Source organism: Bombina bombina, chromosome 7, assembly GCF_027579735.1.
Source record: "Bombina bombina isolate aBomBom1 chromosome 7, aBomBom1.pri, whole genome shotgun sequence".
Classification (NCBI taxonomy): Eukaryota; Metazoa; Chordata; class Amphibia; order Anura; family Bombinatoridae; genus Bombina; species Bombina bombina.
This window is the reverse complement of record NC_069505.1, coordinates 615895845-615967933: the sequence shown is the minus strand read 5'-3', so window position 1 is coordinate 615967933 and position 72089 is coordinate 615895845. Positions and strand designations below refer to the sequence as shown.

The following is a 72089-nucleotide window of genomic DNA, read 5'->3' as shown; positions in this document are numbered from 1 at the left end:
TGCTGTTTTTCAGTAAATTATTAATGATGTCCTACGAGATATGTTGCAACAGTGTGTTGTGGTGTACTTAGACGACATCCTCATACACTCACCCACACTTGAGGCTCATCGTTCTGATGTTACACGGGTTCTTCAGAGACTACGTGAGAACGGCCTGTTTTGTAAACTCGAGAAATGTGAGTTCCATCAGACTCAAGTAACCTTCCTAGGTTATGTTATCTCCGTTGCAGGGCTCTCCATGGATCCTGACAAGTTATCTGCAGTTCTGCAGTGGCCTCGCCCAGTTGGTCATCGGTCTATTCAATGTTTTTTGGGGTTTGCCAATTACTATAGAAAGTTTATTAAAAACTTTTCTTCCTTGGTCAAACCTATCACAGACATGACCGTAAAGAGAATGATCCACTCCATTGGTCACCTACTGCCATTAAGGCCTTTGATAGTCTTAAGACTGCCTTTGCTGCCGCTCCAGTTCTGGCTTATCCTAACCCTGTCCTGCCTTTCGTTCGGTCGATGCGTTTGAGACTGGAGTAGGTGCCCTCTTGTCTCAACATCCTATGCCTGACGGTTACTTGCATCCATGTGGTTTCTTCTCTAAGAAATTGTCTCCAGCGGAGTGCAATTATGATATTGGCGACAGAGAATTACTGGCCATAATTTTGGCACTCAAGGAATGGAGGCATCTCCTCGAGGGTACTAGCATGCCAGTGCTCATTCTTACTGACCACAAGAATTTAACTTATCCATCTGAAGCAAAACGTTTGTCGCCCCGACAGGCCAGATGGGTGCTATTTTTGTCTCGGCTTAATTATGTGGTCTCCTACCTGCCTGGTAGTAAGAATGTTAGGGCTGATGCCCTCTCTCGACCATTTTCGCCTCTGTCCAAGGAGGAGTCTGTACCTACTCCTGTTATAACTTCTGACCATATTTTGGCTACCATACGTACTAATTTGACATCTCTCTTGGGGGAGGAGATCCTGGCTGCACAAACCAATGCACCTCTTGAGAAACCTAGTGGTAAGCGTTTTGTTCCTGAGAATCTTCGAACTAAACTTTTGCACACTTACCACTATCCTAAAGCCGCAGGTCACCCAGGCTAGAACCAAATAATTTGGTCTGTCACTCGACAATTCTGGTGGCCAGGTCTTTGTTCTGATGTTGCTGCATATGTTGCCTCCTGCTCAGTTTATGCACAGAATAAGACTCCTCAATGTCTTCCTGTGGGTCTTCTTCAACATATTGGTAATGGTGAGCGTCCTTGGACACATATTTCCATGGACTTCATTGTCGAGCTCCCTGTTTCCAATGGCAATACTGTTAGCCTTATGGTGGTTGACCGTTTTTCTAAAATGTCACATTGCATTCCCTTGATGAAGCTGCCTACCGCTCATGAGCTTGCTTCAATTTTTGCCCAGGAGGTCTTCCGTTTACATGGGTTACCCAAGGAGATAGTGTCTGACCGGGGTAGCCAGTTTGTCTCCAGATTTTGGCATTCCTTTTGTGCTCAAATAGGGATACAACTTTCCTTCTCCTCGGCATATCACCCTCAATCCAATGGGGCTGCGCAACAGTCTAATCAAGCTCTGGAACAGTTCCTCTGTTGCTATGGCTCATATCACCACAATAATTGGTCCGAACTGTTACCTTGGGCAGAGTTTTCTCGTAATAGTGCTATTAATGCTTCCTCCAAGTTATCCCCGTTCATGGCGAATTATGGGTTTCAACCATCCTTGTTGCCCAATTCATTCATGTCTCAGGGTATTCCGGCTTTGGAGGAGCATCTCCGGCAACTCCGTTCCTCGTGGGTGCAGATTCAGGATTGCCTTCATCAATTTATGCAGCGCCAAAAGTTCCAGGCTGATCATAGGCGTCTGCCCGCGCCTTCCTACCAGGTTGGTGAGAGAGTTTGGCTGTCCTCCTGCAACTTGAACCTTCGTGTGCCTTCCAATAAATTGGCTCCCCGTTATGTTGGTCCTTTTCAAATACTCTGACGGGTTAATCCTGTGGCCTATGCTCTTGACTTCCCTCCTGCTATGCGCATCTCCAATGTTTTTCATGTCTCCTTCTTGAAACCATTGGCTTGTAATCGGTTTACCACTGTGTTGCCTCGTCCCCGTCCTATCTTTGTTGACAACCATGAGGAGTATGAGGTCAGCAGCATTATTGACACTTGTATGTCCAGGGGCCGTTTACAGTATTTGGTTCACTGGAGGGGCTACCGTCTGGAGGAGCGTTCTTGGGTTCCCTCCTCTGATGTTCATGCTCCCGCCCTCCTCCGTGCCTTCCATGCCCGTTTCCCCAATAAGCCTTTTGTCCTCCCGCGGGGAGGGGTCATTGAGGGGAGGGTACTGTCAGGGTTTTTTCCCTGTTTTGTTTGCCATGTGCTGCTGGCAGCCATTTTACTCACCTCTCTTTCTGACTATGGTGCATTGTGGGGGATGTTGCTCATTTCCTGCACTTTCTTTTATGGCCAGACTGGTGTGCATCATCCATGTGAGACAAGATGCAGTCTGAGAATTGTGATGTCATCACTTATTATTTAAAGGGCCTCTGTTCAGTATGCTTTGCCTTTGCGTTGTCTCAGACCTGTTTGTGAGAGTTCCTGTGTATTACCTGGCTGCCTGACGTCCTTCCTGTTTCCTGATCCCTGGCTTGTTCCTGACTCTGGTGTTTTCCTTGTTGCTGATTCCGGCTCTTCTGCTAATTAGCTTTGGCTCCTGACTCGGCTCGTCTGACTATCTGCTCTGGTTTTGACTCCTGGCTTGTTATTTGACTTGTGGACATTTTATTATTTTTTGCTATTAATAAAGTTGTGATTATTTTTGCACTTCTCGTCTCAGTCTGATTCCTGGAACCCTGACAAATACAAGGACAACAGTGGATGTGACATGGATTGTGCTCTATCTATGGTTAAGCACAACATTGCTTGAAATTTTGAGCTCTACTTGTATTCTAGGCCGTAATTTCTAACTCTGGGTCCTATTCCAATCCATATGAATTCTTGTGCAATAAAGTTGTATGGCAGATTTTGGCCTCCTTTTCCAATATTCCAATCTACTGGAAGAGTCAACATAAGAATAAATAAAAAAACTAAAATTAGGGAACAATGTAACAGGAACATTTAGTTAAACACATGAAAAACAAACAGCTATTAGACTTTTGGGATCTTTACAAGGATTTTTACAACAGATTTTCACAGAAGATAAACAAAGGCATCTTAACATTTCCCAGGTGATTTCTGGAACTAGAAGGTCTATGTTGTCTGAAGAACACTTGTGGGAAGGGCCACAACAGGAGGGAGCAGAGAAACAGGTACACTGTGAGATTGGTGTGATATTGGCGAAGTTAGGCAGAACGTGGGGCAGTTGGGTCTGGCTGTGAGTGGAGTCTGTACAGTCCCTTGTTTCATTATAAAACCTGGGATATTTGCACTTAATGGGAAGTCATGGTAGGAACAACAGGACAGAACTCCAGAACCATGACAATCCCACAATGAGATGGACAGTTCAGAGCTCTGTAAACATATGTGTCCAGAAGAAAAGTCAAACAAGGCTATTCAAATGGACAATATACTTAAAATTGAGTTCACCATAAAATGGTTAATTATGGATAATTAAAAAAAAACAATTGCAATATACGTTCATTATTTATTCTTCCTGGTTTTCTTGTAATTAATCACTTACATTTTGTAGCATTTCCACTCCTTAGAAAGAATGGAGTGCTTCCCATGGAATGCAGACCCTTGAAACTACTACATGCTTTAAAGTGATTAGTTTATACTGTATGTGCCAGAGTTTGTTTATAGCTGTCTTTAATTCACCACATAATTGAAGAGGCTTTTGGAGAAACGACCTTCAGAACTACACACAATACTCAAAATGAGGCCTAAATATTGATCAGTAGTTACATAAAAACCTTAACTATTCCTGCTGCTGTTTAGTAATTTGTTGGGTCTTACCCCCTCTTCACACCATAAATATACATGAACAAACAATGTTCTTGCCCCTATATAACTAAACAATTCACTACTGAACACTTCTGTGGTGCACCACCCATCTGTGACATCATCCATGGGGTGGATTAAAAAAATACCAGAGGTAATAGTCTCCACAGATGCCGAAAAAGCATTTAATAGGGTTAATTGGCAATTTCTAAAAGCAGAAAGCAGTGATGCAAAAAATGAAATTTGGCAACAAATTTATAAATCAAGCTTTTTCTCTGTACACATCCCCCACGGCCAAAGTAAAAGTAAATGGCCTACTGTCAGAAAAATTCCACATAGGAAACAATATGAGACAGGGATGCCCGCTTTCGCTTGTGCTCTTTGCGTTAACTATAGAGGCGCTGGCACAGAAAATTAGAAATAATATGCAGGTTTCTGGCATACCAATTGGCAAAACTAAACATAAACTAGCATTATATGCAAATGATGTTCTCCTCACACTTACGAAAGTAGAATTATTCTTAACAAAAACAATAGAAATGTTTCTAGATTTCGGGGCAAGTGTCTAACTTCCTGGTAAACACCACAAAATCTGAAATGTTAAATATAACATATGAAGAAATGATACTAAAACAATTAATACCAAACTGCCCCTTAAAAAGGCAAAAATCAAAACTTAAATATTTAGGCATATATCTGGCATCAGATCCAAAATTTACATTCCAAGCCAACTATAAAAAATTTGAGGAAACCTTGGTGGCGGATCTTTCTAGTTGGAAAAAAAAATCTATCTCATGGATAGGCAGAATAAATGTAGTAAAGATGAATGTCCTCCCTAGAATATTATATTTACTACAGACTACCCCTATACATTTACCACTTCAATATCTAAACTGGATACAATCGCTAATGGAACAATTCATATGGCAGGGAATCAGGCCAAGAATCGCGAAGCAGAGGATGTACATGACTAGAGAAAAAGGAGGATTGGGTGTGTCCAACATACATTCATATAAAGTAGCCATAGCCCTGCACAAGCTGATAGACTGGTGTACAAATAACACACACAAACAATAGGTCCAAATTGACAGACACATACTAGGACTAAGTAATGCTGGCAAGGCAGCTAGATCCCTAGCAGGCAAAGACTAGCAATAATACAACAATACCCATTAATGACGGAATGTTTTGCAACTTGGGAAAAATTAATGATATTGCCAAAACATTACTGATATTGATGATCAACAGCGCTAAAAACCTTAATCCCGAAATATTGGAAAACAAACACAGTACCTACAGTATCAGACTGGAGGGCACAAGTAGAAAATCTATTGCAGCTGAAGAATACACCAGGGAATACACATTTTACTCCAACCCACACAATACATTCATGAGAATAGATTACATTCTTACAGACCAAACAGGACTATCTATGATCACAGACTCAAAGATTCTACAGATCACATGGTGGTTGGATGGCCAGACATGCCACATTAAGCGTTTATCTGGGGGCTCGATGAATACATGCTTGGGCACACACTAATTAATGAGGCAGTAGAAAAAACATTGGGAAACTATTTCAGGGAAAACAACACAGAGGAGACAGCTCCATCTACTATTTGGGAGGCCCACAAGTGTGTAAAAAGAGGGGAGTTTATAGCACACAAAGCCCGGGAAAAGAGGGAGAAAAGACAATACCTAAACTCTACGTTGGCACAGATTGGATATTGGGAGCAGCAACACAAACAAGACCCACAGTCCGCCCCCATGTTAAGCTCCCTAACAAAAATTAGGCAATCTCTAAAAAATTATCTCACAAAAGAATACCAATACAAATCTGCACTACTAAAACAGAAATACTTTGATGTACAGGACAAGGCGGGAGCTTCATTGGAAAAGGCTCTAAGTAGATGGCAACTTAACACACATGTACACTCCATTTTGGATGCACAAGGCGGTACACATAAGGACAGCAAGAGTATTGCGGAGGTATTCAGACACTACTACACAACACTTTACAACATAAGGGACACAGCCGTAACGCACACTATAGAGGCATACTTAACAGACTTAGACCTACCTACACTAGAGAAGGAGGAGGCAGACATCATAGACCTTCCCATCACAATAGACGAAATTAAAAAAGCAATACAGACTATGCTGACTGGGAAAAGCCCAGGGCCAGACGGATTTAGTATGAAGTACTATAAGACATACATAAAACACCTAATAACAACCTTAGCAAACCTTTTTAACTTGTTCACAAATACAACAGGTTTCATGGAAAATATGTTAGAAGCCCACATTACTGTACTACCGAAACTGGGAAAGCAACCGGACAGGCACGAAAATTTCCCCCCAATCTCACTCCTAAACTCGGACATCAAAATCTTTGCCAAAATCCTAGCAAATAGAATTAATCAATTCTTACCCAAATTGATTAACACAAGATCAGGTGGGTTTCGTGCTGGGAAGGGAGGCGCAGGATAACACACTAAAAATCCTTCAAATCATATCCTATGTCAAATGTGCAGTCACTAGAGGCAGGTGAGGCAGGGCTTCACCTCTCATATGGGCAAAAATATATTTTTTTATTGGCTTTAAAAAATAAATAAAAAAAAACATTGCATTTTTTCCCCCCAGCATTTTTTTTTCACAGCTACATGTTGTGCAATGGAGAGGCACAAGCAGGTCTGCCCTCCATTACACAACATGCTGCGCCCACCTACTCGATGAAAGTGGTTAAGATCATTCCATGGCCCATAAGTACTTATTTGAGGCAGGCCTATTTGGGGCTGACCCAATCCAGTGAGATGTATCTGTCAGGGGAACTTAGGGTTGGGGCTGGATGTTAAATCATATAAAACAAAAAAGGAAAAAAAATACATTTATTTATTTTGTTGCTGCCCTGTGCAGCTGCCAGCTTTGATTAAATAAAAAAGTGAGTTCTGTACTCCCCTCCAAGTGCAGTGGAATGTTCCACTGTCACTTCTTTGCAGAGCAGGAAGAGATGCAGACTTGCAGAGAGCTGTGTTTTAGTCACATTTTATTGAAGTAAGTTCTGCAACCTTAGGCCTAGATTTGGAGTTTGGCGGTAAAAGGGCTGTTAACGCTCCGCGGGTTTTTTTCTGGCCGCACCATAAAATTAACTCTGGTATCGAGAGTTCAAAAAAATGCTGCTTTAGGCTCCAAAAAAGGAGCGTAGAGCATTTTTACCGCAAATGCAACTCTCGATACCAGAGTTGCTTACGGACGCGGCCAGCCTCAAAAACGTGCTCGTGCACGATTCTCCCATAGGAAACAATGGGGCTGTTTGAGCTGAAAAAAAACCTAACACCTGCAAAAAAGCAGCGTTCAGCTCCTAACGCAGCCCCATTGTTTCCTATGGGAAAACACTTCCTACGTCTGCACCTAACACTCTAACATGTACCCCGAGTCTAAACACCCCTACCCTTACACTTATTAACCCCTAATCTGCCGCCCCCGCTATCGCTGACCCCTGCATTACACTTTTAACCCCTAATCTGCCGCTCCGTAAACCGCCGCAACCTACGTTATCCCTATGTACCCCTAATCTGCTGCCCTAACATCGCCGACCCCTATGTTATATTTATTAACCCCTAATCTGCCCCCCACAACGTCGCCGACACCTACCTACACTTATTAACCCCTAATCTGCCGAGCGGACCTGAGCGCTACTATAATAAAGTTATTAACCCCTAATCCGCCTCACTAACCCTATCATAAATAGTATTAACCCCTAATCTGCCCTCCCTAACATCGCCGACACCTACCTTCAATTATTAACCCCTAATCTTCCGATCGGAGCTCACCGCTATTCTAATAAATGTATTAACCCCTAAAGCTAAGTCTAACCCTAACCCTAACACCCCCCTAACTTAAATATAATTTACATCTAACGAAATAAATTAACTCTTATTAAATAAATTAATCCTATTTAAAGCTAAATACTTACCTGTAAAATAAACCCTAATATAGCTACAATATAAATTATAATTATATTGTAGCTATTTTAGGATTAATATTTATTTTACAGGCAACTTGGTATTTATTTTAACTAGGTACAATAGCTATTAAATAGTTAAGAACTATTTAATAGTTACCTAGTTAAAATATTTACAAAATTACCTGTAAAATAAATCCTAACCTAAGATATAATTAAACCTAACACTACCCTATCAATAAAATAATTAAATAAACTACCTACAATTACCTACAATTAACCTAACACTACACTATCAATAAATTAAATAAACACAATTGCTACAAATAAATACAATTAAATAAACTAGCTAAAGTACAAAAAATAAAAAAGAACTAAGTTACAGAAAATAAAAAAATATTTACAAACATAAGAAAAATATTACAACAATTTTAAACTAATTACACCTACTCTAAGCCCCCTAATAAAATAACAAAGCCCCCCAAAATAAAAAATTCCCTACCCTATTCTAAATTAAAAAAGTTACAAGCTCTTTTACCTTACCAGCCCTGAACAGGGCCCTTTGCGGGGCATGCCCCAAGAAGTTCAGCTCTTTTGCCTGTAAAAAAAAACATACAATACCCCCCCCCAACATTACAACCCACCACCCACATACCCCTAATCTAACCCAAACCCCCCTTAAATAAACCTAACACTAATCCCCTGAAGATCTTCCTACCTTGTCTTCACCATCCAGGTATCACCGATCGGTCCTGGCTCCGATATCTTCATCCAACCCAAGCGGGGGCTAGACATCCACTGAAGAAGTCCAGAAGAGGGTCCAAAGTCTTCCTCCTATCCGGCAAGAAGAGGACATCCGGACCGGCAAACATCTTCTCCAAGCGGCATCTTCTATCTTCTTCCATCCGGAGCGAAGCGGCAGGATCCTGAAGACCTCCAGCGCGGAACATCCATCCGGCCCGACGACTGATCGACGAATGACTGTTCCTTTAAGGGACGTCATCCAAGATGGCGTCCCTCGAATTCCGATTGGCTGATAGGATTCTATCAGCCAATCGGAATTAAGGTATGAATTTTCTGATTGGCTGATGGAATCAGCCAATCAGAATCTAGTTCAATCCGATTGGCTGATCCAATCAGCCAATCAGATTGAGCTCGCATTCTATTGGCTGATCGGAACAGCCAATAGAATGCGAGCTCAATCTGATTGGCTGATTGGATCAGCCAATCGGATTGAACTTGATTCTGATTGGCTGATTCCATCAGCCAATCAGAAAATTCATACCTTAATTCCGATTGGCTGATAGAATCCTATCAGCCAATCGGAATTCGAGGGACGCCATCTTGGATGACGTCCCTTAAAGGAACAGTCATTCGTCGATCAGTCGTCGGGCCGGATGGATGTTCCGCGCTGGAGGTCTTCAGGATCCTGCCGCTTCGCTCCGGATGGAAGAAGATAGAAGATGCCGCTTGGAGAAGATGTTTGCCGGTCCGGATGTCCTCTTCTTGCCGGATAGGAGGAAGACTTTGGACCCTCTTCTGGACTTCTTCAGTGGATGTCTAGCCCCCGCTTGGGTTGGATGAAGATATCGGAGCCAGGACCGATCGGTGATACCTGGATGGTGAAGACAAGGTAGGAAGATCTTCAGGGGATTAGTGTTAGGTTTATTTAAGGGGGGTTTGGGTTAGATTAGGGGTATGTGGGTGGTGGGTTGTAATGTTGGGGGGGGGTATTGTATGTTTTTTTTTACAGGCAAAAGAGCTGAACTTCTTGGGGCATGCCCCGCAAAGGGCCCTGTTCAGGGCTGGTAAGGTAAAAGAGCTTGTAACTTTTTTAATTTAGAATAGGGTAGGGAATTTTTTATTTTGGGGGGCTTTGTTATTTTATTAGGGGGCTTAGAGTAGGTGTAATTAGTTTAAAATTGTTGTAATATTTTTCTTATGTTTGTAAATATTTTTTTATTTTCTGTAACTTAGTTCTTTTTTATTTTTTGTACTTTAGCTAGTTTATTTAATTGTATTTATTTGTAGCAATTGTGTTTATTTAATTTATTGATAGTGTAGTGTTAGGTTAATTGTAGGTAATTGTAGGTAGTTTATTTAATTATTTTATTGATAGGGTAGTGTTAGGTTTAATTATATCTTAGGTTAGGATTTATTTTACAGGTAATTTTGTAAATATTTTAACTAGGTAACTATTAAATAGTTCTTAACTATTTAATAGCTATTGTACCTGGTTAAAATAAATACCAAGTTGCCTGTAAAATAAATATTAATCCTAAAATAGCTACAATATAATTATAATTTATATTGTAGCTATATTAGGGTTTATTTTACAGGTAAGTATTTAGCTTTAAATAGGAATAATTTATTTAATAAGAGTTAATTTATTTCGTTAGATTAAAATTATATTTAAGTTAGGGGGGTGTTAGTGTTAGGGTTAGACTTAGCTTTAGGGGTTAATACATTTATTAGAATAGCGGTGAGCTCCGATCGGAAGATTAGGGGTTAATAATTGAAGTTAAGTGTCGGCGATGTTAGGGAGGGCAGATTAGGGGTTAATACTATTTATTATAGGGTTAGTGAGGCGGATTAGGGCTTAATAACTTTATTATAGTAGCGCTCAGGTCCGCTCGGCAGATTAGGGGTTAATAAGTGTAGGCAGGTGTCGGCGACGTTGAGGGGGGCAGATTAGGGGTTAATAAATATAACATAGGGGTCGGCGGTGTTAGGGGCAGCAGATTAGGGGTACATAGGGATAACGTAGGTGGCGGCGCTTTGCGGTCGGAAGATTAGGGGTTCATTATTTTAAGTAGCTGGCGGCGATGTTGTGGGGGGCAGATTAGGGGTTAATAAATATAACATAGGGGTCGGCGGTGTTAGGGGCAGCAGATTAGGGGTACATAGGGATAACGTAGGTGGCGGCGCTTTGCGGTCGGAAGATTAGGGGTTAATTATTTTAAGTAGCTGGCGGCGATGTTGTGGGGGGCAGATTAGGGGTTAATAAATGTAATATAGGGGTCGGCGGGGTTAGGGGCAGCAGATTAGGGGTACATAAGTATAACGTAGGTGGCGGTCGGCAGATTAGGGGTTAAAATTTTTAATCGAGTGGCGGCGATGTGGGGGGAGCTCGGTTTAGGGGTACATAGGTAGTTTATGGGTGTTAGTGTACTTTAGGGTACAGTAGTTAAGAGCTTTACAAACCGGCGTTAGCCAGAAAGCTCTTAACTACTGACTTTTTTCTGCGGCTGGAGTTTTGTCGTTAGAGCTCTAACGCTCACTTCAGAAACGACTCTAAATACCGGAGTTAGGAAGATCCCATTGAAAAGATAGGATACGCAAATGGCGTAGGGGGATCTGCGGTATGGAAAAGTCGCGGCTGAAAAGTGAGCGTTAGACCCTTACCTACACGACTCTAAATACCGGCGGTAGCCTAAAACCAGCGTTAGGAGCCTCTAACGCTGGTTTTCACGGCTACCGCCGAACTCCAAATCTAGGCCTTAGATTTTGCTAAAAGGGATTCTGTTAGCGAAAATGATAATTTAATGAATGTGGTTTAGTGTTTTTTGTTTTTTACTCTTTTACAGCAGTTTAAGGATCGTTTTTGTATTGTGTTTACTCAAACTTTACAGTCACCCACTACCTTAGCAGTTTGCCTCTGTACTCCACACTAGTTTATAGTCTCACTCTCTTACTGACTTATGAACTCTCTGTAGCTCTGCAACTGTGTTTTCTCACAACATTATTATATAAAGCATGGTAATGTAAAATGAAACCAAGCAGTTTAGAATGAGTTATAGCAAATATTCTCCATGGCTTCTGTAGCTATAGTATTTCATTTAAACCAGGGATTCCTTAGGTGTATGTTGGAGAACCCTGATGTAGACAACACATAATAATTTATTAATGCTCCCATTCATATGTGCTGTTCTGTTTCAGATATTTAAAATAGATTGTAGGCTATTAGCATTTGATAGTCACTTAAAATATTACTTAAACATTCAGTGGTGCATCCCCCATTTCAGTGTTCCCTCTCTCCCCATTTATGTGTCTCTCTCCTCCCTCTGTCTCCATCTCTCCCCCTTCTGTCTCACTCCACTCTGTCTGTCTCTGTCTCTCTCTCCTCTCTCTCTCTCTCTCCCCCCTCTGTCTCTCTCCCCTCTGTCTCTCTCCCCCCTCTGTCTCTCTCTCCCCTCTGTCTCTCTCTCCCCTCTGTCTCTCTCTCCCCTCTGTCTCTCTCTCTCCCCTCTGTCTCTCTCTATCTCCCCTCTGTCTCTCTATCTCCCCTCTGTCTCTCTCTCTCCCCTCTATCTCCCCTCTGTTTCTCTCTCTCCTCTCTCTCCCCTCTGTCTCTCTCTCTCCCCCCTCTCTCTCTCTCTCTCTCTCTCTGCTCTGTCTCTCTCTCTCCCCTCTCTCTCTCTCTCTCTCTCTCTCTCTCTCTCCTCTGTCTCTCTCTATCCCTTCTCTCTCTCTCTCTCTCTCTCTCTCTCTCTCCCCTCTGTCTCTCTCTCTCCTCTGTCTCTCTCTCTCCCCTCTGTCTCTCTCTCCCCTCTTTATCTCTCCCCTCTGTCTCTTTTCCCTCTGTATCTCTCCCCTCTGTGTCTCTCTCTCCCCTCTGTGTCTCTCTCTCTCCCCTCTGTCTCTCTCTATCTCCACTCTGTCTCTCTCTCTCTCTCTCTCTCTCCCCTCTGTCTCTCTCTCTCCCCTCTGTCTCTCTCTCTCCCCAGTGTCTCTCTTTCTCCCCTCTGTCTCTCTTTCTCCCCTCTGTCTCTCTCTCTCTCCCCTCTGTCTCTCTCTCTCTCCCCTCTGTCTCTCCCTCTCTCCCCTCTGTCTCTCTCTCTCCCCTCTGTCTCTCTCTCTCCCCTCTGTCTCTCTCTCTCCTCTCTGTCTTTCTCTCTCCCCTCGGTCTCTCTCTCTCCCCCCTCTGTCTCCCCCTCTGTCTCTCTCTCTCTCCCCCCTCTGTCTCTCTCCCTCCCCCCTCTGTCTCTCTCTCCCCTCTGTCTCTCTCTCCCCTCTGTCTCTCTCTCTCTCCCCTCTGTCTCTCTCTATCTCCCCTCTGTCTCTCTATCTCCCCTCTGTCTCTCTCTCTCCCCTCTATCTCCCCTCTGTCTCTCTCTCTCCTCTCTCTCCACTCTGTCTCGCTCTCCCCTCTGTCTCTCTCTCTCTCTCCCCCCTCTCTCTCTCTCTCTGCTCTGTCTCTCTCTCTCCCCTCTGTCTCCCTCTCTCTCTCTCTCTCTCTCCCCTCTGTCTCTCTCTCTCCTCTGTCTCTCTCTCTCCCCTCTGTCTCTCTCTCCCCTCTTTATCTCTCCCCTCTGTCTCTTTTCCCTCTGTATCTCTCCCCTCTGTTTCTCTCTCTCCCCTCTGTGTCTCTCTCTCTCCCCTCTGTCTCTCTCTATCTCCACTCTGTCTCTCTCTCTCTCTCCCCTCTGTCTCTCTCTCTCCCCGGTGTCTCTCTTTCTCCCCTCTGTCTCTCTTTCTCCCCTCTGTCTCTCTCTCTTTCTCTCCCCTCTGTCTCTCTCTCTCTCCCCTCTGTCTCTCCCTCTCTCCCCTCTGTCTCTCTCTCTCCCCTCTGTCTCTCTCTCTCCCCTCTGTCTTTCTCTCTCCCCTCTGTCTTTCTCTCTCCCCTCTGTCACTCTCTCTCCCCCCTCTGTCTCCCCCTCTGTCTCTCTCTCTCTCCCCCTCTGTCTCTCTCCCTCCCCCCCTGTCTCTATCACCTCTGTCTCTCTATCTCCCTCTGTTTCTCTCCCCTCTGTGTCTCTCTCTCCCCTCTATGTTTCTCTCTCCCCTCTGTGTCTCTCTGTCTCTTCCCTCTGTCTCTCTCTTCCCTCTGTCTCTCTCTCCCCTCTATCTCTCTGTCTCTCCCCTCTGTCTCTCTCTGTCTCTCTCCTCTGTCTCTCTCTGTCTCTCCCCTCTGTCGTTCTCTCTCCTCTGTCTCTCTCTCTTTCTCCCCCCCTGTGTCTCTCTCTCTCTCTCCCCTCTGTGTATCACTTCCTCCCCCTCTGACTCTTTCATCCCTTATGTGTCTCTCTAACCCTCTGTTTCTCTCCCTCTCCCCCCCGTCTCTCTCTCTGTCTCCCCCCGAGTGCTTTTCTGTGTTTCCGTCTACCTTTTATTTATTCAATTAATGAATTAGTGGTGCCATCTGAGGATGTGGCTTTATTTAAAGGGGTGGGGTCAAGCGCCCCACCATCTTTAAATTTCACCAGCCGCCACTGGATCAAGAGATATTTTTATATTTACTGAATAATGAAGGAATCTATAAGCATAATTTGCAGCATTAAAGTAAAAAGTATGTTTTAAACATATTTAATGGGCCTGGATTTCTAGATCTCATAATCAGAGCAAGCATTTTGTTATCTGGCAAGAGTTTCTGTTACAATCCTTTAGATTAAAATCAAATGGTTACTAAGTTGACCAGTTTTCCAAGACACCATTTAAAGGGACATGAAACCCATATGTTTTCTTTCATGATTTAGAAAGAGCATACAATTTTTAATAATTTTCCAATTTACATCTAATATCTAATTTTCTTCATTCTTTTGATATCCTTTATTGACAAGCATGTCTAAATATGCTCAGTAGCTGCTGATTGGTGGCTGCATACCTCATGTGATTGGCTCACCCATGTGCATTGCTATTTCTTCAACAAAGGATATCTAAAGAATGAAGGCATATCCTAGCCACTGCCTCACCAGCCTCTGACGTCATCGCACGTCACTAATAAAATACCAGAGGTAATAGTCTCCACAGATGCCGAAAAAGCATTTAATAGGGTTAATTGGCAATTTCTAAAAGCAGAAAGCAGTGATGCAAAAAATGAAATTCGGCAAAACTGAACATAAACTAGCATTATATGCAGATGATGTTCTCCTCAGACTTACGAAAGTAGAATTATTCTTAACAAAAACAATAGAAATATTTCTAGATTTTGGTGCACAACTATAAAAAATTTGAGGAAACCTTGGTGGTGGATCTTTCTAGTATGAAAAAAAAATCTATCTCATGGATAGGCAGAATAAATGTAGTAAAGATGAATGTCCTCCCTAGAATATTATATTTACCACAGACTACCCCTATACATTTACCACTTCAATATCTAAACCAGATACAATCGCTAATGGAGCAATTCATATGGCAGGGAATCAGGCCAAGAATCGCGAAGCAGAGGATGTACATGACTAGAGAAAAAGGAGGATTGGGTGTGTCCAACATACATTCATATAAAGTAGCCATAGCCCTGCACAAGCTGATTGACTGGTGTACAAATAACACACACAAACAATAGGTCCAAATCGACAGACACATACTAGGACTAAGTAATGCTGGCAAGGCAGCTAGATCCCTAGCAGGCAAAGACCAGCAATAATACAACAATACCCATTAATGACGGAATGTGTTGCAACATGGGGAAAATTAATGATATTGCCAAAGCATTACTGATATTGATGATCAACAGCGCTAAAAACCTTAATCCCGAAATATTGGAAAACAAACACAGTACCTACAGTATCAGACTGGAGGGCACAAGTAGAAAATCTATTGCAGCTGAAGAGATACCACCACTTAAGATCAGGAACCATGTTGACCCATGAGCTAATGGTAGATATGTGAAAGCAATACACTTCCAACGCCCGAAGCTTAGGCACCTGAATTACAGGAAAACATAGGCATATAATCTTTTAAGACATGCAGAACACACTGACCTTAATATTCACCATACAAATATTATGTATATAGGTGATATATTGTATAATGGTATACAAGTGTTAGAGATGCGCAATCTTGCAGGTGTACAACTCAAGAATACTCCACAATGGACTTTCAAAAGGACAGATATAAACCCGGGACTTTGATATCGCTCAGTCCCTACGGATATGTGCAGTTTACTTTATTTTAAAGTTAACACTGGAATTTGTTGAGTATATTGAATATATGCTATTCTTGAACATATAATATTTTGTGTACATTTTGATTGATATCAAAGAAAGAAACTTTGGGGGGGGGGGGGAAGAATGCAATATAGAACATTCTGAAATGTAAAAAATAAATAAAAAATAAATAAATAAAGATAGCAGCATCTTTATGTTTTTAATAAAATATCTGCAAAAAGCAGTTTTTAGTGTTTGATATTTTGCGGGTGTGGGGTGGGGTGAAAAAAATGGCCCTTCAGTTTTTGCCATGTACAGTATTAATGTTATTACTATAAATCTAGTTCTACGTGTTAGTTATTGCTTTTAGGGTACATACTGTTTTTGGAGAGCTGGGTTTCATATTTGTGACATAGATGCTGATTTACCAAATGTCTGTCGGACCTGATCTGACAGTGCAGATCAGGTCCGACAGACATTGCTGAATGCGGAGAGTAATACGCTCTCCGTATTCAGCATTGCACCAGCAGCTCTTGTGAGCTGCTGGTGCAACGCCACCCCCTGCAGACTCACGGCCAATGGGCCGCCAGCAGGGGGGTGTCAATCAACCTGATCGTACTGAATGTTATTGAATTCCAGCAATTCCTGTCCGCCTCATCAGAGCAGGCGGACAGGGTTATGGAGCAGCAGTCTTTAGACCACTGCTCCATAACTTGTGTTTCTGGCGAGTCTGAAAACTCACCAGAAACACGGGCTTGATAGATAGGCCCCATACTGTTATTTACGTATTTACTATGATCTTCCTATTAAAGTATATAATGAGACAAGATGAAGATTGATATGTCATGGAGTTTAAGCTTTTTACTTGTTCCCCCCTCTAATAACTTTACTCCCAGTTGACACGTATTGTTTATTTGTATGGCTGAGCTGTCTGAGGACATGGCAGTATGGCTTTCCTTCACCTATTTAGGTGTCATTTAGGTTGTCACATTTACTGAGAGGTGGTAGAGGTTCCTACAAGCTCAGGTGAGATTAATTGTTAAAATATCTATTAGTAGAGCAGAGGGTGTCCTATATTTATCCTTAATTGCCAACAATTGCTAGTTCTCTACTATATAACTATGCCTTTGGCTAATTATGATGAGAGGGTGAATTCACTTTGCTTTAGAGGGCATGATATGGGCATTATCCTTTGGTGCCTATTGTGTTAGTTATTTGTTTAGCTCTTAAATCAAATGCTATTGCAACTGTATGACCTAATCAGTTATCCAACAGTTCAAAAGACAGCAGCACTCACCACTTCCAAAAATGCAGAAATGTATTAAACCCCCAAGTTGCACAAGTATAACCACGGTTTTGCTCTCAGTCCTTAATCATGAGGTCCGAAACATTGTTATACTTGCGCACCTTGGTGTTTCAATACATTTCAGCATTTTTGGAAGTGGTGAGGGCTGCTATATTTTGTACTGTTGTATTTATACTTGGGACTTGGTGTGGAGCCCTCGACAGAGTTGCACCTTCTTGTCTGTTGTGCTGTTCCAATTTCTGACTCTATTCAGTTATCCAGACAGCTTTCTATTAGATGAAGTTAATATACGGGTAGTTTTCATTTGCCCTGTACACCAGAAATCTAGTAAAGGTTCCCTCCCAAATTTTGTATGCTAGACTCGCATAATAATATTAATTCTGATTCTTTTCCTTGATTGTTTAGTCATGGGAATGACACATATTCATTTTCATAATTTTTTGGATGAATTAATAATGTTGCCAAAACTCTGAGTGATCTCATTTTTGTTTTGTTTTCAGGAGTCCTCCTATTGCTATATTCTTTCTTATTGACTGAAATGTCCAATATTGGCCCTTTGAGTAATCTGGGAGGTTCACAGTTCAGAGAGTTCTCTAACAAAATAGAAACTTGAATTTTTTTATTTTGCTCTGTTTGATCAATGGATTATTATTTGCACTACTGTCAGATCACTTACTTTTGTTATAAGTCATTTTTGCTGATTATGTTCTGTGTATTATATGTATTGTTAATTTGTATTACCTTTACCCTATTTCTTAAATCTCAATACAAATATATTTAAAAAAGTGATATTATTCTAAAATGTAAGGGTTTTTGTGAAACATTTTTCCATGGCTTTCATAACCTCTCTATTTCTTAAACTATAGACTAGTGGATTTAACACCGGAACCACAGCAATGTACAGTAATGAGAGAATTATATCTAGTTTCTGTGAATTTTCAGACTTTGGTTTCATGTTCATACTTAGGGAAGCCCCATAAAATAAAATGACAACTGTGAGATGTGAGGAACAACTGGAGAACATCTTACTTCTTCCAGCTGTGGTCTGAATCTTCAAGATGGTCGATATGATGTAGATATAGGAGGTTATGATGAGTACAAAAGGACAAAATCCCACTAACACACCAGCAATAATTATATAGATTATAATGTATGTGGTGTCACTGCAAGAGATCTTTATCACAGTTTGGGGATCACAGAAGAAATGGTTAATGTCTTATACATCACAGAATGTCAAGTTAGTCAACATCAAGGTAAAAAATAAAGATATAATGGCTCCAAGCAACCAGGAGGAAAAGGCTAAAAGGATACACACCATTTTGTTCATGATGAGTATATAATGCAGAGGAATACATATAGCCACATAGCGGTTAAAAGCCATGGAAGTCAGTCATAAAAATTCTGCAGCAATACAGAATGCAAATAAAAACATTTGTACAATACAGCTTGTGAAAGAAATGCTGGTATCTCTGGTGAGAGTGGTGACCAGTAGTTTTGGCAAAACTGTAGAGACGTACACAATGTCTTCAACTGACAGATTGCACAGGAAGAAATACATTGGTGTGTGAAGTTGAGACACCAGGCACACAGCTGTAGTAATCATTAGGTTACCAAGCACAGCCAGCAGATACATGATAAAAACTCCTGTGAATACAACAGCTTGGTTGTTTGTAGAAGCACAAAATGACACAAAGATGAATCCTGTTAGTGATGTGTTGTTTGTTACAGTTGCACTTAGGATATTTCCTTTGGTAAAAGGGAGAAATAAATTGTTATTTGTCATGGAGATGTTATTTATTGTTTTCATGCTGTCTTGAAGAATTCTGTAAATATTACTGTTACTTGTGTTCTGAATCTCAGAGCGATTCTGAAATGTTAGTTAGTTACTTAACCTATCTGTGATATTTTAGGTTGTGGATTGTAATCTGATTGGATCAGGATGATTGACAGCCCACTCTTGCATATGATTGACTGTGCGCAAGCAGCAGATTGTGCAATATTAGTGTGAAGGTAAGGGGAGGTGTGTGGAACTCGGTATGCAGGAATACTGTATTTTTTTTAACAAACTTTACTGAAGTAATGCAAGGAAACAACAGGTAAAGCAATGTGAGATCATAATCCAACCTGAAGATAATCAAATAAAAGTCTTTTGCAAAAAGGTATAGTCAACAATATACTGGTAATGGAGAGAAGAAAAATATTACTTTAAGCACAAGTCTCTCAACAAGCACAGACTACCCAGCGGGTACTTTGCTGAGGTTTATTTTAAATCTTAAATGCCCAGGTGAGAACAACTCACACAACTTGTGGAAATAAGATAAACACACCAGTATTAGGATATCCTGGTTAGATTTTCAGGATACAGGTAAGCATACACAGGTATCACAATATGGATGCTTAGTCTCAGGAACAAGGTAAGCATACACAGGTTTCACAGCAGAGATACTTGGTCTCAGGAACAAGATATGTATACACAGCTATCACAGCAGAGATGCTTGTTCTCAGGAACAAGGTAAGCATACACAGGTATCACAGCATAGATGCTTGGTTTCAGGAGCAAGGTAAGCATACACAGGTATCACAGCAGAGATGCTTGGTCTCAGGAGCAAGGTAAGCATACACAGGTGTCACAGCAGAGGTGCTTGGTCTCAGAAACAATGTAAGCATACACAGGTATCACAGCAGAAATTGATGGTCTCAGGAACAAGGCAAGTATACACAGGTATCACAGCAGATATGCTTGGTTTCATGAGCAAGATAAGCATACACAGGTATCACAGCAGATATGCTTGGTTTCAAGGTAAGCATACACAGGTATCATAGTAGAGATGCTTGGTCCCGGGAGCAGGACAAGCATACACAGGTGTCATGGCAGAGATGATTGGCTTCAGAAGCAAGGTAAGCATACACAGGTATCACAGCAGAAATTGATGGTCTCAGGAACAAGGAAAGTATACACAGGTATCACAGCAGATATGCTTGGTTTCAGGAGCAAGGTAAGCATACACACGGCTAGATTTAGAGTTGGGCGGTAGCCGTCAAAACCAGCGTTAGAGGCTCCTAACGCTGGTTTTGGGCTACCGCCGGTATTTAGAGTCAGTCATTAAAGGGTCTAACGCTCACTTTCCAGCCGCGACTTTTCCATACCGCAGATCCCCTTACATCAATTGCGTATCCTATCTTTTCAATGGGATCTTTCTAACGCCGGTATTTAGAGTCGTGGCTGAAGTGAGCGTTAGAAATCTAACGACAAAACTCCAGCCGCAGAAAAAAGTCAGTAGTTAAGAGCTTTCTGGGCTAACGCCGGTTTATAAAGCTCTTAACTACTGTGCTCTAAAGTACACTAACACCCATAAACTACCTATGTACCCCTAAACCGAGGTCCACCCACATCGCCGCCACTCTATTAAATTTTTTTCACCCCTAATCTGCCGACCGCACGCCGCTGCCACCTACGTTATCCCTATGAACCCCTAATCTGCTGCCCCTAACACCGCCGACCCCTATATTATATTTATTAACCCCTAATATGCCGCCCCCAACGTCGCCGCTACCTACCTACACTTATTAACCCCTAATCTGCCGACCGGACCGCGCCGCTATTATAATAAAGTTATTAACCCCTAATCCGCCTCACTCCCGCCTCAATAACCCTATAATAAATAGTATTAACCCCTAATCTGCCCTCCCTAACATCGCCGACACCTAACTTCAAGTATTAACCCCTAATCTGCCGATCGGAGCTCACCGCTACTCTAATAAAGTTTTTAACCCCTAAAGCTAATTTTAACCCTAACCCTAACACCCCCCTAAGTTAAATATAATTTTATTCTAACGAAATAAATTAACTCTTATTAAATAACTTATTCCTATTTAAAGCTAAATACTTACCTGTAAAATAAACCCTAATATAGCTACAATATAAATTATGATTATATTGTAGCTATTTTAGGATTAATATTTATTTACAGGCAACTTTGTAATTATTTTAACCAGGTACAATAGCTATTAAATAGTTAATAACTATTTAATAGTTACCTAGTTAAAATAATTACAAAATTACATGTAAAATAAATCCTAACCTAAGTTACAATTAAACCTAACACTACACTATCAATAAATTAATTAAATAAAATACCTACAATTATCTACAATTAAACCTAACACTACACTATCAATAAATTAATTAAATACAATTCCTACAAATAAATACAATTAAATAAACTAACTAAAGTACAAAAAATAAAAAAGAACTAAGTTACAAAAAATAAAAAAATATTTACAAACATTAGAAAAAAATTACAACAATTTTAAACTAATTACACCTACTCTAAGCCCCCTAATAAAATAACAAAGACCCCCAAAATAAAAAAATGCCCTACCCTATTCTAAATTACAAAAGTCCAAAGCTCTTTTACCTTACCAGCCCTTAAAAGGGCCCTTTGCGGGGCATGCCCCAAAGAATTCAGCTCTTTTGCCTGTAAAAAAAAAACATACAATACCCCCCCCAACATTACAACCCACCACCCACATACCCCTAATCTAACCCAAACCCCCCTTAAATAAACCTAACACTAAGCCCCTGAAGATCTTCCTACCTTGTCTTCACCTCGCCGGGTTCACCAATCGGTCCAGAAGAGGGTCCGAAGTCTTGATCCAAGCCCAAGCGGGGGGCTGAAGAGTGACGTCCATCCTCGGGCTGAAGTCTGGATCCAAGCGGCGGCTGAAGAAATCCATCATCGGGCTGAAGTCTTGATCCAAGCAGGCGCTGAAGAAGTCCATCATCGGGATGAAGTCGGAAGTCCATCATCGGGATGAAGTCTTCTATCAAGCCGCATCTTCAATCTTCTTTCTTCCGGAGCGGAGCCATCTTCTTCCCAGCCGACGCGGATCCAACCTCTTCAATCGACGCCTACTAGCCGAATGACGGTTCCTTTAAATGACGTCATCCAAGATGGCGTCCCTCGAATTCCGATTGGCTGATAGGATTCTATCAGCCAATCGGAATTAAGGTAGGAAAATTCTGATTGGCTGATGGAATCAGCCAATCAGAATCAAGTTCAATCCGATTGGCTGATCCAATCAGCCAATCAGATTGAGCTCGCATTCTATTGGCTGTTCCAATCAGCCAATAGAATGCGAGCTCAATCTGATTGGCTGATTGGATCAGCCAATCGGATTGAACTTGATTCTGATTGGCTGATTCCATCAGCCAATCAGAATTTTCCTACCTTAATTCCGATTGGCTGATAGAATCCTATCAGCCAATCGGAATTCGAGGGACGCCATCTTGGATGACGTCATTTAAAGGAACCGTCATTCGGCTAGTAGGCGTCGCTTGAAGAGGTTGGATCCGCGTCGGCTGGGAAGAAGATGGCTCCGCTCCGCTCCGGAAGAAAGAAGATTGAAGATGCGGCTTGATAGAAGACTTCATCCCGATGATGGACTTCCGACTTCATCCCGATGATGGACTTCTTCAGCGCCCGCTTGGATCAAGACTTCAGCCCGATGATGGATTTCTTCAGCCGCCGCTTGGATCCAGACTTCAGCCCGAGGATGGACGTCACTCTTCAGCCCCCCGCTTGGGCTTGGATCAAGACTTCGGACCCTCTTCTGGACCGATCGGTGAACCCGGCGAGGTGAAGACAAGGTAGGAAGATCTTCAGGGGCTTAGTGTTAGGTTTATTTAAGGGGGGTTTGGGTTAGATTAGGGGTATGTGGGTGGTGGGTTGTAATGTTGGGGGGGTATTGTATGTTTTTTTTTTACAGGCAAAAGAGCTGAATTCTTTGGGGCATGCCCCGCAAAGGGCCCTTTTAAGGGCTGGTAAGGTAAAAGAGCTTTGAAATTTTGTAATTTAGAATAGGGTAGGGCATTTTTTTATTTTGGGGGTCTTTGTTATTTTATTAGGGGGCTTAGAGTAGGTGTAATTAGTTAAAAATTGTTGTAATTTTTTTCTAATGTTTGTAAATATTTTTTTATTTTTTGTAACAGTTCTTTTTTATTTTTTGTACTTTAGTTAATTTATTTAATTGTATTTATTTGTAGGAATTGTATTTAATTAATTTATTGATAGTGTAGTGTTAGGTTTAATTGTAGATAATTGTAGGTATTTTATTTAATTCATTTATTGATAGTGTAGTGTTAGGTTTAATTGTAACTTAGGTTAGGATTTATTTTACATGTAATTTTGTAATTATTTTAACTAGGTAACTATTAAATAGTTATTAACTATTTAATAGCTATTGTACCTGGTTAATATAATTACAAAGTCGCCTGTAAAATAAATATTAATCCTAAAATAGCTACAATATAATTATAATTTATATTGTAGCTATATTAGGGTTTATTTTACAGGTAAGTATTTAGCTTTAAATAGGAATAATTTATTTAATAAGAGTTAATTTATTTCGTTAGATTTAAATTATATTTAATTTAGGGGGGTGTTAGGGTTAAAGTTAGATTTAGCTTTAGGGGTTAATAAATTTAATAGAGTAGCGGTGAGCTCCTGTCGGCAGATTAGGGGTTAATACTTGAAGTTAGGTGTCGGCAATGTTAGGGAGGGCAGATTAGGGGTTAATACTATTTATTATAGGGTTATTGAGGCGGGAGTGAGGCGGATTAGGGGTTAATACATTTATTATAGTAGCGCTCAGGTCCGGTCGGCAGATTAGGGGTTAATAAGTGTAGTTAGGTGGAGGCGACGTTGGGGGCGGCAGATTAGGGGTTAATAAATATAATATAGGGGTTGGCGATGTTAGGGCAGCAGATTAGGGGTATATAGGGATAACGTAGGTGGCAGGGGTGTACGGAGCAGCAGATTATGGGTTAAAAATAATATGCAGGGGTCAGCGATAGCGGGGGCAGCAGATTAGGGGTTAATAAGTGTAAGGTTAGGGGTGTTTAGACTCGGGGTACATGTTAGAGTGTTAGGTGCAGACGTAGGAAGTGTTTCCCCATAGGAAACAATGGGGCTGCGTTAGGAGCTGAACGCGGCTTTTTTGCAGGTGTTAGTTTTTTTTTCAGCTCAAACAGCCCCATTGTTTTCTATGGGGGAATTGTGCACGAGCACGTTTTTGAAGCTGGCCGCGTCCGTAAGCACCGCTGGTATCGAGAGTTGCAGTGGCGTTAAATTATGCTCTACGCTCCCTTTTTGGAGCCTAACGCACTGAAAACCCAGCCATTCTGTGAACTCTAAATACCAGCGGTATTTAAAAGGTGCGGCCAGAAAAAAGCACGCGTAGCTAACGCACCCCTTTGGCCGTAAAACTCTAAATCTAGGCGACAGGTATCACAGCAGATATGCTTGGTTTCAGGAGCAAGGTAAGCATACTTAGGTATCACAGCAGATATGCTTGGTTTCAAGGTAAGCATACACAGGTATCATGGTAGAGATGCTTGGTCCCGGGAGCAAGACAAGCATACACAGGTATCACAGCAGAGATGTTTGGTCTCAGGAGCAAGATAAGCATACACAGGTGTCATGGCAGAGATGCTTGGCTTCAGAAGCAAGGTAAGCATACACAGGTATCACAGCAGAGGTGCTTGGTCTAAGAAGCAAGGTAAGAAAAAACATATCACAGCAGAGGTGCACGGTCTCAGAAGCAACGTAAGCATACACAGGTATCACAGCAGCGGTGCTTGGTCTCAGAAGCAACGTAAGCCTACACAGGTATCACAGCAGCGGTGCTTGGTCTCAGAAGCAATGTAAGCATAGACAGGTATGACGGCAGAGATGCTTGGCTTCAGAAGCAAGGTAAGCATACACAGGTTTAACAACAGAGGTGCTTGGTCTCAGAAGCAAGGTAAGCATACACATGTATCACATCAGAGGTGCTTGGCTTCAGAAGCAAGGTAAGCATACACAGGTATCACAGCAGAGGTGCTTGGTCTCCGAATCAAGGTAAGCATACACAGGTATCACAGCAGGGATAAATAGCTTCAAGAACCTGGTAGGTATGCACATGTACACAGGTATGCAAGTCTCAGGAGCAGGAACCAGCAAGAGTCCAGAGTGATGAGCTGAGCGAGCTTTTATAGGGACTCCCACACCTGCGCCCTCCAGGTGGGAGTTCCTATAATTAATAACTGGCCTATTGAATCTAGGCAGCATGCAGCCGTGCATGCCTAGAGAGTGGCAGCCACAGCTATTAGACAGATTGGTCTTGGTGTCCCTCTACATGGGACGCCGAGACGGACTGCTGCAACTCGGTATTTGCCGTTATTGAATGGCAACGTTAAGAATCCTGACAGTTAGCTGCAGGCAGCGTACTTCTGCCAACTCACCACAAGGCTGGGCAATGAAGGCTCAAGACCACAAATCTCGTCCACCTGGCATTTGATCTTATCTGTATATTAAGTTTGTAGAACAAAAAGAAATGTTGCATTCACAGTATGGCTATTGTTTTTTTGACAAGTTCATAATTTATTATTTATTTTGATGCATTTGTGTTCTAAAACTATTTTATATTAACCCTTTTCTTACTAACATCAGTATAAAGATCGTTAGGACCACGTGTAACATAGACATGATCTTTTAACAAAATAACACAAAAAAGGAACAGAGCGCAACCGCAACTCAAGGTAAAAGTTTTATTATTTTGTCAAGCGCTAAAAACAAACAAGTATAGTTTTTTAACAAAATAAGTCACACTATATTTACTGAAACATTAAATAAAATGATAGTAAAAACACTGTTATCACATATTGTATATCTTTTTTGTGTTTAACTACATTTGGACTAGATTAAAAGTGGATTGCTAAAATATTGTGCACCCGTAAATTGTCAAATCCACCTGTTTACAGACACACCATAAATAACCAGTCATTACAAGTGGCTGGTTAATTCTACCGTATTGCGATTGCAATTAGCGCTCATAAAATTAACCAGAGATCAGATTACTGGTTAAAGGGACACTGTACCCAAAAAAAATTCTTTCTTGATTCAGATTGAGCATGAAATTTTAAGCAACTTTCTAATTTACTCCTATTATCAATTTTTCTTCATTCTCTTGGTATCTTTATTTGAAATGCAAGAATGTAAGTTTAGATGCCGGTACAAAGAAAAAGAGAGGTGTGTGTATGCGCTAAACAGCTATGGGGATGAAGGATATTCTATAAATATATAATAGTATATTTAGAGATATGAATTATGAAGATATATATTATGAAAACACTTTGTGTGGCATAAAATTATAGTGTAGGTGTTACAAAGTATACATGTGCAACTGGTATAAATCAAATGTCAAAGCGACTAAAATAAAACAAATATCAAAGCAGTTTAGATGCCGGCCCATTTTTGGTTAACAACCTGGGTTGTCCTTGCTGATTGGTGGATAAATCCATCCACCGATAAAAAAGTGCTGTCCAGAGTACTGAAACCAAAAAAAAGCTTAGATGCCTTCTTTTTCAAATAATGATAGCAAGAGAATGAAGAAAAAATGATAATAGGAGTAAATTAGAAAGTTGCTTAAAATTGCATGCTCTATCTGAATTACAAAAGAAAAAATTTGGGTACAGTGTCCCTTTAATTTAAAAAATGTGCCCCAATTGCACCCAAACTTGAGTGTGCATATCATTAATACAAATAAAACATATGACCATCTTTAATATTTATAAAAATAACTGCACAAATCAGTTTTTAGGGGTTAAAGTGAGTGGATGTAGGGTATTAGAATTAAACGTGCCTTTACATAGTGGTCTATGGGGACTGTGTTATTCCTATAAATATATACTGTATATATATATATATATATATATATATGCTTATATACATGTATATTTATGTGTTAATTTGTGTATATACACATATAAACACATAAATATATAGCTATATAAGCATATACATATATATTTTAGCTTTGCTGCACTAGGTTCTCAGCAGTGAGAACAAGGCTTCCATTGGATGTGCGCTGTTGTGAGTTCAGAGCTTCCATGCAATTTGAATGCGAGGTCGCGTTCGCATTGTGGCTAACATAAAATTTGTGTGCTCTGGTATTACTGATTGATGTGCAAATATTGAGCTTGCCAAAGCACAATTTTATATCACACTCGTTATATAGCCCATAAGGTTTCCTACTTCAAGTGTTTTTTTTATTTTTTTCTAATTCTGATGATAGCTCTTATTATGGTTTGGAACACCTTTGAAAAGAAAACAAATAATAAAAATATTTGACATACGATCTCTTTAAACGAATTTACTGATGATTTGGAAATTGAGCTGTTGAATATAATATTATTTGTATTGTTAATAACTAATGTAACACTGGGAGCATCAGTATTTAGTGACTACACAGATCATGGTGAGAATTGTCAGATTTCAGCACCACCAGTTTATGGACAGCTCCTATCAGATGGCTATCATCATATAGGAATATACAGAGATAGAGCCATATGAAAGGGCAGCATTTTACAGGCAGACTAAGCTTTAATGACTCACATCAACTCAAGAATGTAGGAAAATTAGCTTTAGCTCAGAATACACCTGACCTGTGTGTTTATTTGTTAATGTGCAGAAATATATACATCTATTTGTAATACATCAGTTCAGGGCTTCTTCCGATTCTTAGGAATCAATTAAGATGCTAAACACTTTACCATTTGCTTTATGTTATACATATAATCTGCATGTTACAGAACTGTAATCAGAATTTTACTGAAATCTATAAACTGAACAAAGAACCAGCAGGTAAATAATAATCACTCATCTGTCAGCATTCTATCAGTTAAATAGTGTAAATCATTTGCAACTTCTTTTGCCATTTGTAGAATAATTTTAAGCTACAACTGCTAAAGTGGACTGTCTGTATTATCCTAATGAACAACAGTGTCAATTTACTGTGCAGCTTTATCTACAATCAGAGGAGTGTACTGTACATTACAAATAAATTTGTGTATGCAAGTGTAATTGAGTCTATTTGTAAAGTTAAGAAGTGATGTAAAATTGGCAGGGCTGGTGCTAGGATTTTTGGCCACACAGACAATGATAGATTTTGTCGATTTTGTCGCCCCCCCCATGATTTTATGATTCAGACAGAGCATGCAATTTTAAGCACATTTCTCATTTACTTGTATTATTTGTGTGTGTATATGTGTGTGTGTGTGTATATATATATATGTATATATATATATATATATATATATATATATATATATATATATATATACACACACACACACACATACACAGTGTAGAAATACAGAGAATCCAACAAAGGTTGACATTTATTTCATATTATGGAGGAGCCAACCTTAGATAGATAGACCGACAGAGAGAAGCCATAGCTTAGATATACAGAGCCCATCTTGCCATGGGGCAAATATTTGGCTCCTCTAAAATTATTCCTATTGTTTCCTAAAGCATTTGAGTTTAACTCCTCAATATTCCTTCTGGCTTCTAAATTGAAATTATACTTGTTAACCCCTAATATAGATATATTTATTGACTGTCATTAAAAATATTTCAACATTAAAAGGTTTTTAATCAAGGATAGATATACCGTACATTATAGAATTGCTTGTCCCTTAGCCCAAATTCTCAGTAATATCACAAGATGTCTCCCATCCTTAAAATCACTGGTGCTTGGGCATAATAACTGCTCAGTTCCCCAGCCCCACAAGAGTGTCCCTCAGCATCAGAAGCCTTTTGGTGATCTGACATTTGTCATTTCAACTGAATTTTTCTAAGGCAGAGTAACCCCTTAATGTTAAACTTAAGGCAGTCAAGGGGTTAAATTATTATTATTATTATTATTATTATTATTATTATTATTATTATTATTATTATTATCAGGTAATTGAAGAATAGTTATCTAGTGCTCAGCTCAGATAGCACATTTAGTGAAAGTGGTGGCAAATAATTATTTACCTACATTTAGTAAAAGAAGAAGGCAACACTCAAGCAGTCATAAGAATGTTGTGGAACATGGTGAGAGGGCAGACTTCAAAAACCATATTACATTTTCACAAAAATTGAAAAGTTGTCTGTATTGTGAGATGGAACTGACTGCACTTCTGTTCCTAGTTCATTATTGTAATGCACTACTAAAATATACGTTCCCCCTAAGCTCAGCCACCCATTTGTATATTAGCTGTGCTGGTTAACGGCAACATCTGTCCCTCAATCCTGATGCAATATCATCAAAGCAAACAGAATAGGTACTGTATGCTTCCAAAAACATGCTTACAGAAACTCAGTACGTCGTTCTTTCATCATGTCGTCTGGCAGGCAGTGTTATATGGTGATCGTCTGCAAAAATACCAGGTGAAACTTCAGTAACTCTCTGCAGCTCTAAGACGCCCTGCCCCCACTGTAACCAGTGTCAGATGTAAACACCAGGAAATGTAGCAGAGATCACTGAAAGGGGAGGGGGCAAGCTGCACAATCTGAAGTTTCACTTTGTTAACCCCACGCTGCATCTGCTCTGCAGCAACTAAAAGCAAAGTGTTATGTTTGCTAAAATAAAATAAAAAAATATATATAATTGCCGATTGTATCAATATGTATGGAACCAAAAAAGATAGTGTTTGGTTCCAGGGGGGAAGTTTAATATATGTTACACTGCAGTTCAGCAGGAAATAGTTAGTTGATGAATAAGGCAGCTACACAGACATTAACTGTAACAAGAGCTGAAGTTTATGCATTCTGTTATAAGATGTTCTTTTAATAAATTTGTTAAAACTGCAACTGGAGTCTGAGAGCCTCTCTTATAAACAGCAGCTTTATACATGGTGGCAGCGGATGTTATTTGAGAAATACACCAAAAGAGGATATGGAAGGTTTAAAACCACCAGGTCTGCTGGATTTTCAGGCAAGGAATCTGTCTCAGGCATGGAAGAGATGGAAAGAAGACATTCTTTTATACACAGACCTAATCATGGCTGACAAACCAGAGGAGATGAAGGTAAAGTTGTTTCTGTACTTAATTGGAGAAAAAGGCAGAGAGGTAAAAGACACCCTTCTCCCAGAAGCAGCAGCTCCCACACTAGCTCTGCTAATTAAAGCATTTGATGATTATTGTGAGCCAAAGCAAAATGAGACTGTGGAAAGATATAATTTTTTTTCAAGATGTCAGAGGGAAGATGAAGGAATAGATGCTTATGTCACAGATCTGCGTACACTGGCAGCCACTTGTAACTTTGGTAATATCAGAGACTCATTAATCAGGGACAGGATTGTATGTGGCACAATAGACTCTAAACTTAGGGAATGCCTACTGAGAGAAGTGGATTTAACACTGGAAAAATGTATTCAAATAGGTAGAGCTGCTGAGCTGTCTAAAGAGAGGGCGAAGATCATTGAGAGTTCCAGCACCAGTGCAGTGTCAGTCCATAGGATGGACACAAGTTACAACCTTAGAAAGGGTCATAACAGAATGACAATGACTCCAGACAAGACAATACAGTGTATCTATTGTGGAAAGTGTCATGAGAAACTGAAAGAAAAATGCCCAGCATTTGGAAAGCAATGTAAAGGGTGTGGTAAAGCAAATCATTTTATTAGCCAGTGCCGTGCCAATACACAACAAAGAAAGCCAACAGTACAAGCTGTCTATAAAGTGACTGAAGACTTAGAGGAATATGAAGACATTCTGGGTCTGACCTTGGAACCAGCTTTTCAGATTTGTACATTTAAGAAAACAGTAAGCAGATTTCCATCAGCTTTGTTTGCTACTATGCTAATTGACCAACAAGCTGTTAGATTCCAAATGGATTGTGGAGCAGACTGTAATGTTATTCCAGCAAGTTTGGTGAAAGACAAATCTAAAATTTTACATTGTGATAAAATGCTAAGGATGTATAATAAGAGCACACTGAAACCAATAGGGATATGTAAGCTCAAAATAAGAAACCCATGCAACCAAAAGTTATATCAGGCTGAGTTTGTTGTAATTGACACAGAGGTGTGTAATCCTATACTAGGAAGTAGAGCTATACAAGCTATGGATCTGATCTCAGTGCAACACCAAAATATCCTAAACGTTGAACAAGACAGCAACCACCCAGATGCCACTGTGTGGGGCTGGTCAGCCATCAATAAAGAGTATGCAGATATTTTTCAAGGAGTAGGCTGTCTAGAAGGAAAACTAAAATTGGAAGTGGATGCTCTTGTACAGTCTGTTAGACTTCCAAAAAGAAAGGTTCCTGTGTCATTACTCAAACCCCTTAGAGAGGAGCTTACCAGTTTAGAAAAACAGGGCATTATAACTCCTGTAGAGAGAAGTACAGACTGGATTAGTAGTATGGTGGTAGTGAAAAAACCATCAGGGAAGTTAAGAATTTGCATTGACCCTAAGCCTCTGAATAGGGCTTTGAAAAGAAGCCACTATCCTTTGCCAACAATTGATGATATTCTCCCTGACCTAGCAAAAGCAAGGATTTTTTCAGTATGCGATGTCAAGAGTGGATTTTGGCATATTGAATTAGAGGAAGAATCCAGCTATTTGACCACTTTCTCTACTCCTTTTGGCCGATACCGCTGGGTTTGAATGCCTATGGGTATTAGCCCAGCCCCAGAAGTGTTCCAGCGAAAACTAAATCATGCACTGGAAGGGCTACCAGGTATCAGGATCATTGCAGATGATATTCTGATTGTAGGAGAAGGCGATACCGATGTGGAAGCAATTCAAGACCACAATCAAAAGTTGAAGAAATTACTAAATCGTTGTAGAGAAAGACACATCAAATTAAATCCAGAAAAATTTCAGCTAAGGAAAACAGAAGTGCCATATATTGGTCACTTATTATCAGCCCAGGGACTTCAAGCAGATCCAAATAAAGTAAAAGCCATCACTGAAATGCCCAGACCATCAGATGTTAAAGGAGTACAGAGATTTTTGGGGATGGTGAACTATCTTTCTAGGTTTTGTGAAAACCTCTCAGATGCAGGTGAACCACTGCGACAACTAACACAGAAAGGTACAGTGTGGGAATGGACAGAGGTGCAGGAAGAGGCATTTCAGCAGATGAAATCAAAAATCAGCAGTGCACCAGTGCTTAAATATTATAATCCAGACGAACCTTTAGAACTTCAATGTGATGCATCAGAGAAAGGTCTGGGAGCAGCACTGATGCAAGGTAAACAACCAATCGCTTTTGCAAGCAGAGCAATGACAGAGACAGAGCAAGGTTATGCACAAATAGAGAAGGAGCTATTAGCAGTCCTATTTGGAATGGAAAAATTTCACCAATTCACATTTGGGCAGACAGTAGCTGTACAATCAGACCATAAGCCCCTTGAAAGCATCATGAAAAAACCCTTACTTAAAGCACCAAGACGTCTTCAGCGTATGATGTTACGGCTTCAGATGTATGATGCATGTATCAGATACTGCCCGGGGAAGTCTCTGGCGGTGGCAGACACATTAAGTAGGGCTTATTTAGAAGAAGGTTCCATGGAGGGTTCTGTGGAGCACCAGATTGAAACTATAAACATGCTCCAATATCTACCCATCTCAAACAGGAGACTTGTCGCTATACAACAGAGCACAGAAAAAGACAAGACTTTACAAGCAGTAAAGCGAATTGTGATGAGTGGCTGGCCTCATGCTAAGGAACAGGTACCCCTAGAGGCTTCACCATTCTACCACATACGTGATGAATTGAATGTACAGGATGGTGTTCTATTCAAAGGAGAGCGAGTAGTTATTCCATCTGATCTCCGAACAGATATTATGTCTCGAATACATTCTTCACATTTTGGTGTGGAAGGATGTCTACGCAGAGCCAGGGAGAGTATTTACTGGCCAGGAATGAATGCACAGCTAAAAGAATATATCGACCAATGTGACATATGCCGTTCATTTGATACTAAACAACAGAAAGAGACATTCGTTCCTCATGAGATCCCAACGAGACCGTGGGAAAAGCTTGGCATTGATTTGTTCACATTCCAAGGAAAGGAGTATGTAATAACAGTGGACTATGACTCTAATTTCTGTGAGATAGACCATCTTCAGGATACAAGATCTACTACAGTAATAAGAAAATTAAAGGCCCATTTTGCCAGATATGGAATTCCAGACACGGTATGTTCTGATAATGGACCACAGTTTATTTCAATGGAGTTTAAAGACTTCAGTATGGGTTGGGACTTTGACCACATTACCTCGTCACCAGGATACCCTCAAAGCAATGGAAAAGTAGAGTCGGCAGTAAAGACAGCCAAAAGACTACTGCAAAAAGCTGTGACTTCTCAAAATGATCCTTATCTAGCATTTTTGGATCATCGCAACACACCAACACAAGGCATGGAGTGCAGTCCTGCTCAAAGACTGATGGGTCGAAGGACCAAATCGTTACTTCCAATGAGAGGGAGTCTGTTAATACAGGATCAGGTGATGAATGACAGACACCAAATCCTGTGCAGGAAGCAGCAATCATTGCAAGCTGCTCAATATAACAAGGGAGCCAAAGACCTGCGGCCTCTAAATGTTGGTGAACAGGTGTGGGTACAACCGCAAACAAACCAAGGAAAAGAGTGGCGGAAGGCTTGCCTAAGAGCTCCTGTAGGAATTAGGTCATATGAAGTGGTGACAGAGTCAGGACAGGTCCTGAGGAGAAATAGGAGGCATCTGAGAGGCACTGGACGCTACAGGCCTCCAGCAAGGACCCAAACTAGCACCCAAGAGGAATCTCACATTGAGAATACAAACCAGCCATTAATGACAAATAACTCTGAAGAAGAAGGACAAGAAGAAATAAACAGTGAAATATCAGACACAGAAAGATTGCAGGATGACAACAGAGTCCTGTCAGAACAACCACAGGGATCCAGAAACACCCAGACTAGAAGTGGGAGATGTATCCAAAAACCAGAATATCTAAATGACTATGTGGACTAATATTTAGCACAATGAAAGACTGCATCTCAGGATCCATATTACTACAATAATTAAAAGGGATAGCTTTTGCCATTTCCCCAAAAAGGGAAAAGATGTATCAATATGTATGGAACCAAAAAAGATAGTGTTTGGTTCCAGGGGGGAAGTTTAATATATGTTACACTGCAGTTCAGCAGGAAATAGTTAGTTGATGAGTAAGGCAGCTACACAGACATTAACTGTAACAAGAGCTGAAGTTTATGCATTCTGTTATAAGATGTTCTTTTAATAAATTTGTTAAAACTGCAACTGGAGTCTGAGAGCCTCTCTTATAAACAGCAGCTTTATACACCGATTGCCACTCTCTAACTTTGCATCCCCCTGGGGCGCCTTAAGGAAAATTGGGATCATCAGCATTTTGATACAACTCAGTATTGTTAAGTGTATTCAGCTATGAGCACCAGCAGATCAGAGACAGATCCCCTACAGTTTGAGCTTCAGAGTAATAGCTATTAATACGAGCAGCGTTTTACAGACAGAGTTTAATAACTCTAGAATTTAGGGAAAGTCACTTAAGCTCAAAATTCATAGCATTTGTGTGTCTCATATTTAGCAATAAATATATTTATGTATGTGTCTGTGCTGGGCATCTCTGATTCTTGTGAATTGAATGAATTACTTAACCCTTTCACCTATTGCTTTGTGTCACACATATAATCTGCATCTTACAGAATTTTAGTCAGAATTTTACTGAATTCTAGGAACTGATATAGGAATCAGCAGGTACAGAATTTATCACTCAGTTTTCAGCAGATTATCTAGTTAAATAGTGTAAATCTAAAGCAACTGGATTTGACATTTGTAAAAAAAATTAAGACAGAATATCTGGAGATTATCTGTATTATCCTAAAGGGTAAATTTATATTATGGTCATAGTTTAATAAAGCGCTACCATACTCTGCAGCTCTGTGTACACGATCAGAGGGGTATACAGTACATTACAGATAGACCTGATGACACAAATTTAATTTAAAAATGAGAAATGATCAGGAGAACATTAAATAAACAGTCATTACAAATGGTTAATGCTCCCATGAGCTTCCGGTAGCACTTTGCGCTAAGTACAATTAAGCAGAGGTCAGACCTATGGTTAATTAAAAATATCCTCCAATTGACCCCAAATAAAGTGTACAGTTCCTTTATTAAATAAATAATATGAGCATCTTTATTTTGGTAAAAGAAAAACTGTACAAAGCAGTTATAAGGGGTTAAAGTGAGGGGATGTGGGGTGTTAGAAAAAAACGGCACTGAAAAGTGTCTTTACATTGCGGTTTATGGGGACTGTGTTTTAAACTTCAAATAGATACGTATATGCTTATATACATATATATTTATTTGTTTATTTGTCTATATACATATATAAATACATAAATATATATTATCTTAAGGATTCATTTAGACCAGCTCTAAGAACTACCTGATATAATTCAGTGATGGAAGAACCTGAGACCACTAGTATCTGTGTCTGAGTGTGCTAAGGAGGAATCAAAAGAATTAATATAATCAATTGAAGATAGAAAAATTATAGAAATAGAAAAAGTAAGAAAAAAGTAAATAGGATTCCCTAGCCAGCAGTTTCCATTGCATTACAATATATTTAGACAGAGATGCCGCAGCAAAGGGGTACCAAAATCACAGCCAAAGCAAGGAGTCAGAGTGCACATTAGTAATACACAAAATATATAACTGTATTAACTAACTTAGTCTACAACATATAAACATTCCCTATTACCCCTAACTCTAAAAAATACACAAACCTATGGCCATAGTAGAGAGAAAAATAGTTAAGACATCTGTCAAGTACATATACAGTATATATCAAGGTATAAATATCATATCTTTATCAATATAAAACCTATGCAAGGCGAAATACCTCTGCTAAAAAACAGACTTAGGTTATGGATTAGATCTAATAGCTCAGATTATGTCCCAAATAACAGGTATAGTGCAGTCCAGCAATGTCCAGCAGTTAATGCACGTGCATGTATCAAATGAAGCAATAGAATAGCTTTAGTAGTTAGCCGTAAGCTGCAGGTTAATAGAATGCAAGCTCAATCTGATTGGCTGATTGGATCAGCCAATCGGATTGAACTTGATTCTGATTGGCTGATGGAATCAGCCAATCAGAATATTCCTACCTTAATTCCGATTGGCTGATAGAATCCTATCAGCCAATCGGAATTCAAGGGACGCCATCTTGGATGACGTCATTTAAAGGAACCGGCGTCGGCTTGGAAGAAGATGGCTCCGCTCCGCTCCAGAAGAAAGAAGATTGAAGATGCGGCTTGATAGAAGACTTCATCCCGATGATGGACTTCCGACTTCAGCCCGATGATGGATTTCTTCAGCCGCCGCTTGGATCCAGACTTCAGCCCAAGGATGGACGTCACTCTTCAGCCCCCCGCTTGGGCTTGGATCAACACTTCCGAGGCTTGGATCAAGACTTCCGAGGACCGATCGGTGAACCTGGTATGGTGAAGATAAGGTAGGAAGATCTTCAGGGGCTTAGTGTTAGGTTTATTTAAGGGGGGTTTGGGTTAGATTAGGGGTATGTGGGTGGTGGGTTGTAATGTTGGGGGGGGGTATTGTATGTATTTTTTTTACAGGCAAAAGAGCTGAATTCTTTGGGGCATGCCCCGCAAAGGGCCCTGTTCAGGGCTGGTAAGGTAAAAGAGCTTTGAACTTTTTAAATTTAAAATAGGGTAGGGCATTTTTTTATTTTGGGGGTCTTTGTTATTTTATTAGGGGGCTTAGAGTAGGTGTAATTAGTTTAAAATTGTTGTAATATTTTTCTAATGTTTGTAAATATTTTTTTATTTTTTGTAACTTAGTTCTTTTTTATTTTTTGTACTTTAGTTAGTTTATTTCATTGTATTTATTTGTAGATATTTTATTTAAATAATGTATTGATAGTGTAGTGTTAGGTTTAATTGTAGATAATTGTAGATATTGTATTTAAATAATTTATTGATAGTGTAGTGTTAGGTTTAATTGTAGATAATTGTAGATATTGTATTTAATTAATTTATTGATAGTGTAGTGTTAGGTTTAATTGTAACTTAGGTTAGGATTTATTTTACAGGTAATTTTGTAATTATTTTAACTATTTTAGCTATTAAATAGTTCTTAACTATTTAATAGCTATTGTACCTGGTTAAAATAAATACAAAGTTGCCTGTAAAATAAATATTAATCCTAAAATAGCTATAATATAATTATAATTTATATTGTAGCTATATTAGGGTTTATTTTACAGGTAAGTATTTAGATTTAAATAGGAATAAGTTATTTAATAAGAGTTAATTTATTTCGTTAGAATAAAATTATATTTAACTTAGGGGGGTGTTAGGGTTAGGGTTAAAATTAGCTTTAGGGGTTAAAAAATTTATTAGAGTAGCGGTGAGCTCCGATCGGCAGATTAGGGGTTAATACTTGAAGTTAGGTGTCGGCGATGTTAGGGAGGGCAGATTAGGGGTTAATACTATTTATTATAGGGTTATTGAGGCGGGAGTGAGGCGGATTAGGGGTTAATAACTTTATTATAATAGCGGTGTGGTCCGCTTGGCAGATTAGGGGTTAATAAGTGTAGGCAGGTGGAGGCGACATTGTGGGGGGCAGATTAGGGGTTAATAAATATAATATAGGGGTCGGCGGTGTTAGGGGCAGCAGATTAGGGGTACATAGGGATAACGTAGTTGGCGGCAGTGTATGGAGCGGAAGATTAGGGGTTAAAAACATTTTATAGAGTGGCGGCGATGTGGGGGGGCCTCGGTTTAGGGGTACATAGGTAGTTTATGGGTGTTAGTGTACTTTAGAGCACAGTAGTTAAGAGCTTTATAAACCGGCGTTAGCCCAGAAAGCTCTTAACTACTGACTTTTTTCTGCGGCTGGAGTTTTGTCGTTAGATTTCTAACGCTCACTTCAGCCACGACTCTAAATACCGGAGTTAGAAAGATCCCATTGAAAAGATAGGATACGCAATTGACGTAAGGGGATCTGCGGTATGGAAAAGTCGCGGCTGGAAAGTGAGCGTTAGACCCTTTCCTGACTGACTCCAAATACCGGCGGTAGCCTAAAACCAGCGTTAGGAGCCTCTAACGCTGGTTTTGACGGCTACCGCCCAACTCTAAATCTAGGCCTTTGTATATTAAGCAGTTCATGCATATTGGTCACAGTCATATATAGCAGAGAAATGCTAATAGCATCTATTCAATTGGTGTCATTATTCAGGGAAATCCTACTGAGAGCTATACTCTCATCTAAGGGTCCCTTGTTAGTTCTCACCACTTCCTAGATATGTTGTGATCCATCCTCTTATATCTGCGTGCCTGTGTGATGTCCGTCATATGGAACTTATGTTTATGCAGTTTGAGGTGCGGGCTGTCCTTGCCTTCTCTCTAGGCTTGTTTGCAACACAGCAGATCCCTTTACTTACTCATCATGTTAGAACACGTAACACGTGTTTTGCGGTTAGGAACCTCCGGTGCGGCTTCTTCATGACGTATCGGTGCTCAGCCTTAAAACAAATGAATGGTTCTCTCTTTAACAGAGGCCAAACCTGAAGAGCCCTGAAAATAGCATGGAGTTCTAAAATATTGATTGGTAACTTCGCCTCTTGAGGTTTCCAAACCCCTTGTGCTGTCAGAGATCCCCAGACAGCTCCTCAACCTGTAAGACTTGCATCTGTTGTGATCACAGTCCAGGTAGGATGAACAAAAGAGGCCCCCTGAATAATATGATGATGGTCTAACCACCAAGTCAGAGAGAGTTGAATGTTTGGATTTAAGTATATCAATTGTGATATTTGAGTATAATCCCTGAACCATTGATTCAGCATACAAAGATGCAGAGGTCTCATATGAAAACGAGCAAAGGGGATCACGTCCGATGCTGCAGTCATGAGACCTAAAAATTCCATGCACATAGCCACTGAAGGGAATGATTGAAACTGAAGGCTTCAACAAGCTGAAACCAATTTTATTCATCTCTTGTCTGTTAAGGATAGAGTCATGGACTTGTGAAACTATTTGGAAACCTAAAAAGATGACCCTTGTCTGAGGAATCAAGAAACTCTTTGGTAAATTGATCCTCCAACCATGTCTTTGAAGAAACAACACTAGTTGATTTGTGTGAGAATTGGCTATATGTAAAGACTGAGCTAGTACCAAGATATCGTCCAAATAAAGAAACACTGCAATACCCTGTTCTCTGATTACAGATAGAAGGGCACAGAGAAGCTCCAAAAAGTTCCTTGGAGATATTGCTAGGACAAATGAAAGAGCAACAAATTGGTAATGCTTGTCTAGAAAAGAGAATCTCAGAAACCGATAGTGGTCTGGATGAATCAGAATGTGAAGATATGCATCCTGTAAGTCTATCATGGACATATAATGACCTTGCTAAACAAAAGGCAGAATAGTCCTTATAGTCACCATCTTGAAAGTTGGGACTCTTACAAAATGATTCAAAATATTCAGATCCAGAACTGGCCTGAATGAATTTTCTTTATTTGGGACAATGAATAGATTTGAATAAAACCCCAGACCCTGTTCCTGAAACGGAACTGGTATGATTACCCCTGAAAACTCTAGATCTGAAACACATTTTAGAAAAGCCTGAGCTTTCACGGGATTTGTTGGAATGTGAGAGAGAAAGAATCTTCTCACAGGAGGTCTTACTCTGAATCCTATTCGATACCCTTGAGAGACAATACTCAGAATCCAATGATTTTGAACAGAATCTGCGCAAATGTCTTGGAATCATTTCAATCTGCCCCCCAACAGCTGAACTTATCGAGGGCCGCACCTTCATGCAGACTTGGGGGCTGGCTTTTGTTTCTTAAAAGGCTTGGATTTATTCCAACTTGAAGGTTTCCAATTGGAACCAGAGTCTTTATGGGAAGGATTAGTTTTCTGCTCCTTATTCTGTTGAAAAGAATGAAAAAGATTAGAAGCTTTAGATTTACCCTTAGATCTTTTATTTTGAGGCAAAAAAACTCCCTTCCCCCAGTGATAGTTTAAATAATTTAAGGCTTTCTAACCGTCTAGTGCTTTCACCGTCTCTTTGAACTTTGAATCTGCATGGATTTTTTAACTTATGTTGCAATAAAGGAACTTTTTATCAGCAAGACCGCCTTCTCTCTCTCTTTTCCTGTGACTATTACCAGCCTTTTGGTACTTGCTGTATCTCTCTTGCTGTGAGTATCTACACCTGCACTGGGCGAAGAAATCCTCCACCCCTCCTCCCTTGCTGACATGCTGACACCTACACCTTCTTACAGCTCATTATCACACACTGATTTCAAGACAGAAGCTAACACAGAAGGGCAGTTTGTGCTGAGCAATTTCTCAGCCCCCTAATGTAGAAAATAAAGTGAAGATAGTGGAGTGAGCACCTAAAAGGCAGAGGTATAGTAAGAGTATAATAAAATAGTGTGTGTATAAATGCTCTTTAATAGTATAAAATATTTTGTTAAAAATACTTTACTTTGATAAAATACCGTTAAAAATGTTGCTGTTTAATACATATTAATTTGAACACAATATCTTGGATCCATGAATACATTATATAAATGAAATATCAACAATATAAAATATAAAAAAAAAATAGATTAGATCGTAACATACATAATGGCAGATACAATAGATAAAGGAATGTATACAAATACTATAGAAATAATCCAGTGATATTGTCCAAAAAACAATGTGTAATACTTAAGAGTCCAGTGAAAACAGTCAATTGGGTGGAAAGTGTTCTAGAGTGGTTAAAGTTCAGTGTAATCCAAATGATCCTTGTGGTGTCAAAATCCAAATGTGAATCCAAAAAGCCAGTGGCAAAATATTAGAAAAAATATTAGAAAAAATAGTGAAAAAATGTTAATAATAAAAATCCAACTCTATATGAGAGTGTGATAAAAACAAAAAAGCTAAAGTGCAAAAAATACAGATATCAGATGTTTGGACTGAGATAAAAATGTATAAAGTCGATGTGGTAAGTGTGTAAACAGGAAGGAGTCCTGAGTGTTATCACACTGGATTCCCAAACCAAATGTAAATACAATTGAAAAAAATGGAAAAAAATTCTATAAGAAAAAATGCAATAGAAAAAAACCTGTGGAAAAAACAAAACAGTACTAAGAACAATAAAAGTAATACTTTTTTAGAGTATCAGAATGTCTCTCACCATTTATATGTCGACGCGTTTTGGCCTGGCATCAGGCCTTTCTCAACACTGTATAACTGGTGAGTGGTGAATGTATTTATAAGGAAATTGTGCCTATCAAAAAATTAAGTTTGGGCGCCAAAAATTACTCATTTCCGGGAACCACCCCTTATCCTAAGTGAATTGTGGGTATGGGCAAACTTCAGAGCAAACCTTCAAAGTATGGGCAAATTTTTAAATTATTAAATTATTATTTTTGTGGATCAACCCCATTGCAATTAATGAGAGAGTTGTCTAATCCCTAACCTTAATGATTGTCTGATCAGTATAACCTTCTGTCAAATTGTGTTTGTAATATCTGCGAATTATCGCCACTTGTTTACTCTCAGAAGCTGACGTCACTTCCGGTATCCGCTTGGTGGCTTCATTTCCGGCTTCCGGTTTCGGTTTCGCCGAATATTTACACTAGATCCGTGGCAGTCGGGAGGACAAGTGTAATACTGTATTTGTTGATATAAAAGGGAGCAGATCAACAAATACAGTATTACACTTGTCCTCCCGACCGCTATGGATTAGACAACTCTCTCATTAATTGCAATGGGGTTGATCCACAAAAATAATAATTTAATAATTTAATAATTTAAAGATTTGCCCATACTTTGAAGGTTTGCTCTGAAGTTTGCCCATACCCACAATTCACTTAGGATAAGGGGTGGTTCCCGGAAATGAGTAATTTTGGAGCCCAAAATTTATTTTTTGATAGGCACAATACCCTTATAAATACATTCACCACTCACCAGTTATACAGTGTTGAGAAAGGCCTGATGCCAGGCCGAAACGCGTTGACATATAAATGGTGAGAGACATTCTGATACTCTAAAAAAGTATTACTTTTATTGTTCTTAGTACTGTTTTGTTTTTACATTTGGTTTGGGAATCCAGTGTGATAACACTCAGGACTCCTTCCTGTTTACACACTTACCCCATCGACTTTATACATTTTTATCTCAGTCCAAACATCTGATATCTGTATTTTTTGCACTTTTGCTTTTTTGTTTTTATCACACTCTCATATAGAGTTGGATTTTTATTATTAACATTTTTTCACTATTTTTTCTAATATTTTTTCTAATATTTTGCCACTGGCTTTTTGGATTCACATTTGGATTTTGACACCACAAGGATCATTTGGATTACAGTGAACTTTAACCACTCTAGGGCACTTTCCACCCAATTGACTGTTTTCACTGGACTCTTAAGTATTACACATTGTTTTTTGGACAATATCACTGGATTATTTCTATAGTATTTGTATACATTTCTTTATCTATTGTATCTGCCATTATGTATGTTACCATCTAATCTATTTTGTTTTTATATTTTATATTGTTGATATTTCATTTATATAATGTATTCATGGATCCAAGATATTGTGTTCAAATTAATATGTATTAAACAGCAACATTTTTAACGGTATTTTATCTAAGTAAAGTATTTTTAACAAAATATTTTATACTATTAAAGAGCATTTATACACACACTATTTTATTATACTCTTACTATACCTCTGCCTTTTAGGCGCTCACTCCACTATCTACACTTTGTAACTATTTCAAGGGATAACTAGGCACCCCTTTAGGAGAGAGCTGTAGGTTCACATACTAGCGCCAGACCCACGCATCCTTTTTTTTCCCTTTAACGTAGAAAATAAAGCACAAACTTACTTCACCACCTCCATAGGAGGCAAAGTTTGTAAAACTGAATTGTGGGTGTGGTGAGGGGTGTATTTATAGGCATTTTGAGGTTTGGGAAACTTTGCCCCTCCTGGTAGGATTGTATATCCCATACGTCACTACCTCATGGACTCTTGCCAATTACATGAAAGAAAAGAACATTTACTTCTATGCGAAGAACATTAAAATGTTACATTTTAGCCCACCCATGTTAAAAGATTATTTTCAGTGAATTTAGCGTGTGAGCCCATATGCTGCTAAAGACATCTGTACGCTACTATCATCCCACCTAGATTTACACTTCAACAAAGAAACCAGAAAAAAGCAAATTTAATAATAGAAGTTGAAAAATTACAATTACTTGATCGATATAAATCATGAAAGTTGATTTTTTACTTTACATATATATATATATATATATATATATATATTTATATATATATATAACACACAGAGAAAGTTCAGCACTCACTTACAAGCTCTCAACTAAGATTTAAAAGACAAAATGGAAAGGTTAGTTACCACATTTGGCCAAATGGGACAAGCCCAGGTACCACATCAAGGTCCTTTCCAATACCTGTGACCCTAAAACAGCCACACAACCTGGGAAAAGGGGAAGGGTGCACAGACTAATGGAATCACCCTAGACATATACAAAACACGGAAGAGGACTGCACTCTCATACCGAACCGGGTACACATTCCATGACACTGTAACATGCTCAGCCCTGGGTGCTCACGGGCACTCACAGGAAGCTGTGCTGTCCCCAGAGTCACAGGCAGTTAACCCCAGACAGGTATGGGTGCAAGAACCATAGGGAAATTACAAAACAAATGCTTGCATTGTGTGGCTGTTTTAGGGTCCCAGGCATTGGAAAGGACCTTGATGTGGTACCTGGGCTTGTCCCATTTGGCCAATTGCGGTAACTAACCTTTCCATTTTTGCTTTTAAATCTTAGCTGAGAGCTTGTAAGTGAGTGCTGGACTTTCTCTGTGTGTTGTATTTATTTGTTTTGTAATTTCCCTATGGTTCTTGCACTCAGACCTGTCTGGGGATAACTGCCTGTGACTCTGGGGACAGCACAGCTTCCTGTGAGTGCCAGTGGCACCCAGGGCTGGGCATGTTATAGGGTCATGGGATGTGTACCCGGTCCGGAATGAGAGTGCAGTCCTCTTCCGTGTTTTGTATATGTCTAGGATGATTACATTAGCCTGTGCACCCTTCCCCTGTTCCCAATTTGTTTGGATTTGAGAGCTTGCATTGTGCGGCTGTTTTAGGGTCCCAGGTATTGGAAAGGACCTTGAGGTGGTACCTGGGCTTGTCCCATTTGGCCAAATGAGGTAACCATTCTTTACTACTATATATAATATATATGTGTGTGTATCTATCTTTATCTATTTGCTAAATGGTTTGATTCCACAATTAAAGTAATTATTTTTAAAAAATGCTTTAATAGCTTTCAAAACATCTCTGTTTCTCAAGCTATATACCAGAGGATTTAACATTGGAACAGCTCCAATGTATAACAGGGAAAGAATTTTGTCTAGTTCCTGAGAATCTTCAGACTTAGGTTTCATATTAAGGCTCAGACATGACCCATAGAACAGTATAACAACCGTGAGATGTGAGGAACAGCTGGAGAACATCTTCTGTCTTCCATTTGAGGTTCTTATTTTTAGGATGGCAGAAATAATACGGATATAGGAGAGCATGATTAGCATAAATGGAAACAATCCAAAAAGTACACCACTGACTGTAATGTAAGATGAAATGTTTGTGGTGTCACTGTGGGTGAGCATCAGTATTGTTTGGGTATCACAGTAGAAATGATTAATATTTTGAACATTGAAGAATGATAATTTAGACATCATCAGAGTCACTATTAAAGGATTCAGGGCACCAATAAGCCAGGATGAGGTGGCTAAAGATATATACATAATTTTGTTCATGATGAGAGGATAGCGTAGAGGTAAGCAAATGGCCACATATCGATCATACGCCATACAAGTCAGAAGATAAAATTCTGTATTAATACAATATACAAAGAAAAAAAATTGTGTAATACAGCCTGAGAAAGAAATGTTGGTATCTCCTGTGATCTTTATGGCCAACAGTTTGGGCAAAATAGTAGAGACGTAAATATTATCCTGCACCGAAAGGTTGCACAGAAAGAAATACATAGGTGTGTGTAGCTGGGATGTAAAACATACAAGGGTTGTAATTACTGAGTTTTCAAGAACAGCCAACACATACATGAGAAAGACTACAATAAAAATCACACCTTGGTTTTGTACATAAGTGAAAACAGGATTTAGATGAAACTCGATCCCAATTGTCTTATTGTTTACATATTCACATGAAATATTTCCATTGGCAAAGGAAAGAAAAGTTTGGTTAGTCATTGTGAAGCAGTGATTTTTCTAAAAATGGCATTTAAAGGTTTTCTGTGGATCTCCTTTTCAATTTGTTTTTCTATGGTTTGATCTGAATTTATTTATTAACACTTAAAGTCAAAAATGGTTATCCGTTGCCTAGAAGATATCAGTATCAACTGAATTTTGTGAACTTTATAAACCTACAAAAAATCAAGATAAGACAAATTCATAGAAATATAAAGAGAAAAAAAATAATAATATCCAGAATCTGTGGTGCTTCTTTTGCTTTTCCTGAAGGTCTGGGGAAATGTTTGCAGAAATGCACGTGTTTGTTAGATCTTGTGCATTGTGTGTCCTCTGTTTAATAGGTTGTGCTGCATATAATTTACATATTTGATTGTTACTTATTGACACAGTGGAATAAGGACCTTCAGCACAGTTTACATCACACATAAATAGGAGCATTTAAGGGGGACTAAACACTTTCAGATTATGATATAAAAGTTGATATTTTTTGTAGTAAAAACGCCCCTTTGTAATATACTTTCTTTATTGATTCTGTCCTCTTCCCCTGACTTTCTATATTTTAATACATGCCACCATGATGAAACTTAGGTTTCCCTTATCTTATCCACCGGTTCACAATCATCAGCAAAATAACATATACACCGGTAGGCAAACATTTCAACGGACCAAATCACAACTTCCATAATTTGAAAGTAACAGTATTGAAAGGGAACTTCAGATACCAAAGGGAAAGAAGGATTTGGGAATATAAATTCATAAGCCTTTTTATTTCTTTTAATTTAGGGTGGAACCTGTTCCGTGACTTTATGAACTTTTAATATATTTCCTTAGGGCAGGGCAAATCTACAAATGTCTTGATATTAGAGCATTTATTCATGACCATTTAATCATACAGATGGCGGGTATAATGCTTCCTAGCCAGTGGAGACAGACAGCCTCTTCACACATAAGGTATAACACGATCCTATGCTCTATTTGTTTGTTTGCCACATGCATATCCAAGTAGTCATGGAATCACAAACATCTGTGAAACATTTCCCAAAGCTCTGGCCATACAACTACACCACAACCAATGTTCATGCTTTACATATCTCAGTTTTAATGCAGATACCTTACCCTGTATACTGTATATAAATATGTCTGAGCTACATTTATTCATCACAATGCCTGACAAAGGGACCTCAGTGTCCTGAAAGCTTGTATCTGTATCTACTCTTAGCTATTAAGGTTTCACCCGTACACCGCTTTTGTTCTTATCTTATAAAAGGATTTTTACTTTCTTTCAATAAAGTAAAAAATCTAATTAAAAATGGTTGTGTTGTGTCATTATTAGCTTAGTGAATTGGAATAAATAGTTTAACACTTTAGGGCCGAATTATCAAGCTCCGAATGGCGCTTGATGCCCCTTTTTCCGCGTGTGCCGGAAACAGCAATTATGAAGCAGCGGTCTTAAGACCGCTACTCCATAACTGGTCCACCTGCTCTGAGGCTGCGGTCATCAATCTGCCCGATCCCATACAATCGGGCTGATTAACACCCCCTGCTAGCGACCGTTTGGCTGCAAATCTGTAGGGGACAGCATTGCACAAGCAGTTCACAAGAACTGCTTGTGCAATGATAAATGCTGACAGCGTATGCTGTCAGCATTCATCGATGTCTATCGGACATGATCCGCTTAGCGGATCATGTCGGACAGACCGATGATAAATCGGCCCCTTTATGAGTAATACAATGTTTACCACATTCTTCAAGGTCAAAGCATAAGCAAGGCACATGCCAAGGGGGGAACTACCATTGTTGCAGCAGGTGCAGTGGCACAAGGGCCCAAGGGCTGGAGAGGGCCCATAAAAGACAGCCTATATATATGCGTATGCAGAATGTGTACACTCCTAATGCAGGGAAGCCTTTTATTAGTGCAAGTTAAAATCATTATATTGAGCAGAATGTATTTTATTACTTTTGCTTTTTATTGAGTTACCTTTGGGGGGCCAGGGTCCTCTGTTGAGTAGGTCCCCTACTGGCACATGCAAAGCTGATCATCTATTTAGTGTGAGATATATTATAGCTAACATTATGAAAATAAACTAATTTGTTTTGTAGAATGGGTTTACCTTCTCTACTTCTACTGTTCCCTTGTGCTCATAAATATATATATATATTTAGCACTCAGCACTCAGAAAATTAACCAGAGATCCGATCTCTGGTTAATTTTCTAAAAGTGCCCCAAATGCCCTCAAAATAGAGGGCATTATAGTTTTTCACTTAAAAAAATGTAGCATTTTGTTTAAATACAGAATTACTGCACTAGGCAGTTTTTGGGGTCTATAGTTGGTGGGAGTGGGTGTGAAAAAACGGCACTGAAAAATGACTTTACATTGTGCTCTAAAGTAACTGTGTGTTCCCTGTAAATATATATGTATATGCTTATATACATATATGTTGATGTGTAAATATGTGTATATACACTTATTAACACATACATATTTATGTATATAATCTTATACTGTACATATATATAAACATTTGCTGCCATCGCTGCGGTACTTAGCCCCTTCACTGCACAAGTTTCTGATGCTGTCTCTGACGGCATGGGAACAAGGCTCTCATTGGAGCCTATGGAAGTGCACTCTCGTGAGCGCAATGCTTCCCAGCAATGAGAACGCAAGCTCACATTCTCATTGCTGTTAACTTGTAATACCAGCGCACATTAGCTTGTGCTTGTTTTACACAGTATAGCGCAAATATCGCTTTAATGAAAGCAATTTTTAGTGCTCCACTTGTAATCTGGCCCATAGTAATTAAAGGAAAATAAGTAGTTAAACATAAAGAAGAAATACATAAATAAAATAAAAAGTGTATTATTTTGGAATTTAAAGGGACTGTAGAATTGCACTAAAATACATCATTAGATTAATAATAGACAACTGAGCAATTAGATTATTATTAAATAATTAACTGACAATTAAACTTACTAAATCAGAATGCTGCATAACAAAAGATTGTGATCAGATATTGACCAGTGTACATCTTCTCTACAATGTCAGCGGCTAGGCACAACATAGTCTGTAGCATACTGTAAGGTGGGTTTAAGGATTTACAAGCTTTTATAATATGGCAGAAAATAACATGCATGCATAGGAAAAACATTTGTCAGGAAGAATTACATAGGGGTGTGCAGCTGAAACATAAAACAAACAATTATAATTAATGAGTTTCCAAGAATGACCAACACATACATGAGAAAATCGGCAATGAATATCACTGGTATTTTAAACTATGAAACATATTTTAAACATGTAAGACATGATGCACATATTAAAAGTAAACATATGGATAATTACAAATGATGTTGACTATTTTAAATGTAATACTAATAATTCTAATTTTACTTAATTAATATATGACAGTTAAATTAATGAAGTACTGAAATAATATATATTAAGGACTAGATTGCAAGTGGAGCGCATAAATTATCGCGCACCAGCAAATGGGAAAATGTGCCCGTTGGCTGGCGTGTGATAATTAACCAGCCATTACAAGTGGCTGGTTTTTGCTACCGCAAGCTCGTGGTAGCAATTAGCGCTCAGAAAATTAACCAGAGATACAATCTCTGGTTAATTTTCTAAAAGTGCCCCAAATACCCTCAAAAAAGAGATTATTATATTCTTTATTTTAAAAAGTAGCATTTTTTTAAAATAAAAAACAACTGCACTAGGCAGTTTTTGAGGTCTAAAGTTGGTTAGAAAAAGAAAAAGTGTATTTACATTGTGGTCTATTGGAACTATGTGTTCCCACTAAATATATGTGTATGTGAATATATATACATATATATTTATGTGTTAATATAATAATATAATATATACATAATATTATGTGTTAATATGTGTATATACACATATTACCACATAAATATATATGTGTATAGTCATATCCATACAGTATATATTTAAAAATATACTTACCACTTCTATGCTTAAGGTTCTGATGCTGCCTTGCATTGTGCTTTACTTGTAATACCAGCGCGCATTAGCATGCAAGCGATATTTAGCGCTCCACTTGTAATCTAGACCTAAAATAGTAATTGATAATTATGGAAATGTAATGTTTAAAATATTTAAGAAACATATATGAACTAAACATAAGTGTTTGACATAAATGTAAACTAATTAGTTTAATACATACTTTATATATTTTTGTGCATTTCTATTGGGCTTGAGTCAATCACAAGTGAAGGGTGCAAATGTCTTTTACACCATCTTGTTAGAGTAGATAAGGAACATACTGGGAGATAGTAATTTTCCTCTAAAAATGACCAAGTTGCTGAACTTTATTGAAAACGGGAGCACATTACACTGAACACCTGATTAAATGGTGCAATTAAAACACAAGAGAATATAAACTGGTTGAAAAATCTAAGCTGATTATACTTGATGCCCAACTGAATAATTTAATAATTTGTGTCTCTGTATTTGTGGCAGCAATGCAAACTTACCCCACTTAACAAACATTCAACATATTGATATTCCGTGAGGTGAATAGATTTAAATTTGAGAAAAAAAAAAGTTGTCAGATATAATTGAATCAACTTCAACAAGATGACCATCACACAATTAATAAAGTAGACTGTAAACTCAACCTGAACATTCTAATTTAGAAATCCTTTATACTATTTGTAAAATATTTTTCAAATGTAATTTTAGAAAAAGGCAAAATGACAAAAAAAAGTGTCAAGTTTGTAACTAATTTGTTGGCAGAAGAAAATTATTAAAAAAAAGATACACTGTACATACTACTATATAATTTAGGTTATCAAATGATAAATACATCGAAATAAACAAATATAATTACAAAATCTTTTTAAAGCAATACTAGTGGTTAGTGAGAAAGTAAGTAAAAACATTTAGTTACACATTTACCTAATATCCATCCTTCAGGAACTGTATCCTGATCAATCTTTGTATAGTTTTCTTGGAACTAGAAAATATATTTATAATCTCAGGGTCTGTAGGAGCGTCCCGGGTGCTGCTCTCTGATTATAATGCTGCTTTCCGAAGATTCCTGAATTAAGTTAACTTGTGATTTTGCTTTTAAACAGAACACTTCTGTTATTAGAGTCTGTGGTCAATTGAACACACTGTGGCTTTTTATAGCGTTCACTAACTTAAGTGTCAGATGATAAATACTGCTTGGATCAAGGTTTGCAACTTGAATAAAATAGTAGAAGGTCTTATAAATTTGAGATGACTGTTTGATAACCCTTTGATAGATTTATATTGTATGTTGGTCACACTAATAAACAGGACTACAATTATTTAATATAGAGTAGACTTTTCATAACTCTAAAGGTTAAAATTCTGCCTACGTAAATGCTTAATAACACTTGAACTCATGGCTGAAAATTTGATAAATGAAGATATTTCTCTTAATAGTTATTACAAACAATGTTCCAGATTACCAGGAAAATAAATACTTCTTGATTAGATTTTACATGATATGTATGCTATAATTGCGTTTGTAATGTTCGTCGCTGTCAGCAGTTGCGCACGCATCCTCAATGGAATGTTGGCAGCGCGAGGCTTTGCCATTCCGAAAATGGCAGGGCTCTCATCCTATTGGCTGATTTGAATTTGAGGAATCAAATCAGCCAATAGGAATTCAAGGGACGCCATCTTTAATCATGTACCTTGAATTCACTATTCAGTGTACGGCGGCGATCATACGAAGAGGATCCTCCACGCTCCATGACTCCGCGGTCACCGGTCTTCAGTTCCAGGATCGCCGGTCTTCAGCTCCTCCCTCCACTCCGTGCCGGATTGGTGCTGGAAGAAGAAAGAAGAGGTCGCCGCTTGGAAGAAGACTTCACTGCCTGGAACAGGACCTTCTCCGCCCGACTTCAGGAACGGTGAGTACCATCCTGGGGGTTAGACTTAGGTTTTTTTAAAGGGTTTTTTGGGGGTGTTTGTTTTATTTAAATTAGGGATGGGCAGTAAAAGGGCTAAATGCCCTTTTAAGGCAATGCCCCCAAAAAATCCCTTTTCAGGGCAATGGGTAGTTAAAGTTTTTAGTGTTAGGTTTTTTTATTTTGGGAGGTTTGGTGGGTGGGGGGGTTTACTGTTAGGGGGGACTTTGTGTATTTTTAATGTAAAAGAGCTGTTTATCTTGGGGCAATGCCCTGCAAAAAGCCCTTTTAAGGACTACTGGCAGTTTATTCTTAGATTAGGGGGTGTTTTTATTTTGGGGGGCTTTTTTATTTTCATACGGCTAGATTTAGAGTTTTGTCGGTAACGACCCGCGTAGCTAACGCTGGCTTTTTTCTGGCCGCACCTTTTAAATAACTCTGGTATTGAGAGTCCACAGAATGGCTGCGTTAGGCTCCAAAAAAGGAGCGTAGAGCATATTTAACGCCACTGCAACTCTCGATACCAGAGTTGCTTACGGAAGCAGCCAGCTTCAAAAACGTGCTCGTGCACGATTCCCCCATAGAAAACAATGGGGCTGTTTGAGCTGAAAAAAAACCTAACACCTGCAAAAAAGCCTTGTTCAGCTCCTAACGCAGCCCCAATGTTTGCTATGGGGAAACACTTCCTACGTCTGCACCTAACACTCTAACATGTACCCCGAGTCTAAACACCCCTAACCTTACACTTATTAACCCCTAATCTGCCGCCCCCGCTATCGCTGACCCCTGCATATTATTATTAACCCCTAATCTGCCGCTCCGTAAACCGCCGCTACTTACATTATCCCTATGTACTCCTAATCTGCTGCCCTAACATCGCCGACCCCTATATTATATTTATTAACCCCTAATCTGCCCCCCACAACGTCGCCTCCACCTGCCTACACTTATTAACCCCTAATCTGCCGAGCGGACCGCACCACTATTATAATAAAGTTATTAACCCCTAATCCGCCTCACTAACCCTATAATAAATAGTATTAACCCCTAATCTGCCCTACCTAACATCGCCGACACCTAACTTCAAACATTAACCCCTAATCTGCCGACTGGAGCTCACCGCTATTCTAATAAATGTATTAACCCCTAAAGCTAAGTCTAACCCTAACACTAACACCCCCCTAAGTTAAATATAATTTAAATCTAACGAAATTAATTAACTCTTATTAAATAAATTATTCCTATTTAAAGCTAAATACTTACCTGTAAAATAAACCCTAATATAGCTACAATATAAATTATAATTATATTATAGCTATTTTAGGATTTATATTTATTTTACAGGTAACTTTGTATTTATTTTAACCAGGTACAATAGCTATTAAATAGTTAAGAACTATTTAATAGCTAAAATAGTTAAAATAATTACAAAATTACCTGTAAAATAAATCCTAACCTAAGTTACAATTAAACCTAACACTACACTATCAATAAATTAATTAAATAAAATACCTACAATTATCTACAATTAAACCTAACACTACACTATCAATAAATGAATTAAATACAATATCTAAAAATAAATACAATTAAATAAACTAACTTAAGTACAAAAAATAAAAAAGAACTAAGTTACAAAAAATAAAAAAATATTTACAAACATTAGAAAAATATTACAACAATTTTAAACTAATTACACCTACTCTAAGCCCCCTAATAAAATAACAAAGACCCCCAAAATAAAAAAATGCCCTACCCTATTCTAAATTACAAAAGTTCAAAGCTCTTTTACCTTACCAGCCCTGAACAGGGCCCTTGGCGGGGCATGCCCCAAAGAATTCAGCTCTTTTGCCTGTAAAAAAAAACATACAATACCCCCCCCAACATTACAACCCACCACCCACATACCCCTAATCTAACCCAAACCCCCCTTAAATAAACCTAACACTAAGCCCCTGAAGATCTTCCTACCTTGTCTTCACCATGCCAGGTATCACCGATCGTTCCAGGCTCCGAAATGTTCATCCAAGCCCAAGCGGGGGCTAGACATCCATCATCCGACGGCTGAAGAAGTCCAGAAGAGGGTCCAAAGTCTTCATCCTATCCGGGAAGAAGAGTAGATCCGGACCGGCAACCATCTTCCTTCAATCGGCATCTTCTATCTTCATCCGATGAGGACCGGCTCCATCTTGAAGACCTCCATCGCGGATCCATCCTTCTTCTCCGACGACTTCCCGACGAATGACGGTTCCTTAAAGGGACGTCATCCAAGATGGCGTCCCTCGAATTCCGATTGGCTGATAGGATTCCCTGATAGGCGTCCCTCGAATTCCGATTGGCTGATAGGATTCTATCAGCCAATCGGAATTAAGGTAGGAAAATTCTGATTGGCTGATGGAATCAGCCAATCAGAATCAAGTTCAATCCGATTGGCTGATCCAATCAGCCAATCAGATTGAGCTCGCATTCTATTGGCTGTTAGGGGGGTGTTAGTGTTAGGGTTAGACTTAGCTTTAGGGGTTAATCCATTTATTAGAATAGCGGCGAGATTCGGTCGGCAGATTAGGGGTTAATAATTGAAGTTAGGTGTTGGCGATGTTAGGGAGGGCAGATTAGGGGTTAATACTATTTATTATAGGGTTATTGAGGCGGGAGTGAGGCGGATTAGGGGTTAATAACTTTATTATAGTAGCGGTGAGATCCGCTCGGCAGATTAGGGGTTATTAAGTGTAGGCAGGTGGAGGCGACGTTGAGGGGGCAGATTAGTGGTTAATAAATATAATATAGGGGTCGGCGGTGTTAGGGGTACATAGCTATAATGTAGGTGGCGGCTCTTTGCGGTCGGCTGATTAGGGGTTAATTATTGTAGGTAGCTGGCGGCGACGTTGTGGGGGGCAGATTAGGGGTTAATAAATATAATATAGGGGTCGGTGGTGTTAGGGGCAGCAGATTAGGGGTACATAGCTATAATGTAGGTGGCGGCTCTTTGCGGTCGGTAGATTAGGGGTTAATTATTGTAGGTAGCTGGCGGTGACGTTGTGGGGGGCAGGTTAGGGGTTAATAAATATAATATAGGGGTCGGCGGTGTTAGGGGCAGCAGATTAGGGGTACATAAGTATAACGTAGGTGGCAGTCGGCAGATTAGAGGTTAAAAAAATTTAATCGAGTGGCGGCGATGTGGGGGGACCTCGGTTTAGGGGTACATAGGTAGTTTATGGGTGTTAGTGTACTTTAGAGCACAGTAGTTAAGAGCTTTATAAACCGGCGTTAGCCCAGAAAACTACTGACTTTTTTCTGCGGCTGGAGTTTTGTCGTTAGAATTCTAACGCTCACTTCAGCCACGACTCTAAATACCGGAGTTAGAAAGATCCCATTGAAAAGATAGGATACGCAATTGACGTAAGGGGATCTGCGGTATGGAAAAGTCGCGGCTGAAAAGTGAGCGTTAGACCCTTTCCTGACTGACTCCAAATACCGGCGGTAGCCTAAAACCAGCGTTAGGAGCCTCTAACGCTGGTTTTCACGGCTACCGCCAAACTCCAAATCTAGGCCATAGGGATTAGGTTCAATTTTGTAAACTTTGGTAATTTGTTTTTCTATTTTCTGTAACATTAGATTTTTTTATTTTCTGTAACTTAGGTTTAATTTGTGGGGGTTAGACAGGTTTTCTTTTAAATATTTTTTTTAGATTAGGGATGGGCAGCAAAAGAGCTGAATGCCATTTTAAGGGCAATGCCCATACAAATGCCCTATTCAGGGCAATGGATAGTTTAGGTTTTTTAGTGTTTGGTTTAGTAATTTTGGGGGGTTTTGTGGGTGGTGGGTTTTACTGTTAGGGGGGACTTAGAATTTTTGGTAACTGCAAAAGAGCTGTTTAATTTAGGGCAATGCCCTACAAAAACCCTATTAGATTAGGTGGTGTTTTTATTTTGGGGGTATTTTTATTTTCATAGGGAGGGCTTTTTATTTTCATAGGGATTAGGCTTTATTTGTTTATTTTTTTCTGTAGTTCAAATTTTTTTTTTAATTAACAACATAGACTGGGAGGGGAAAGAGAGCAAATGAGAGGGGAGAGAGAGAGCAAAAGAGAGGGGAGAGAGAGAGAGAAAAAGAGAGGGGAGAGAGAGAGCAAAAGAGAGGGAGAGCAAAAGAGAGGGGAGAGATAGAGCAAAATAGAGGGGAGAGGGAGAGCAAAAGAGAGGAGGGAGAGAGAGCAAAAGAGAGGGGGGAGAGAGAGCAAAAGAGAGGGGGATAGATCAAAAAAGAAGGGGGAGAGAGAGCAAAAGAGAGGGGGAGAGAGCACAAAAGAGAGGGGGAGAGAGAGAGCAAAAGAGAGGGGGGAGAGAGCGCAAAAGAGAGGGGGAGAGAGAGCAAAAAGAGAGGGGAGAGACAGAGCAAAAGAGAGGGGAGAGGGAGAGCAAAAGAGAGGAGGGAGAAAGAGCAAAAGAGAGGGGGAGAGAGAGCAAAAGAGAGGGGGATAGATCAAAAGAGAAGGGGGAGAGAGAGCTAAAGAGAGGGGGAGAGAGCGCAAAAGAGAGGGGGAGAGAGCAAAAGAGAGGGGGAGAGAGCGCAAAAGAGAGGGGGAGAGAGAGCAAAAAGAGAGGGGGGAGAGAGAGCAAAAGGGGTGGTGAAAGAATCCAGTATGGATTCTTTAAACACCCTGCTTTTTTCGGAATCCACCTGGATGGCAGGGTGGTAAAAGAATCCACCTGGATGCAGTGTAAGCTGCATCCAGGTGGATTCTTTCACCACCCTGCCATTTTCGGAATCCACCTGGATGCAGTGTTAGCTGCATCCAGGTGGATTCCCAAAATGGCAGGGTGGTTCCGTCACCACAATAGACTGCCCTTCAGAAAATGGCAGGTTGGTTTGGTGGTTCCATCACCACAATAGACTGCCCTCTGGGCAGGCTTTCCCACTAGTTTTAAATAATCTAATTGAATACTTTACAGTTTAATAACTGCTGAAACCCCATTGAGCAAGGATCTATGTGTGCTTTAAAACGTGTGCCTACTAAAGACACATTCTAAAGATCATTCTCTGATTTTATTACAATGTTAAAATGGTGAGAAAAACCCTTTTATTCTAGGAAACATTTTCATAACAAAAAAACGCCTAGGTTACGAGTTTTGCGCTATAGAGGGTGCGAAACGGACAAAAGTTGCGTTATTTCACTCTCCATAGTGGTGCCATTACAAGTTTCTAAAAGCCTCCTTGTACGTGCAATAAGGTGGCAATAAGCTCCATACCGCACAAAATCCAAGGGCTGAGAATATGTGCTAATGCACGCTTTCCCTATAGACATCAATGGGGAGAAGGTGTTAGAAAAAAGCTAACACCTGAAGTGCGGAATGGCAATCGCCGTAACACAACTCCATTGCGGAACACCGGGCTAAATGTACTCCCAGACATGAACTATTGAAACCCAAAGATCATCCTCAAAACCAACAAGAAACAATCAGATTTATTACCACGTATAATGCTAAAACAACTCAAATGCTAAACATTCTTAAAGAATCCTGGCATATCTTACAATCTGATCAATCTTTGGGGGAAATTGTGGGAGAAAGACTTCAAGTAGGGTACCGGAGGGCACCCAATCTAAAAGAAATGATCAGCCCTAGCCATTTAAAAGGTAACAGAATAAGAACTGCACTAAGATATGGTTCCTTCAAATGTGGTACGTGCAGCACATGTAGCTTCATGAAGAAAACAAATCAAATAGAAGATCGTTTTGGAAAAACACATCAAATCAAATCTCATATCAATTGTACAACAGAAGGGGTAATATATGTACTCCAATGTAAATGTGCAAAATATTACGTTGGTATGACGACCAGGAAAATAAGAACCAGACTGCAGGAACATCTAAGAAATATCAAAAACGCATCCAATGATAGTAAAGCAGGAAAAACTATCACCTCAGTTGCCAGACATTTTCTCAAAATTCACAAATCTAGACAATCAGACCTCCAATGTTGGGGGATACAGAAAATTGATCTTGGCATACGAGGGGGCAATATTGAACAGGCACTTTTGAAGGCAGAATGTAGATGGATTTATCTGTTGAATACCATTCAACCGTTTGGACTCAACGAAAATAACAACTTCGTGGCATTCCTTTAATTTTTATACCAGAATGCTTTATATCGCCATCTGACTAACAATAATTTCCTGTGTTCTGTTTATGTGTGTCCCGGACATCAAAACAATATTGAAATAGTCAGTTAATTCAATAATCCTAGCTTAGCAGAACTGGGGATATATAAGACTTTCATATAATCAGATACTTACATTCACAGTGATTAAATTAACAACATGTTGACTGTTCTGCACTTAATATGGACAAGCACAGAGCTAGAAGTGTTTCTCCTAACACAATTGTATAAACACATCTTAGTCTTTATATAAAAAATAAAAAATAAAAAATAACAAAAGTTTTTGTTAACACGGTCACTAAAATCACCATTATAAATATCTTCTTTATGCATTATCGGTAGAAAGTTATGTATTTATCATTTACTATACACACACTGTTCACTACTATTATGCAATAGCATTCTCTATTGACACATTAGCAGAAGATAATAAATCTTCGACATCACAAATTTCTCTAGTATTAGTACTAACATTATCACCTAATATTCCAACATATTATGGTACTATCACTCATCACTATTGATTTTCAAACACACTCACACTCTTTATAAGTTTAGTTCACTTTACACGTGTTTGGGATTTTTAATGAGTTAGCACTTTGGTCACATTTATTTAGTTATATAACACATTACACAGTCAATCAATATTTTTAAACTTGTTATGTCATGTGAATATATAATCTATACTTCCCGTTTTATCTGTCTCACTTATCCTCTGTTAATAACAATTTGTATCTGCTGATCGGATATCGGTGTCTGCTTAGGAAGAACACACATAACAGAACTTAGGACCCTGATAATCCCTTAACACGGGACCGTATGACGCTATCCAGGGGGCGGTATATTCAGGCACAACATTATTTAAACCCAGTTTCGCGCGCCGCGCGCGCACCCTTTGAAAAAGCCGACAAGCGGCGAAACATGTTAGGGAATTGGTGAGGGGCCCAGTGAGCTCCTGTGTTTTAGGAAGCGTTTAGTGGGGGAACGACCAGCGTGTCCCAACAGCTAATACTCAGTACTTTATTTGTATTTATCTTTTCAGTTCAATCGAGTGTGTGTTTTACTCAGTCCTTTTAGCGTGCAGCACGCTTACATATATTGATTCACAAAGAGTTAATTCCAATATGCAGCACGCTGAATTTAGATGCCACGAACAAATACGGTTCACATTATGAGTAATAACTATTAGTAATTCAGGTATTATCAACCTTTATGTTACTTGATGCAGCGTGTTGAGTACCAATACAGTGAGCAAGCTTAGTTCACTGTTGGAGTGGTGACCTTAATTTCTATCATTCGAGTAACGGTGTAAAGTCTGATACAATCTATTAATAAACTCATTTGCGTATGGTTTACTTATAGTCACTCCTAACGGTGGTAACAATTTAGTTACACTAAGTGAAGCACAGATACAAAGTGATAACGCACAGACGCATATTATTAATCCAATATTGAATCTATACGGTTAACTCTTACTGAGCTAGGACCGAAATTATCAGACGTATATCCCAAGTGGGAAACCACCTAGCATAACCAAATTCATTGTAATAACATTAAGGTCCTCATAACAAGTAACATGCTGACTATAGCAGTTATAAATTAATCCGACTCATAGTGTGAGTAATGATTCTTATTATCCTTTGAATTCCCAACCTTCATGTTATATTATGTAGCGGTTTGACTACAAAAATAGTGTGAGCATACGTTGTTCACGAGTGGAGTAGTGAGTAATTTTGGTATTTAATCATATATCTTTATTATCCCAGTTAAGGTGTCAACTTTGATATAAATAAATAATAATATATTCACCTATATAAGGTCCATATGAAATCACTTTAAACGGCGGTAACTATTCAGTTACACAAGTGTAGCAAAGAATCTTAGTGACAACCTATATATGAGAATAACTAATATAATACCAAATCTATACTGACAGCTCTTATTGAGCAAGCATTGAAATTATCAGGTTTATATCACGAAGGCAAAACCTATAATTCACCTCCCACCAAGTATAATCAAACTTATTATAATAACCAAAAGGTCTACATAATAAGCAGCACACCGGCTGCAAAAGTCGAAAATAGAGCTAACTTTAATCATTAATGATTTTGTTCTCATACTATGCAGCACATTGAGTGCAGACACTCCATACAGACCTGATATCCAACAAGTAGCAAGGAATGTATCTCTCTGGTATAAGAACCATCAACTCATAGCACTTAATTAATGGTGCTGATATTAATGTAGTGGACTAGAGTATATTCTCATATATATACATGGATATCTATTACACCAATTTCGTGTGCATCATTGTCTGAGCCACACACCAGCTACTGAAATTCATTCTAACACAATTAGGAGTATTAGCTGTTTACCAGTATGTATAGCAATAGTCACAATTAATTCTCTGAAGAGATTTGAACATTAGCTTGCTATACCTGTGGTATTACTTATCACTACTATTAATTTTTATCTGACTGACACGCAGATCCATGCCCCCCCTATCCGTAGTTTTAAATCGTGTGTCATGTTTATGTTGATGTACAGTTTTTAACGTAGTATGAATAAAAGTTATATTTTAATGTGCATTTCCTCACGTCTATCTATCCTGACCCATTTGCCTTAGTGGACAGTAGTATATTGTGAATAGTTATATCGATTGATACTATTTATGTGACAGAACTCAGGAGTGCTATATGTGTATTCTTGTTGAGGTGGGTGTCAACTCCCCTCAAGTTTAGCAATTGTACTTTCTATAATACACAGCACCAACCCCGGGACTCAGGGTATTATACCTGTGTATCCCTTTGATAGGGCAGCAGTTCTCATTTATGTTCCAGTAGTGCCATTGGACCCTCTTCTCTTGTTCTCAAATTTCCTTCACACCTGATAAGGTGTTATTTCCAATAGAGCACACACCAAAGATACTTTTTACTACTAATAATTGCAACTGTCCAATAACTATGGCATCCAAATGGGAATTGGATAGAAATTCCAGACAACAAAAAAGACAAGCCGATTTAGACGAGGTTTTTCAGAATCCATCCTCTAATTGTAGTTCAAATGAAGACTTGATGAATCAATCCCTCAAGGAAATACACAAACTGATGTATAAACAAGATAAACTCTGGTGGAATCATCATTTTTTTGAAAAATATATCGAATTAAATTTGATCCCCAGAGGACTCAGGATACAGCTGTTCCCAGCCTTTGAATTCCGCGACCCTAATCTAGCTACTGAATGGGAAGAAGCATTATCTGAATGTTCCCATAAACTAATGAAAATTCTAATCAGACATGATAAGTCAGAGTATGATCTATATGAAACTCAGATACAAGAACTTAATAACAAATTAAAAACATTTGAAACACTTAAAGATTTTGAAGCTACATATAACAAGTTCCAAAAAGAACTGGACAAATATGAACAAGAAATAAAATTAACCAAACAAGGAAAACTAAACCGTGACAAAACTGACTACGCAAATAAAAAAGTGTACAAATGGAAGAAAAGAGGGAATTTCAACAAAGAAAAACCATCTAGAGTTAATATAGTACAGAGTGACATCTCTGATACGGAAGGAGAAGATACTGAAACATTCGAATCGGACTCAGAAGCTTCAACATCTACAGTAGCTAGTAACAGCAACAACCCAATGACTCGACGTAAAAGGAAGGATTTTTTAGATCAAAGTACCTCTTCAGATCCAAACACACTAGAAGAGGTAGGAGGAAAACCAAAAAAACCAATGAAGAAGAAGCCAGAGAGTCAGAAGAAGACAGATCGCAGAAATTGGAAACCATACAAAAGGGACCCGAGCCCCTTCTCAGAGCTGAGGATGAAGCAATGAGGGTGATTAACCTGTCTCATAAAGTATTAACATCAGATCACATCAATGTACTTTCAAAGGGAATGTCTTTTTGCCCTACCTCAAGAGGTGATAAATTCGAAATGATAAAAGACGTACAACTATTTATCAGAAAGATAGCATTAAAGAAAATGTATTCTCAAACTCAGAACCAATGCTCTAATGAAACTATATTGAATTTATCTGAAGATGAACGCATCTCTCTTGCCAATTTGGAAGAGTTATTAAGTGAAAATGAGCCCACAAAAGACCTCAACTGGCGGGATAAAATAAAAAATAAATCTCAATTCATGCCTAAGACCAATAATTGCCCACAATTAGAGGTTTTCAATAAAGTGGTATGTGACAAAATTACCAATTTAAAAGAAAACTGGACCAATCAAAATCTATCTAAATCTGAATCCAAGGCACTTCAAGAAATGAAACAATGGGATGACGTCATAATACGTAATTCAGACAAAGGTGGGAATGTGGTAATCTGGCCTATCAACAAATACAGAGAAGAAGCGCATAAACAACTTAGAGACAAAAAATGCTATCGAAAACTAAACTACAATCCATCCAATGAATATCTACAGGAATATGCCAATATTATAACCATGGCTAAACATAATGGACTGTTAACTCTTAAAGAGTTCAAATTCCTGAAAGTTATAAATCCAACTGTCTCTACATTCTATTTGATACCGAAGATCCACAAAGATCAATCTCACCCACCAGGACGCCCAATAGTGTCTGGGATTAACTGTCTAACTGAAAAAGCAAGCCAGTTTATTGATTTTAGATTGAGACAATATCTCACACAATTACCATCTTATGTGAAGGATACCACTGATGTCCTGAAACAACTAGATAACATCCATGTCAATAAGGACAGCTGGTTAGTAACAGCAGATGTTGAGTCCTTATATACAAGCATCCATCACAAGTTAGGACTCAGAGCAGTCAGAAGTTTTTTGGAAATGGGCTCAGAAGAAGAGAAGGAACATAATGAGTTTATTTTAAACCTGTTACAATTCGTTCTAAATCACAACTTTTTCACTTTTGACCATGCGTTCTACCTTCAAATTAGGGGGACTGCCATGGGCACTGCCTGTGCCCCAACATACGCCAATCTATTTTTAGGTTGGTGGGAGCAACATATTGTCTTCTCTGATACTAATGACAAACACACTGATCGAATACCTCTATGGCTGCGTTACATAGATGACGTGCTCTTTCTTTGGGAAGGCACAAAGGATGAACTTGATAATTTCCTGAAGGATATCAATTCGAACGATCTAAATATAAAATTAACCCATGAAGCCAGTCAAAAATCAATATCATTCCTAGATCTAGAAATTACTAAAAACTTAGACGGTACCCTTAGTACAGATGTATTTAGGAAAAAGACTGCTACCAACAGTATACTGCACAGTTCAAGCGCACATGCGCCAAATACTGCAAAATCGCTCCCAATTGGAGAATTCCTTAGAATGAAGAGAAACTGCTCTACCAATGAAAAATTTGAAGTGAGAGCAAAGGAACTGAGAATCAGACTACTACAAAGAGGATATAGCAGAAGATCAATAAAAAAAGCGGAACACCGGGCTAAATGTACTCCCAGACATGAACTATTGAAACCCAAAGATCATCCTCAAAACCAACAAGAAACAATCAGATTTATTACCACGTATAATGCTAAAACAACTCAAATGCTAAACATTCTTAAAGAATCCTGGCATATCTTACAATCTGATCAATCTTTGGGGGAAATTGTGGGAGAAAGACTTCAAGTAGGGTACCGGAGGGCACCCAATCTAAAAGAAATGATCAGCCCTAGCCATTTAAAAGGTAACAGAACAAGAACTGCACTAAGATATGGTTCCTTCAAATGTGGTACGTGCAGCACATGTAGCTTCATGAAGAAAACAAATCAAATAGAAGATCGTTTTGGAAAAACACATCAAATCAAATCTCATATCAATTGTACAACAGAAGGGGTAATATATGTACTCCAATGTAAATGTGCAAAATATTACGTTGGTATGACGACCAGGAAAATAAGAACCAGACTGCAGGAACATCTAAGAAATATCAAAAACGCATCCAATGATAGTAAAGCAGGAAAAACTATCACCTCAGTTGCCAGACATTTTCTCAAAATTCACAAATCTAGACAATCAGACCTCCAATGTTGGGGGATACAGAAAATTGATCTTGGCATACGAGGGGGCAATATTGAACAGGCACTTTTGAAGGCAGAATGTAGATGGATTTATCTGTTGAATACCATTCAACCATTTGGACTCAACGAAAATAACAACTTCGTGGCATTCCTTTAATTTTTATACCAGAATGCTTTATATCGCCATCTGACTAACAATAATTTCCTGTGTTCTGTTTATGTGTGTCCCGGACATCAAAACAATATTGAAATAGTCAGTTAATTCAATAATCCTAGCTTAGCAGAACTGGGGATATATAAGACTTTCATATAATCAGATACTTACATTCACAGTGATTAAATTAACAACATGTTGAATGTGTTGCACTTAATATGGACAAGCACAGAGCTAGAAGTGTTTCTCCTAACACAATTGTATAAACACATCTTAGTCTTTATATAAAAAATAAAAAATAAAAAATAACAAAAGTTTTTGTTAACACGGTCACTAAAATCACCATTATAAATATCTTCTTTATGCATTATCGGTAGAAAGTTATGTATTTATCATTTACTATACACACACTGTTCACTACTATTATGCAATAGCATTCTCTATTGACACATTAGCAGAAGATAATAAATCTTCGACATCACAAATTTCTCTAGTATTAGTACTAACATTATCACCTAATATTCCAACATATTATGGTACTATCACTCATCACTATTGATTTTCAAACACACTCACACTCTTTATAAGTTTAGTTCACTTTACACGTGTTTGGGATTTTTAATGAGTTAGCACTTTGGTCACATTTATTTAGTTATATAACACATTACACAGTCAATCAATATTTTTAAACTTGTTATGTCATGTGACTATATAATCTATACTTCCCGTTTTATCTGTCTCACTTATCCTCTGTTAATAACAATTTGTATCTGCTGATCGGATATCGGTGTCTGCTTAGGAAGAACACACATAACAGAACTTAGGACCCTGATAATCCCTTAACACGGGACCGTATGACGCTATCCAGGGGGCGGTATATTCAGGCACAACATTATTTAAACCCAGTTTCGCGCGCCGCGCGCGCACCCTTTGAAAAAGCCGACAAGCGGCGAAACATGTTAGGGAATTGGTGAGGGGCCCAGTGAGCTCCTGTGTTTTAGGAAGCGTTTAGTGGGGGAACGACCAGCGTGTCCCAACAGCTAATACTCAGTACTTTATTTGTATTTATCTTTTCAGTTCAATCGAGTGTGTGTTTTACTCAGTCCTTTTAGCGTGCAGCACGCTTACATATATTGATTCACAAAGAGTTAATTCCAATATGCAGCACGCTGAATTTAGATGCCACGAACAAATACGGTTCACATTATGAGTAATAACTATTAGTAATTCAGGTATTATCAACCTTTATGTTACTTGATGCAGCGTGTTGAGTACCAATACAGTGAGCAAGCTTAGTTCACTGTTGGAGTGGTGACCTTAATTTCTATCATTCGAGTAACGGTGTAAAGTCTGATACAATCTATTAATAAACTCATTTGCGTATGGTTTACTTATAGTCACTCCTAACGGTGGTAACAATTTAGTTACACTAAGTGAAGCACAGATACAAAGTGATAACGCACAGACGCATATTATTAATCCAATATTGAATCTATACGGTTAACTCTTACTGAGCTAGGACCGAAATTATCAGACGTATATCCCAAGTGGGAAACCACCTAGCATAACCAAATTCATTGTAATAACATTAAGGTCCTCATAACAAGTAACATGCTGACTATAGCAGTTATAAATTAATCCGACTCATAGTGTGAGTAATGACTCTTATTATCCTTTGAATTCCCAACCTTCATGTTATATTATGTAGCGGTTTGACTACAAAAATAGTGTGAGCATACGTTGTTCACGAGTGGAGTAGTGAGTAATTTTGGTATTTAATCATATATCTTTATTATCCCAGTTAAGGTGTCAACTTTGATATAAATAAATAATAATATATTCACCTATATAAGGTCCATATGAAATCACTTTAAACGGCGGTAACTATTCAGTTACACAAGTGTAGCACAGAATCTTAGTGACAACCTATATATGAGAATAACTAATATAGCACATTTACTCTGTGAGCTTGCTCTTTTTGGCTTGCTGTATTGATTCTCTGTTAAAGTAACATTGTCTGTTTAAGTATAATAGCTAACCAAGCTATTTTATAAATTATTTGCTTTGCAAGGGTTGCATTTTTATTTTAAAAAAAGGAAATAACTAAATAACTTTATTTCTAGCATTCCAATTTTTTTTGTTTTTCTGTCTGTGTGGGTAATTAGGGGTGGGATTATTTTCACCTGTTTGGGCCTTGCAAGCCTATAAATTTAGCACATTTACTCTGTGAGCTTGCTCTTTTTGGCTTGCTGTATTGATTCTCTGTTAAAGTAACATTGTCTGTTTAAGTATAATAGCTAACCAAGCTATTTTATAAATTATTTGCTTTGCAAGGGTTGCATTTTTATTTTAAAAAAAGGAAATAACTAAATAACTTTATTTCTAGCATTCCAATTTTTTTTGTTTTTCTGTCTGTGTGGGTAATTAGGGGTGGGATTATTTTCACCTGTTTGGGCCTTGCAAGCCTATAAATTTAGCACATTTACTCTGTGAGCTTGCTCTTTTTGGCTTGCTGTATTGATTCTCTGTTAAAGTAACATTGTCTGTTTAAGTATAATAGCTAACCAAGCTATTTTATAAATTATTTGCTTTGCAAGGGTTGCATTTTTATTTTAAAAAAAGGAAATAACTAAATAACTTTATTTCTAGCATTCCAATTTTTTTTGTTTTTCTGTCTGTGTGGGTAATTAGGGGTGGGATTATTTTCACCTGTTTGGGCCTTGCAAGCCTATAAATTTAGCACATTTACTCTGTGAGCTTGCTCTTTTTGGCTTGCTGTATTGATTCTCTGTTAAAGTAACATTGTCTGTTTAAGTATAATAGCTAACCAAGCTATTTTATAAATTATTTGCTTTGCAAGGGTTGCATTTTTATTTTAAAAAAAGGAAATAACTAAATAACTTTATTTCTAGCATTCCAATTTTTTTTGTTTTTCTGTCTGTGTGGGTAATTAGGGGTGGGATTATTTTCACCTGTTTGGGCCTTGCAAGCCTATAAATTTAGCACATTTACTCTGTGAGCTTGCTCTTTTTGGCTTGCTGTATTGATTCTCTGTTAAAGTAACATTGTCTGTTTAAGTATAATAGCTAACCAAGCTATTTTATAAATTATTTGCTTTGCAAGGGTTGCATTTTTATTTTAAAAAAAGGAAATAACTAAATAACTTTATTTCTAGCATTCCAATTTTTTTTGTTTTTCTGTCTGTGTGGGTAATTAGGGGTGGGATTATTTTCACCTGTTTGGGCCTTGCAAGCCTATAAATTTAGCACATTTACTCTGTGAGCTTGCTCTTTTTGGCTTGCTGTATTGATTCTCTGTTAAAGTAACATTGTCTGTTTAAGTATAATAGCTAACCAAGCTATTTTATAAATTATTTGCTTTGCAAGGGTTGCATTTTTATTTAAAAAAAAGGAAATAACTAAATAACTTTATTTCTAGCATTCCAATTTTTTTTGTTTTTCTGTCTGTGTGGGTAATTAGGGGTGGGATTATTTTCACCTGTTTGGGCCTTGCAAGCCTATAAATTTAGCACATTTACTCTGTGAGCTTGCTCTTTTTGGCTTGCTGTATTGATTCTCTGTTAAAGTAACATTGTCTGTTTAAGTATAATAGCTAACCAAGCTATTTTATAAATTATTTGCTTTGCAAGGGTTGCATTTTTATTTTAAAAAAAGGAAATAACTAAATAACTTTATTTCTAGCATTCCAATTTTTTTTGTTTTTCTGTCTGTGTGGGTAATTAGGGGTGGGATTATTTTCACCTGTTTGGGCCTTGCAAGCCTATAAATTTAGCACATTTACTCTGTGAGCTTGCTCTTTTTGGCTTGCTGTATTGATTCTCTGTTAAAGTAACATTGTCTGTTTAAGTATAATAGCTAACCAAGCTATTTTATAAATTATTTGCTTTGCAAGGGTTGCATTTTTATTTTAAAAAAAGGAAATAACTAAATAACTTTATTTCTAGCATTCCAATTTTTTTTGTTTTTCTGTCTGTGTGGGTAATTAGGGGTGGGATTATTTTCACCTGTTTGGGCCTTGCAAGCCTATAAATTTAGCACATTTACTCTGTGAGCTTGCTCTTTTTGGCTTGCTGTATTGATTCTCTGTTAAAGTAACATTGTCTGTTTAAGTATAATAGCTAACCAAGCTATTTTATAAATTATTTGCTTTGCAAGGGTTGCATTTTTATTTTAAAAAAAGGAAATAACTAAATAACTTTATTTCTAGCATTCCAATTTTTTTTGTTTTTCTGTCTGTGTGGGTAATTAGGGGTGGGATTATTTTCACCTGTTTGGGCCTTGCAAGCCTATAAATTTAGCACATTTACTCTGTGAGCTTGCTCTTTTTGGCTTGCTGTATTGATTCTCTGTTAAAGTAACATTGTCTGTTTAAGTATAATAGCTAACCAAGCTATTTTATAAATTATTTGCTTTGCAAGGGTTGCATTTTTATTTTAAAAAAAGGAAATAACTAAATAACTTTATTTCTAGCATTCCAATTTTTTTTGTTTTTCTGTCTGTGTGGGTAATTAGGGGTGGGATTATTTTCACCTGTTTGGGCCTTGCAAGCCTATAAATTTAGCACATTTACTCTGTGAGCTTGCTCTTTTTGGCTTGCTGTATTGATTCTCTGTTAAAGTAACATTGTCTGTTTAAGTATAATAGCTAACCAAGCTATTTTATAAATTATTTGCTTTGCAAGGGTTGCATTTTTATTTTAAAAAAAGGAAATAACTAAATAACTTTATTTCTAGCATTCCAATTTTTTTTGTTTTTCTGTCTGTGTGGGTAATTAGGGGTGGGATTATTTTCACCTGTTTGGGCCTTGCAAGCCTATAAATTTAGCACATTTACTCTGTGAGCTTGCTCTTTTTGGCTTGCTGTATTGATTCTCTGTTAAAGTAACATTGTCTGTTTAAGTGTAATAGCTAACCAAGCTATTTTATAAATTATTTGCTTTGCAAGGGTTGCATTTTTATTTAAAAAAAAAGGAAATAACTAAATAACTTTATTTCTAGCATTCCAATTTTTTTTGTTTTTCTGTCTGTGTGGGTAATTAGGGGTGGGATTATTTTCACCTGTTTGGGCCTTGCAAGCCTATAAATTTAGCACATTTACTCTGTGAGCTTGCTCTTTTTGGCTTGCTGTATTGATTCTCTGTTAAAGTAACATTGTCTGTTTAAGTATAATAGCTAACCAAGCTATTTTATAAATTATTTGCTTTGCAAGGGTTGCATTTTTATTTTAAAAAAAGGAAATAACTAAATAACTTTATTTCTAGCATTCCAATTTTTTTTGTTTTTCTGTCTGTGTGGGTAATTAGGGGTGGGATTATTTTCACCTGTTTGGGCCTTGCAAGCCTATAAATTTAGCACATTTACTCTGTGAGCTTGCTCTTTTTGGCTTGCTGTATTGATTCTCTGTTAAAGTAACATTGTCTGTTTAAGTGTAATAGCTAACCAAGCTATTTTATAAATTATTTGCTTTGCAAGGGTTGCATTTTTATTTAAAAAAAAAGGAAATAACTAAATAACTTTATTTCTAGCATTCCAATTTTTTTTGTTTTTCTGTCTGTGTGGGTAATTAGGGGTGGGATTATTTTCACCTGTTTGGGCCTTGCAAGCCTATAAATTTAGCACATTTACTCTGTGAGCTTGCTCTTTTTGGCTTGCTGTATTGATTCTCTGTTAAAGTAACATTGTCTGTTTAAGTATAATAGTTAGCTAACCAAGGTAGTTAGGCAAACAAGGTTTTGGGGTAACCAAGGGGAAATATATTTATTTAATACTTTTAAGTTAAACCTTTTATTAAGAATGTGTGAGAATCTCGTTCAGTGTACAGCTTGCCACATGTTTGCATCACTGGAGCAGCCGCTTCTGGGATTGTATGTTTGTGGCAAGTGCGAGCATATTGTCTCTTTAGAAACTCGTATTGGGGATCTGGAGGAACGAATTGCAACACTACATGAAATTCAGACACTTGAAAGGGAAATGGATAGGACTGAGCTGGTTGTTAATGGTTCCAGCAGTGGGAATGGGGAGGATTCAGATGAGGAGACTCCAGGATGTAGCTGGGTCACAGTTAGAGGGCGAAGTAAGCGGAAGAGACAGGCCAGTTCTGAGCTGGTACACCCCAATAGATTTGCAAGATTAAGTGAAGATGTTGGGGATATCAGTTCAGGGGTGGCAGTGTCAGAGAGGGCCGTGTTGCCTAGTATAGTGAACAGTCCTTTAGCTTTGGAAGAGGAGCATACTATGGTGGGCAGTCCTTCAGTCATGGAAGAGGGGCATACAAGTCAGGGCCAGAGGCAGATGTTGGTGGTAGGAGACTCTATTATAAGGAAGGTTGATAGGGTAATTTGTCATCCAGACCCTTTACATAGAACAGTTTGCTGTCTTCCAGGGGCTCGTGTTAGGCATATTGTGGAGCGTATTGATAGATTGTTAGAGGGATGCGGGTCTGATCCTGCAGTCATGGTGCATATTGGTACTAATGAAGAAATCAGTGGGAGATGGAGAGTCCTAAAAAATGACTTCAGGGAGTTAGGTAGCAAGCTTAAAGCAAGGACCTCCAAAGTAATATTTTCTGAGATATTACCAGTGCCGTGTGTTAACTCAGTAAGGCAGAAGGAGCTAAGGTCTGTTAATTCATGGCTAAAAACATGGTGTAAAAATGAGGGGTTTGACTTTTTAGAACACTGGGCTGATTTTTCACTAGGGTACAAATTGTACAGTAAGGATGGATTGCACCTGAATGACATGGGTGCAGGTGTGTTGGGGGAAAGGATGGTAGCACGTTTAGAGAACCTTTTAAACTAGGCAAAGGGGGGGAGGGTCAATTAGAACAAAATAGAACAGAGAGATCAGTGTCTGAATATGTCACTCCCTTAATATCTCAAGGAAGGGATGACTTAAGAAATGTCACATTAGAAAGTATAGAGGAAAGTACACCAAGTAGCAGCAGAAAGCACATGAAAATTAAATGTATGACAACAAATGCAAGAAGCATGACAGGTAAAATGGGGAGCTGACGCTCTTAGTTGCAGAAGAGGACTATGATGTTATCAGTATAACTGAAACTTGGTGGGATGATTCACATGACTGGGCAGTTAACTTAGAGGGGTATACATTATTTAGGAGGGACAGGAATAATAAAAGGGGTGGAGGAATCTGCATGTATATTAAACCTGACCTTAAACCTACAATAAGGGAAGATATTTATGATACAAGTGACAATGTAGAGACCCTGTGGGTTGAAATAAAGAGTTGGGGGAAAAATCCTAAAAAAATATTACTAGGAACATGCTACAAGCCTCCCAACATTAGTGACCCGGAGGAAACTCAACTACTTATCCAAATAGGTAAGGCTGCTAATAACAGTGCTGTAATTATGGGAGATTTTAACTACCCTGATATAAACTGGGCCAATGAAACTAGTAATTCAGCTAAGGGGGATAGATTTTTAAATGTTCTCAGGGATAACTTCTTGTCACAATTAATAGAGGAGCCAACTAGGAGTAAAGCTATATTGGATTTAGTGCTATCAAACAATACAGATATAATATCAAACATAGAAGTTAAAGAACATTTGGGTAACAGTGATCATAACATGGTCACATTTGAAATCTCTTTTCATATGCAGTGTTTTAAAGGCTTAACTAAGACTTTTAATTTCAAGAAAGCAAAATTCAACGATTTAAGGAAATCATTAAATAATATAAATTGGGACAATGTATTTTCTAATAAAAATACAGAGGATAAATGGATAATATTTAAAAATTTGTTAAATAAATATACATATCAATACATACCATATGGTTATAAAAATAAAAATAAAAAAACTAAGCCGTTATGGCTAAATAAAAATGTGTTAAAAGAAATTAGGAAAAAACGTAGGGCATTTAAATTATTAAAAGAAAATAGTACAGACTCAGCATACAATATTTATAAGGAATGTAACAAAGCATGCAAAAAAGCAATCAAATTAGCCAAAATTGAAAATGAAAAATTAATTGCCAAGGATTCTAAGTCTAACCCTAAAAGGTTCTTTAAGTACATAAATAGCAAAAAATCTAAGAAGGATAATATAGGTACATTAAAATGTGTGGAGGGTAGCATGATAAATAATGACAGGGAGAAGGCTGAGGTACTAAACCAGTTTTTTTCTTCAGTATACACAAGAGAGGAACCATTGAATGATACTTTGGAACAGAATAGAACATGCCAGTCCATACCACTAACTGGGTTTTGTTTAGAGGATATCAGGAAAAAACTAAAAAATATTAAGGTAAATAAAACTCCAGGCCCAGATGGAATACACCCAAAGGTGTTAAGTGAACTTAGCACTGTTATAGACAAACCTTTACTCTTAATTTTTCAAGACTCATTATCCTCAGGCATGGTACCCCAGGATTGGCGTAAAGCTGATGTGGTGCCACTCTTCAAAAAGGGAAGCAGGGATGATCCAGGAAGCTATAGACCAATTAGTCTGACATCAATAGTGGGGAAGATATTTGAAGGGATTATAAGGGATTATATTGATGAGCATATTCGTGTAAACAAGATTATGAGTTCTAATCAGCATGGCTTTAG

General features: G+C 38.4%; 1 pseudogene; it reads right to left on the bottom strand.

Moving 5' to 3' along the window:
• Positions 1 to 15337: 15337 nt before the first annotated feature.
• Positions 15338 to 18459, bottom strand: LOC128636716 (olfactory receptor 2K2-like; annotated as a pseudogene).
• Positions 18460 to 72089: the final 53630 nt, after the last annotated feature.